The sequence below is a fragment of the Leuresthes tenuis genome, unplaced genomic scaffold, assembly GCF_036924035.1.
Source record: "Leuresthes tenuis unplaced genomic scaffold, fLeuTen1.0.hap1 SCAF_15, whole genome shotgun sequence".
In the NCBI taxonomy this organism is placed as follows: Eukaryota; Metazoa; Chordata; class Actinopteri; order Atheriniformes; family Atherinopsidae; genus Leuresthes; species Leuresthes tenuis.
The window spans coordinates 1,129,739-1,200,613 of record NW_027325369.1 but is presented as its reverse complement, the minus strand read 5'-3'; the positions used below and the strand labels follow the sequence as shown (position 1 = coordinate 1,200,613).

The 70,875-nt window shown below is 43.6% G+C and overlaps 4 protein-coding genes across 6 annotated transcripts in view; 2 read left to right on the top strand and 2 right to left on the bottom strand.

Annotated features, from left to right (window-relative positions):
* The window catches only part of kiaa0586 (KIAA0586 ortholog), a 43,219-nt gene extending 36,697 nt beyond the window's left edge, over positions 1-6,522 (top strand). For all 3 annotated transcript variants that reach the window (XM_072365083.1, XM_072365084.1, XM_072365082.1), the window contains 8 exons: positions 675-871; positions 950-1,103; positions 1,315-1,456; positions 1,538-1,776; positions 2,583-2,635; positions 3,369-3,479; positions 3,749-3,869; positions 5,999-6,522. In XM_072365083.1, coding sequence (XP_072221184.1) covers positions 675-871; positions 950-1,103; positions 1,315-1,456; positions 1,538-1,776; positions 2,583-2,635; positions 3,369-3,479; positions 3,749-3,869; positions 5,999-6,165 — 1,184 coding nt within the window. In that variant the 3' untranslated portion in view covers positions 6,166-6,522. The remainder of the gene's footprint in view (positions 1-674; positions 872-949; positions 1,104-1,314; positions 1,457-1,537; positions 1,777-2,582; positions 2,636-3,368; positions 3,480-3,748; positions 3,870-5,998) is intronic.
* A 4,542-nt stretch (positions 6,523-11,064) lies between these two features.
* Positions 11,065-26,862, top strand: dact1 (dishevelled-binding antagonist of beta-catenin 1). Its single transcript, XM_072365778.1, has 4 exons — positions 11,065-11,652; positions 19,602-19,731; positions 20,082-20,189; positions 22,445-26,862. The coding sequence occupies exons 1-4, from the start codon at positions 11,446-11,448 to the stop codon at positions 24,505-24,507; spliced, it is 2,508 nt and encodes an 835-aa protein (XP_072221879.1). The 5' UTR covers positions 11,065-11,445; the 3' UTR covers positions 24,508-26,862.
* Positions 26,863-33,131: 6,269 nt separating this feature from the next.
* Positions 33,132-50,757, bottom strand: LOC140270201 (protein NLRC3-like). Its single transcript, XM_072365311.1, has 11 exons — positions 50,470-50,757; positions 48,389-48,709; positions 46,308-48,090; positions 44,585-44,758; positions 43,543-43,710; positions 39,145-39,318; positions 38,535-38,711; positions 35,523-35,696; positions 35,009-35,182; positions 33,927-34,100; positions 33,132-33,640 (listed from the first exon to the last, which is right to left on the bottom strand). Exons 2-11 carry the CDS (start codon positions 48,687-48,689, stop codon positions 33,631-33,633), a joined length of 3,309 nt encoding a protein of 1,102 aa, XP_072221412.1. The 5' UTR covers positions 48,690-48,709; positions 50,470-50,757; the 3' UTR covers positions 33,132-33,630.
* A 5,757-nt stretch (positions 50,758-56,514) lies between these two features.
* Positions 56,515-68,258, bottom strand: LOC140270203 (NACHT, LRR and PYD domains-containing protein 3-like). The gene is made up of 9 exons (XM_072365312.1): positions 68,220-68,258; positions 66,139-67,921; positions 65,131-65,308; positions 62,081-62,085; positions 61,650-61,817; positions 58,595-58,768; positions 58,001-58,174; positions 56,917-57,090; positions 56,515-56,630 (listed from the first exon to the last, which is right to left on the bottom strand). Exons 1-9 carry the CDS (start codon positions 68,233-68,235, stop codon positions 56,621-56,623), a joined length of 2,682 nt encoding a protein of 893 aa, XP_072221413.1. The 5' UTR covers positions 68,236-68,258; the 3' UTR covers positions 56,515-56,620.
* Between the last annotated feature and the right edge of the window lie 2,617 nt (positions 68,259-70,875).

Below are 70,875 nucleotides of genomic sequence, written 5' to 3'. Positions count from 1 at the left end.
CGGAGGTGGAGGTCTGACAGTTACCTGTGTGTGTGCAGTGGAAGCAGCAGGAGGTGGAGGTCTGACAGTTACCTGTGTGTGTGCAGTGGAAGCAGCAGGAGGTGGAGGTCTGACAGGGTGTGTTACCTGTGTGTGTGCAGTGGAAGCAGCAGGAGGTGGAGGTCTGACAGTTACCTGTGTGTGTGCAGTGGAAGCAGCAGGAGGTGGAGGTCTGACAGTTACCTGTGTGTGTGCAGTGGAAGCAGCAGGAGGTGGAGGTCTGACAGGGTGTGTTACCTGTGTGTGTGCAGTGGAAGCAGCAGGAGGTGGAGGTCTGACAGTTACCTGTGTGTGTGCAGTGGAAGCAGCAGGAGGTGGAGGTCTGACAGTTACCTGTGTGTGTGCAGTGGAAGCAGCAGGAGGTGGAGGTCTGACAGTTACCTGTGTGTGTGCAGTGGAAGCAGCAGGAGGTGGAGGTCTGACAGTTACCTGTGTGTGTGCAGTGGAAGCAGCAGGAGGTGGAGGTCTGACAGTTACCTGTGTGTGTGCAGTGGAAGCAGCAGGAGGTGGAGGTCTGACAGTTACCTGTGTGTGTGCAGTGGAAGCAGCCGGAGGTGGAGGTCTGACAGTTACCTGTGTGTGTGCAGTGGAAGCAGCCGGAGGTGGAGGTCTGACAGTTACCTGTGTGTGTGCAGTGGAAGCAGCAGGAGGTGGAGGTCTGCAGCTCTTTGTGGACTCCAATGTTCCTGTGGACTCTGACCTAATTAGGAAACTCGTCAATGAGGCTCTGGCTGAGACTGTAGCCCAGGTGCTTGGTCAGAAAGATGCACTGGATCCAGGAGAAGAAGCAAGATTGGAACGAGCGGACCCAGAACCAAGAGCGCACGAGGAGGTACGAAAAAAAACCTCTTCAAAGGGTCCAAGCTTTTAGTCCACCTGCCTGTTTCATAAACTGCTCTTTCTTCCCCAGGAAGAGCTGGTTTCCCTGGTCGCCACGCCAGTACCGACCCCGCTGCCCAGTGTTGCCCAGCCCAGCAGAGAGACACCCCCAGTGACCACTCCCCCTCCATCAGAACCATCCAGCCCACTGGATAAGGAGCTGCCGCCGCCGACCACAGCAGCAGGTCAGATGCAGCAGTAGACTGCAGCAGTAGACTGCAGCACTGGTACTGTCGCTGTTCTTGATATCACTGTCAAAGAACAGCAGCAATGATTTGGCCTCGACTGGATCTCTGATTGTAAAATGGATTGCAGTCATTCAGTACAATTGCAATCTGATTATTATAATAATAACTATCATAATTCTTTTTTCCTGCTGCGTGATTGTGACCTCAGAGCCTGTAACCACGCCCACCACCACCCCGGAGCCCCATGTATCTGAAGGAAGCTCATCTGCTGTTGATCTCTCCCTGCCTCCCCCTGAGCTGACAGATGAGGAGAGACCAGAGGAACATGTGGATTCACACAATAAACAGCTGTATGCAGGCACACACACGTCAGGTTAGTGGTGCTTCAGACGTTATAGGTCATTAAATGCAAGCTGTTTCTCCTCTGGCAGGGTGGTGTTCGTAGCAGAGGAGGAGCCTACTCCCTGCTCCCCGTTTCGTGCACCCCCCCTCTCCCCTGCTGCGTCCCTGTCTGCTCTGGCTGAACGCACACCTGTACCCCCTTCCACCTCCACGGAGGACTCTAGCTCCAGCTGCAGCAGCACAGTGACAGCAGAGACTGAAGCAGCGCTGAAGCACATCTCAGAGGGAGAGCTGCTCATCAGTGCCAGCCAGTGGGCACCTCTGACAGGTATCATCAGTGCCATCATGGCCTCTTCTTTTTAACAGCATGGACACTTATTATCTCTGGAGATCTCCGCTGTCAACACTAACAGCATTCAGTCATGTGAAGATGAAAGTCATCCACCTTTTAGTTTGAAGGTTTTACAAAAAAGCCTCTATTCTTTACCAGCTCTTATAATGAACAGATGAATATGTGACATATTAGACTGTGCCAGTTATTTAGTGAGCAGAAACTAAGACGAGATGCAGAAGCAGTGTGTGGAAAACTAATGGCAGCCAGGCAGCCTGCAGCAGCAGCTCTGGGCATCCTGTGTCCCTCTTGAGATGTTCTGCTGAGCTTTTATTCCGTGAAAAGACGATTTCTGAAACATTTCTCAGTGCGGGAAGGATTTCTGCTGGTCAGTTTTTTCACATCTGTTACGATCCTTTACCATGGCAACAGGAAAGTTGTTAAACTGATTAAACTTTGATCAGCAGCTGCTGGCTGCTTCTTACCCTCTTAGTTCCTGTGGAAGCAGTAAGGGTTCACTTAGTTTTTCACACACTGCTTATGCATTCTGGCTTAGTCTTTGTTTAATTAATAGTGATGCAGTGACTCTTCCAGGACTCCCTGGAGGAGGATATCCCGTATCTCAGTGGGATTTTCCTGGCTAAACAAATAAAATCAATTTCTCATGTGCTCTTCGTTGTATTCACATCATTTTAAGAGTTGCTCAAAACCAGATGAGTTTTTATTTGATCATTTATTATGTACTTTTACCAACAATGTGCTGACACTACGACGCTCTGTCTGAATCTTGTGTTCTCTTTCAGAAGAAGAGGCCTTTGGCAGTGTCTCCAGCTCACTTCAGGAGCTGCAGGACATGGTGAGGAGTCACTGGGATCACTGGCTGCTCTGCCCACCAGCTCTAAGCTCTTCTCTTATGTCAAAGCATCTTGCACCACTCTCTTCTGTCTGCACAGCTCTTCCTTGTGGGGGTACCAGCAGGAATAGTATTTCCTTTCATTTAGTTAAGTCAGCCTCAACTCAAAATGAATTTTTTCCACGTCCATATGATGTTTTTTATATTCTATATATGCTTAACAGCTAGTTTCAGTGTGCTGTGAGGAACAAATGGAATGAGTAGCCAGAGGGGAGATCAGTAAAAGCACAAGTTGGGTAGCTAACTGGTTTATTTTGCTCCTCTTGTGAAGGTGGTAAATCTGATTTTTCACAGTCACAGGAGACATGGCACCACTGTGGAACTGATGGGCCTCGTCTGTTTATTCAGAGATCTCCACCATCTGAGCAAGGAAAAAGTCACGTCCATTATTTATTATCCACCCTTTTGGTCTTATAAGGAAGACTGAGTTAGAGAATGTTTGGCTCATTGTCCTGCTGAAGACTTTCTGATTGTCCCACTCAAGCTCGAGCTCAGCTCAGACAAAGCGGTGCGGTAACCGGGCGAGTCACATGATGCCTTTTAGTCTAAACCAAACAAAAAATGATCTTCTCTTTTCTATGTTGAAGAACATAAAAAATGTGGTCAAACTTCTCTCTGCTACTGTGATTACATTTAAACATAAGTTTCCATTTGTTCCCATCGTAACCCTCCTCAGGACTTGGACCCCCCGACTGTTGAACAGGTCAAAGGTCACAACCTCCTGCTGACCCTGCTGACCAAGATGGATCAGGGAGTCACACATAAAGGAAAGAGGCTACAGCCAGATGTGAGTACCTTTTGCACAAATGGCTCAAATAAGGGGGAGCCGTAAAAATTGGAAAGATTATCCAAAAAAAGCACCTTCATTGTTTTCACAATAATTTGTGATTTTAAAAAAGAGTTGAGATGTTTGGCAAGAAGTAGACTTTTGCATAGTCTGTTTATAGCTTTACATTCACACAGGGGGCTTCAGGGACCGCTGTATTTTACCGCTGTGAACAGGAGGGAAGCCAAGCAGGTAAAACACACGTAACCTCTGACCTGCTGTGTCTGCAGGGCTCCTGGGAGAGGGAGACGGAGGAGGAGATGAGCGTGGGGGAGGTCAGAGACTGTGAGGCTGCAAATCCAGCGCTGCAGAATCAGACTTCCTCTGATGGGCAGAACAGTCAGGCTGCAGGTACAGCTGTCTCTGTTCAGGCTGGCGACCAACTTTAAGTGAAGATGATGCTCATGGATATGTGGAGTTTATCACAAATGAATTGCAAAGAAATTTTATTTTGTGATCTGTTGAAATGTGAGTTGAGCCTTCCCCTTTCGGAGGGTTGCACTGTGGGTAACCTGGTTGTGTGACATTTGTGGGAAAAGACCAGAAAGGTGTGATCTTCCACATATTTCCAGCATTGGACCCTTTAAATATCAGCCGTTCAAGTCCTCCTTCATGATGAGTGAAACAACTGAAGCCCAGTTGGTCCCAGGACCAATTATTACCCAGTTTGTGCTGGAGAGGAGAGGGATTATTGAGGGGAAATTTGGCTCTGGGGTTACCAGAAGTGGGAGGCATGGGAAGAAGTATGCCTCAGCATTATATGTGAATCATATAATGATGGAGTGGACTTTCTTTCCTTTATTGTTGGTGTAGTTACTTTGATATGCGTCCCGATAATAGCACCGACCCCACCTGGCATGGCTGCAGTTGCCATAAAGTTGGCTTTGATCCTGAAGTTGCAGATTGTCCAAAGGAAAGCGGATAAACTGTTGCATGATATGTGGTCCAGAGAGCGCTGTGATGGTTTGGTTTATGACACTGCTGATATTCCTAAATCGTCTGCATTGCAAAGTTGCATTTTTGGATCTTGTTGCATCCTGCACTAATTCTACCACAAATGTAATACCCTCACCATTTAGCCTACATCTCTGCTGATTCTTTGAGGTCTCACTGAGTTAGGAGTCCTCTCGAGGAGGAGCTCTCCCAGAGTTAGGTGCTGCTTTTAGGATCCTAAGATCCTTCCGGCCACTGATCTTTTCGTTTTCTCCTTCTTGTTACCATGATTCACCAGCAGGTGTCAGCAGGTCAGATACTATGGATCAACAGTCATCAGGTCCTTGACGTTTTATGGTTGCATGCTGGTGTGGAAACATTATTATAATATGTTCATATTTTATTATTATCTGATGTGGATTCATAACTGCCTGCTATATCTATATCTGATGTATAATTTGATCTGTTCAGAGCGTCAAAACAAACTAATTTTGATGTCCTGCACCTCATTTACATGAAGTCAAACCTCATCTCACATGGATCTAAATGAGGGGATTATGGAGTTCTGCAAACATGTAACATACTCTTCAACTAAAATGTTGTCCTTTTTTTAACATCAGAGTTGGATAAAAATAGTTAATTGTTCTCCAGATTGGGTGGACCTCAATACAGAGAACAGATGCAGAAAAAATGATTCAGCCGGCAGCTACATTCCAGATGTGCCAGAATGCTAATTAAAGGAATGTTGAAAGAACAAGAGGTTGGCAGCAAGTAAAGAAACTTTAACCTGGTTAACTGCATCTTATAGGATGTAAATGAATGTTCAGGTTAGTTTGAATATAGAAAAAAGATGAGATATGTCAGGTTCAGATCGTAGAATGGAACAGATGCTAATTATGGACGATGGAGAGACTTCTTTGGGAACGACACTCGCCCCCCCCCCCCAGCTCTTCATGGCATTAAGGGACTTGTTTGCTGGCCTTAAAAAAGAGAACAGCATCTATGAAAGGAAGTTGAGCTACACAAATGTGTTTCCTCCAGAAAGGGACAGAGAATGAAAGGGGATTTTTTTGCGAGTTTGTTTTAGAAGTGATGTGACAACCAGTGGAAGAAGTTTCTCCAAGAAGACTTTCTCAGTAAAATCTGGTTTAACTCAAATGAACAAGTTGTTGCTCCGTCAGTATCAGTGTCACGGTGAGTGAGAAGCAGAGGCAAACTCAAAATGGGCTTAAAACACTCAGATAGACCTCAGATAGAGGTTCTGCTCTCTCAGGAGGTGGGCTTCAAAAGATAAGACAATAGTTGAGATAATACGTAGATTTATGGTTTTTAATGGAGGAATATGAAGTGATAAAGTAAAATTTTGTTATTTAGGAAATGGCTAAAGGCCCAGGTTCTACCCTTCACAATTAGATTAATTATCTAGAAGGAAACAAAGCTACTTAAAGTCTGACAGCTGAATGAAATATTTTATCATCAGAACAGCATCACTTAAATGGTCCAGTTTGGTGTCGATAAATGCAGATGAACTGTGTTTGTGTCTGAAGCTGGGCAACAGGAGAAGGAGCCGGGAGGAAGGAGGAAGATGAAAGATCTTACGGCCTCCATCAGACCCCAGGAGGAGGAGGAGGAGGAGGAGGAGGTGATGGAGATGGAGGAGCCACTCAGTGCAGCAGCAGCAGACACGGACTCTTCCACAAACGATGTCTTCTGATTGCACAGGCAGGACTTATCTCATAATCCATGGACTTTCTGTGACTTTTAACCTTGCAACAAACTGTTTTACTTTTTTATTATTCAAAGAAATTAAAAGCTGCTATCTTAGATTTACTCTGGATTCAGAAAAAAATAACTAAAAATAAGCCTTTTGATAGATATTTGTAGTCTTTCAGTTATTTGCACTCAAGCTGAATATTATCCAGTGAATATTATGCAGTTTGTTGCTCATGAACCGACATAAAAGGATGCACAGAGCAAATTCAGCTCCGGTTTATCAGCAGCTTATTCCACTTACAGTGTAAAATGAGATGTTTTCAAGTGTAGCTTTTGATTTGTAATTAATAAAAGTCTCTCTCAACACGCCTCTGTTAGTACGTTTGATGAAAAATGTACAGTTTAGACCAAATATACACATTAAAAATGGTAAAACTGGTACCTGCCTGCCCCGAAACCTGAGAAGGATGATTTAGGTGGGGAAAATGGATGGATAGGTGGACACTGTAAATGATGTAAATAGGAGAATGAGTGAAGAAGCAGGAGAGACGCATACACACTTTATGACAAACTTAAATATATAATACAGTCAGACAACTCGTGTTAATGCTTATGGACACTTATTGCGGGTATCTAACCTCCAATTTTAAGCAGGACATGATTTCTTCTAGCCATTGTGCATGAGCGGGGGAGTCGGCATCCCTCCACCCGAGCAGGATCAGTCGTCAAGGGAAACAAAGGATATAGTACGTAGTTTTTCTATGGACAACTCGACCTCTGCCTCCATGAGCCCAAAAAGACCCATCAACCTGTAATCAACGGGCTTGGTACCAGCCTGATGCCCAACAGCCCAGAGTGGATGGAAGATTTCACTCCAATAGTTGGTAAGGCTCCGCTGGGATAGGCTCCAGCCTCATGGTGGTCAAATCTGCTGACCTGAAAGAGCCGGAGAAACGAGGAAGAACAAAATGCCTTGCTTGAAGATATCTGAAATTGACTGCATTTTTCACTTAGCTGCTCAGAAGATGCCAGGCTGTTGCCTATGAACAGGTCTTTAGAGCACATGATAGCCTCCCTGTGCCATTCACAATGGTTTAAGAAGTTGGTTTGATGATGGGGCTCAGAAGAGAGAAGCTGTGAAATCATGGCTTTGGCCTTTGGCTGGCAGGTCATCAGCAGTGATAAAATATGGTTCAAATTGTCTCACATTGTAAAGAAACGCTCACAGGTGGAAAAACGCATTGTCACAGTGTTTTTAAGGGTCCTAATGCAGAGCCAGACTCTATATTAATAACACTCATAACAGGACTCGTATGAAAACGGAGAGTAAATTCAGTTTTAGATGCATTTTATGCAGAGTGACCAGACACTGAGATTTGCTTTTTATATTAGTAACTGTGAAATGGATTAGTCTGTGGATTAGAAACCGTCTAAAGTCCCATCTAAAATACTCACGTATGAACCACTGGACTGAACATATTCACCAGAATAAACAGGTCGCGCCGTCCAGCTTGTTACTCATAATGTAGAAAGGCAGGACCCAAAGTGGAGCTACCTTTCCTCTGCTGGGTTCAAAGTCGTTAAACAGTCCCGTTACGAAGTTTCCGAGGATTTGGTGAGACTCCTGGTGTACCTGCGTGACTCAAACACAGAGCCGGTCCACTTTCTGGCTCCACTGCGCGGTGTCAGACTGGAGGAAAAGGCTTCTGACCCACTTTATTCAGATCCGTCTTTATACTCCACTCGCTGGTGAACAACTTCAGTGCTGTAGTCCTCCACAATCCGAATTGGCTGGCCGCAATACTCGAGTTTCCCTCGTCGCCATGCCTCTCTGATGAGGAGATCCTTCATCTGGTGCAGGCAGAGGTCCGGGGGCCGGTTCCGATGCCAGAGAGCGATGTCGATTTCTTTTCGGGAGACCTTCGCAGAAAAATGTATCCCCTGCTGGTCATACTTTAAGGACTGCCTGGAATGGAATGATAGAACTACATCATCATTTATTTACCTGATTTAATTCACAGATGCGAATTTCAACAAGTCCAAAATTGTGTTTAAAATTAAGCTAATAAAATTTCACCGTTTTAGGTTAATTTTTAGATGATTTAATCTGAGCTATACTGAGTTGGTTCTGAGAATATTGTTCATAGAAAATGTCTCCATTCGTCTTTCGGGTTTACTAAAAAAGTGTTAGTCACGGCGCTGACTTTGGAATATTTGTACAACAATGTATTAATAGGTGAAAGAAATACTCTAAACTGTACATATATTATTCATCTACATGAAGAAATGAGAAAAAAGATTAATTCAGTTCAATTCAACTTTATTTATAAAGCGCCAGATTACAACAACTGTCATCTCAAGGCACTTAAGTAATAAAGTCCAATTCAAGCCAATTGGAATTCAATTCATTGTAATCATAATCCAATTAATTCATATGGAGCCAATTCAAAAATAATATCCGAGCTAAGGAAACCAACAGATTGGACCGAAACTTGTCTTCAGTCCAATCTCCCGTCCTGAGCCTGAGGGACTGTGGAAAGGAACGACTCCCTTTAACAGGAAGAAACCTCTGGCAGAACCAGAACCAGGAAGAAACCTCTGGCAGAACCAGAACCAGGAAGAAACCTCTGGAAGAACCAGAACCAGGAAGAAACCTCTGGCAGAACCAGAACCAGGAAGAAACCTCTGGAAGAACCAGTACCAGAACCAGGAAGAAACCTCTGGCAGAACCAGAACCAGGAAGAAACCTCTGGCAGAACCAGAACCAGGAAGAAACCTCTGGCAGAACCAGAACCAGGAAGAAACCTCTGGCAGAACCAGACTCAGGAAGAAACCTCTGGCAGAACCAGAACCAGGAAGGGTGTCCATCCGCCTCGACCAGCTGGGGTTTGAGAAGACAGAAAAGAGGGAAAAGAGGGGGGGAAAACACCATAACACCATTCAAAGGATACCTGTTGGAACAGGGAAACACAAGTTAATAACCACAATAATGTCATTTACCTATTGCATTTGAATTGATTTTCTAAAATAAAACAGCATCACCTTTGCTATTTTGAAACATTACTTAAAATAATTGATCCAAAATGTGTTTCTTTAATCAAAATCCGATTACCTTAACAGGAATTGATTATAAGACACTAAGACTTAAATAAACAACAGCCCAAGAGCTTGTATGCCTTGTCCCACACAACCTGTGAGGATCCTCCCCACAAAGGTGGTCATCGGCGCCGTTACCTGGGACATTGTGGACAAGGTAAAACAGTCTCAGGCCCACCACCCGGCTCCGTTACCTGGGACCACCCGGCTCCCACTTCCTGCCCTGATAACCGTCTGTATGTACAAGTACAAATTTACCATTTACCATTATTGGATTTTGCGTATAACAATGCGATTAATCGTGATTAATCACCGGAAATCATGCGATTAACGCGGTTGAATAGTTTAATATTTGCTCTAATAGATACTATTTGCCATGTCGATTTTAGCCATTAACAGTGAGCTGCTTTATACATGTCACAACCGTAGTTTTAAGATTTATTTAAAAGAAAATGTAGATGTAAAAACTTTAAATGTGTTTTTGATTAAACAAGATTTAGTTTACGAGAAATTTTCTCCCTAATTTTCAAAGTAGCCAGGCCCCACCAATGGGCCAGCTGACAGCTTTGCCAAGTGTTGAGATAACTAAATGTCGGCAATAACTGATCTCACAGAGATAAGTATGTGCTGTGATGGTTCAACATGGGATAGGATATGTTCTGGGGATATGTAACATTCTGTTACAAAGACTTGAAGATGTTTAAACTGAAATTAAAGTAACTGTACTAGGCTGGTTTAAGTTATATTTATCTGATAGTTTCCGGTTTACCCTGGTAAACGGTCACACCAGAGTATGTTGTGGAGTTCCTTAGGGTTCTTATTCTTTTTACTTTATCCATGCTTCCATTAGGTAACATTATTAGACAGCATGGCATAACTTTCCATTGCTGTGCTGATTATACTCTATTATACTAATCTATGAAACCAGATGAAACCAACAGGTTGGTCAGACTACAAGCCTGTCTCAAAGACATAAAGAACTGGATGACTCTGACACTATATAAATAAAACTGAATTGAATTTAATTGCAAATATATGTTGATGTATGTGTGATTTATTCTCAGTGAAAGCAAAATTAAATTACTCAGAAATTTATTTTATTGCATTGCTGCTATTGTGAATTTAGATGAATAGTTTATCAAATAAATTAAAATTAAATCAAATTAAATTGAATTAATTAAACTAAATTAAATGTAATTCAATTAAACAGTATCATAAAAGTATATATCCCAACAAAACCTTCTGCACTACAGTGCTCAACTGGAACTTGAGCTGATTATTGATCAGAATTCATTGAAGATAAGTGTCCCAGTATCTGCGGCAGCCAGACATGCCCACACCATCACACCCCCATCACCATGTTTAACAGAGGAGCTGCTATGCTTTGGATCTTGGGCACTTCCTTTTGGTCTTCACACTTTCTTCTTGCCATCACTCTGATACAGTTTAATCACCTTTTTCCAGAACTCTGCAGGCTCCTTTTAGTACGTTTTAGCAAACTTTTGTTTATTTTTTCCCCTTTCCCCTTTAGAAACTGTAGATACTGTAATTATGATAATATAGGTCTGATACAGTATACTTTTATTGCAGTGAAATCTTCATACGCTCAAAAAGACGTTTTATTCTGAAGGTGTGTACAGGAAGCTGAGTGTAATTGTGGATGACGTCACCGTGAGCAGCGTGGTGGGCAGTGTGAGTGTGGAGGGGCGGAGTTTAGTGACTTCACCGGGAGACAGTAGGTCAGTATGCACACATCATCTGGAGGAGCCGCTGCAGAACAAGGGCCATAATACCAGACGTTCTCTGGGGTTATCGGACTTTTGGTACTGGGGCATGCGGGGTTCGACCCGGACAGCAAGCTGAGAGCACCCGCTACCAATTTATCATTTTCCTTGTGACCAGTATTCTGCCGACGAACCTTATTCCCACCGGTTGCGGTGGGCTTCGGAGCTGAGCCGGACCCGCTCTCTGAGCAGGGCCGGTTTATGTGCTCAGTTTAAATCAGTCAGGTGATTAACCAGGTGAGAGTCAGCAGGTGGGTCTCTCAAAACGACTCCCAAACAGACCCGTTTAGCCCTGCACAATGCTCCAGAAGTCCTAAAAGTCCTCAAACCTGCAGAGAGTGTTGGAGGAGACACCGCTGCCCGGACAAGGTCGCTGCAGCTCGCAGAGGGCAGATATATGGATGAGGATGGATGTGGAAGCTGCTGATCGGCTGCGCTCCATCCAGGAGAGGCTGGAAGCCGCCTTGTTCGGCATCGGCGAGCTGGATTACCTGCGCCAGCGGCAGAAAGTGCTTGTGCGGGCCGCGTTGGAGAATGAGGAGAAAGAGCTTCGGGGGGTGGCTCACCTGAACTCTGAGGAGAACATCCTGATACTGAGGAAACAGCTGGTAGGTCCTGACCTGTCTGACCCCAGCGGCACCGCGTGACGTAGAGAAAATCCAAAACGTAAACCTGCAGGATGCGCGCTCCAGCTTTTCATCATCCGTCAGTTATGTTGAGGTTATTATTTGTCAGGCTCACAATAATCAGACAGCCTGAGACAGCAGCTCTTTAATAAACGAGTGCAGTTTTATACAGCCGATCATTTATCGCCTCATGCTTTTATTTCGGTCTTTTTAACTGTAGTGTGACTGGTTCCCTTGACATCCTCAGATCCTAAGATCCGTTCAGACAGCTGCAGATTTCACGCTTGCTACTGTGAAGAGTTTGAAGTTGAAATGTGTAAAGCAGGAGGAAGCTGTTCTGTAAAGTTCAACACACAGTTTAATGTGCTGTCAACATAGTTCTGATCTGTTTTCTTGTTGTATTCATCATCATTCCCAGTTATCCAGAATATCCAGAATCTATAAAGTAGATGATGATGTAAACGAAACACAGATGACGTCATCATTATGTTCAGTCACAGGTTTGCGTACTTTAGGGTTGTATTTGGGAGGATAATGTTGGCTCTTTCTGTGTACAGTTGTTCTGAGTTTGTGCCCCTGTGGCTCAGAGAGGCTGCTGGGACTTTAACTGATCTCATGTTTGAGATATTTAACCATGGAGAGGAACTGTGTCTGTGTGAAATCATTAAGAACCTGTAGGGACCGGGAGTCTTTATGGGGATCAGATCCACTCCTAATGAGGCAGAATGTCATTTGTGAGGTCGTGGTTAAGGTTTGCTTTGGGATGTGCACAATGAATGGAGCTCACTGGAAGTCCTAATAAGAATAGCTGTGCAGACTTCTTTGTGTGTGTTAGAGAGCGGTGTCCTCAGATATGAAATGAAAACAGCTGGTTTCACTCAAGCTGTTAGGACCAGATGCAGCGTGTGTGCACGTGTGTGCACGTGTGTGCACGTGTGTGCACGTGTGCACGTGTGTGAGGGGCATACCAGGTCTTACTTGGTAACAGAGGTGGGACAAGCTGTCAGAGACCATGAAATCACATCTGTCTTTAAGCAGTTAGTGGAACTAGCTTTGGGCCAGATGTTGTCTTGTTTAATCAGAATTCCAACTAGATGAAATATTTAGTCTGCAGGGATACATGCCAAATACAAAGGCTAGAATTAGAGAATATTATGGAGTTAAAAGCTAACACAAATAGTGTGTATTCTCTGTGAAGAATGAGGAGAGCTGACAGACCTTCACAGAGTTTGATAAAATATGCCAACACTCGAGTTGTGCTGAGTTATTTTCTGATTTCCTTTGGGAAAGACGTCCTGCAGGGCCATCAGCTGATTGTCAGGTGATGTCTCTAAGCTGTGCTGCAAACTGAGCAACACTTCAGTGTGACCTCACAGGGAAGAGAGGAACTTCACTGATTAGACAGCAGTGCTGGAAGAATTTTAACTTTATCTTGTGAGGCTCTGAATTCCTGGAACAGAGTCACATGGCATTTAGTTGCAGTACAAAAAGTCTGCTAAGTAGAAGTGACCTGAGATCAGCAGCTGTTTGTTTTCTCAGTGATTTGTTGGATCTAGCTTTCAGTACCCAGAAGTTCCTGACTTTCCTTTCTGTGTGCCATGTTGGTTCACATCTCTGGTGTCCTAAGGACTGAATCCTGAGTTGTTCAGACTCCAGCTCCTCATTCTACTGATGGGATGAGTTTTGTTGCCGAGGGAAATCTGATCTCTGATCTGTTTCTTCTATAAACCACTCCGCTCAGTACATAACTGTGTGTTTCCAGGATCAGTTTCCTGGTCACTTTTCTGTTTTGACTGTGTTTTTCAAAAAATGTCTGTCCTGCAGCTGTGGCTCTAAATTTGAATCTGGAGCAGATTAGTGACACCCCCGCCTCCCACCCAGTCCAAGCATGAACAAATGGAGATTCCTGTGGGCTGCTGTAAGCTCTGCAGATCCACTTTCAGCTGTTATGGAGCTGCTGAGACTCACTGAGAGATCTATATTTGAACTTCTACATGAAAGGCAGGACGCTGCTCCTGGTCTGTGGGCTTAATTTTTATTAACATAGAACAAGAAAAGAATCACATTTGTAATAATGCTAAATTAATTCTAGAAGGAGTATCAATTCATATTCGGTCTTCCCTGAAGATTCAGTAATATTTCAGTAAAATAACCTTCCTGTTTGGTCCAAAAGTAAAGTTAGAATCTGTAATGTTTAAATGTAAACTTGGATATGAGGTGACATATAGAATCGATAAATATTTCTGGGTCAGTATTCACACTTCAGCATTGTCCAAGTTGTCTCTCAGTTCTTTGAACTGTAGCTTTCCACTGAGGCAGCGACACTCGAGTGGTTTTGATCGACACATCAGAGGCTTGTTAAGGTAAATCAACCTGCTTCTATAAATATGACTGTAATTTCCAGCAGAACAATGTTAGCTTTTCTGTGGCCTGACGGGCACCTCACTAGAAAGTGAAGTGCAGAGTGTAACATTGTGTGTTACACAAGTGCAGATTGTTCCACATGGAGTCGCTCAGTTCACTGCTTTGCTGGAATAATGTGCACCGGAACATCTTCCCTCTTTCCTGAGCTTCAGTAATAGTAATAGTAATAGTGACTGTTCAACATTTATTCCATCCCGATGTCATGAAAGAATGTGTCCTAAGCACAAAATGTTTAGAGTTTCACAGTAAAGACTCCATACTGAACAGTGAGTCTGTTTTCCTCACCCACTCATTCTCTTTATGAATATGGGAAGCTCAGGGAACCACAGCCTATTGCTGAGATAATATTAACATTCAATATCTCACTGGGACAGATCATCTGATCACATGGCTTCTCATACCAATGTTATGCTGATGATACCCAGCTCTATCTGTCATTCCCACCTGACGACCACACGGTCTCAGCACGAATCTCAGACCGTCTCTCTGACATATCAACATGGATGAAAGCCCATCACCTCCAACTTAACCTCCCAAAAACTGAACTGCTTGTCTTCCCAGCCAAACCAACCATACACCACAGCATCTGCATCCAAACTGAATCCCTCTCTCTGGCTCCATCAAAGGTTGCTAGAAACTTGGGCGTCCTGATTGATGACCAACTAACCTTCAAAGAACACGTTACCTCGGTTGCTCGTTCGTGCCGCTTTGCATTACTAAACATAAGAAAGATCAGACCATACCTAACCCAACATGCCCCCCAGCTCCTGGTGCAGGTCATCTCCCGCCTTGACTACTGCAACGCTCTCCTAACTGGTTTCCTAACTGGTCTCCTAACTGGTCTCCTAACTGGTTTCCTAACTGGTCTCCTAACTGGTTTCCTAACTGGTCTCCTAACTGGTCTCCTAACTGGTCTCCTAACTGGTTTCCTAACTGGTTTCCTAACTGGTCTCCTAACTGGTTTCCTAACTGGTTTCCTAACTGGTCTCCTAACTGGTCTCCTAACTGGTCTCCTAACTGGTTTCCTAACTGGTCTCCTAACTGGTCTCCAGCCTGTGAAACCTCTGCAGATGGTCCAGCACGCGGCGGTGCGTCTGGTCTTGGATCAGCCTAAAAGAACACGTCCCCCCTCTGTTCATTGAGCTCCTCTGGCTGCCCTTAGCCGCCAGCATCAGATCCAAGTCCCTGATGTTAGCTACAAAGAGCTTAATGGAACGGCTCCATCTACTTGAATGCTCTTGCAAAGGCTTCTGTCCCAACTGGGTCCCTCCGTTGGTCCCAGGATTGTCGTCTAGCAGCTCCTACACCACGCCTAAGACAATCCAAACTCTGTTCATGTGTCGTCCCACGATGGTGGAATGACCTACCGAGCGCTACCAGAACAGGGGCGTCCCTGTCTATCTTCAAGAAGCTCCTGAAAACCCAGCTCTTCAGAGAGCATCTCCTATCCCAGCACTTACCTTGTACTTCCCTACCCCCTCTATCTCTGCACTTTATCTTTCTGCTCTTCCTTCTATGCCTGCACCCTATCTCTACTCTGTCCCCTCTGACAGAGTCGGACTCCTGGGTTCCTTCTATGTAGCTTATTGTTAGCTTATTGTTAGCTTATTGTTAGCTTTTTATAAAGCTGTTATATCTTCATTTGTAAGTCGCTTTGGATAAAAGCGTCTGATAAATACAGAAACATCTCACTACCTGAAGAGGAACACATTTGACACTGTTGATTTGGCCACTAATGCTCATAAGGATGCTGGGGACAGCCCCCCCACGTTGGTGTTTGAGACAATGTTTTCAGTCATTTAACTTTTTTACTCATCAGGGTTAAATATACATGGCTGTGGTTACAAAATAACAGCTGGTTAGGGATTATATATTTTAATACTCATGTGAATGCTGTGGTGTGGTTAAAAAGAATAAAGGTGAATATGACTGAACTCATTATTTCTTCTTAACATTTTAGATTTTGAGTCAAAAGGTTCAAGCTTCCTCAGTGTATTTGATAAAGGCGGCGTAAAAAACCTTGGAAATGGTCTGTGTATCAGAGCAATAGAGTCTATTTTGCAGAGAGAAATAAACCAATCCTCTCCAGAGAAAGAGCGACAGCTGTTATCTTACACCTTTTATCCAGCTGTAGTGAACATGCAATGATCCCCACCTCAGTTTTTAAAGGATAAAAGATTTCTTTAGTTTTTTTTGGAAGTAATGGTGTCATCAGTTCTGTCGTACTGGGCCCATACTAATGGTATCTACTGGTATTCTACTTGAGTGTTAGTCTGCCCAGATTTCCACCAGCTAGTTGCTGGGTTATATGTGTCATCATATGTCTCATCACTCGTGTTTATTGCTCCAGATGGGAGGTTTTTCTTTGGTTATATAAGTGTCATGAAGCGTACTCTTTATGCTCAGCTTTAGCTTTGCTCTGTATTCCATTACTTCCAGTTGAATATCTACAGCAGGGATGTCAAACTCCGGTCCTCGAGGGCCGCTGTCCTGCAGGTTTTAGATGCTTCCCTGCTCCAATGCAGCTGAATCAGATCAATGCATCATTAGCCCTCGAGTATGTTTTAAAAGACATATTCTGCAAGCACTAATTCCCAGTACTTCAGATGATAAATTATATGTATTTTTCATGATTCCTGATGTTTGTTACTGTCATGACTATGTAGAACGATTACATAAGAAATGGCTTTCCACGCCCAACATGTTAAACTCCCATTAATGCTGGCCTACACATCTGTAAATGTGCAAGGCTCTGATGGGTGTGTTGCCTCTCAGCAGACGGCTGTGCATGCAGATAGTTCTTGTGACTGTGCGAACTTGCCCTCTGACTTGATCAGTCGTTTGAATGCGCACACATACATAATTCTGCTGATCCTCTGTGTGTGAACTGAAAGGAACAGGTGTGTTTCTGCAGGTGACCCACTCTTTTAGCATGTTCTATTAAACTTATTTCTTATGGTTTCCTCCTATGTGAGAGTGGACATAAGCCTATAGTGTAAGTTGATCCAGTCTGGTCTCATGGTCAGGTTTGAGTGAGTAACATTTAGCCTCTTAGGGCTTGTGAGTGAATGTAATCTCAGTTAACCGACATCATCCCACAATAAGCTGATCCACATTCAGGACATCGGCAAGTTGATAGAACATTATTACCGATTCAGACACGACCCTTTTTCAGGTCCACATTCTACCCAACATGTCAGCAGACTCATTTGGGCACAGATGTGATACGACGCTAGCATAAACAGTATGAAATGACTGATGTGGCACACCTCTGCTGACTAAAGAGGCTCTCACTGAAACTTTAAAATCGGGAGATTCCTCTTTGGAGCATTTTCTGTGCATACGTCTCAAATCTGGGATCAAATCTAAATTGAACATGCTCTAATATAGATGTGCCCAACTTCAAAAGCCTGCTAACAACTCGGACTTTCAAGCAAGCGAAAAGTCTACAGCGGATGTTTAAATCTAACTACTGACATTTCAAATTAAACGGTTGTAGAGATCAGTACACAGACAGAGCCAAGAAGTCTGTATTAAATAACATGCAGCTGAACCCTCTCAGTAGTATGAATAATCCTATATGTAAACTATGCAAATGCATAAAAATTATGTGAGAAGCCATGACTCTCAGATACATCTGTCACGAACTGGTGGAGAGGTAGGACCCAGATGCAGTTCTTGTCCAAAATCAAAAGGTTTATTTACAAAACGGGGAGCAGGAACAAAAGGCACGGCAGAGCCAGATCATCAAAAATACTTAACTATGAAAAAACACTAAACAAAACAAGACTATGGAAAAACACTATGATTCTATTAACAGGACTATGAGGCAGGTAACCAAACTTCTCTTTCTGTGGCATGAAGGGTTAGTGAGGATTCTGCAGTGACTGAAAGGAAACCAGGAAGCTAAGTGAATGAGGTGCAGCTGTGGACAATGAGCCAGGTGATGTGAGTGAACCGAGGTGGCAGGGGAAAAACATGACCAGAACATAACCTGATTAAACATAAACTGTGACATAACAGACTGTGACAACATCAGCAGACCAGTCTCCTTGAGTCTTTAGACTGTGGCATCAGTACAGGAAACAAACCTTTCCCAGTAGTCATTTAAGATACCTTTGGTGGAAATGCTGCTTCTATTGAACTGAGTTCTGAAGCTTAGCGAAAAAATACAGCACAGTCTGTTGGGTTCAGACCACACTTCCTGGCAGACTCAGCTTCGGAGGCAGTGGGCAGGACCTGAGGTGTGCTGTCAGCTCCAAACCACATCCCAATCTGAGCCTCAAATCTTTGACTCTGACCAACATGGAGGAGAGGACAAAATGTCCTGATCCAGTGTTCAAAGATCTGAAAAGCTCATTCTGTGAAGTGACATTTCCATTTAAGGTCACTTTAAACACTTTTGTCAAAGTTAAAGATGTGACCTAATCGAATAGGATTGCGTATAAGTGATCACATTTTTGTGGTCAGCCAACAGCAGTATGTTTCTGTTTTTCTGCTCCAGTTCAGTCGCAGGAATGTGGCACATGACCTGTGAGCAGTGCTGCATAACCCTGCATGTTTTCCATCTGATGGGGGAGGGGTTGATCCACACTGTCTAACTTTACAAATATGATACATGTATATCTCCGTGCTTAACTAATTTATTAGACCACTGCCCAAAGTAAGGTGTATATGCCACAACTGCCCTAAAACAACAGCGTTGTTTATGTTTCTGTAATGTTTAATGAACCAGTATGTAGAAGCTCTTTAATCAAAATGATATTTTTGATGCTAAAATATAATTATTCTTCTTACCCATGAATGTTTCACAAAAAAACCCCAGAAAAAATAGTAAAGCACTTTATTATTTCATGATTAAGATGTCAAATTATATTGATTTATTTGCTTTCCTGAACAAAAAGTGGTTTTAGTTCTTGAATGTTACACTTAATTAATTTCTAATTAGCTAAGACTAAGGCTTTGGTTAAAGTTAAGGCCTCTTACAACCTGAAGAAAAAGATCCTTAAGTTAATTTCTGACTTCTCAGAGAAGCCCACTGAGTCGGCTCAGATGTGGGTATAAACAGGTCTATTATGTTTGGAGTTCCTCGTTCATTTTCAAAATAGTAAAATGTCTAGAGTTCACTGAAAATGTCCATTTTTTTCACGTGAAAGTACTTCATGGTGCTGGATGGTCTCTGAGACAAATGTGGTCAGGCCTGCTTTGGAGTCAACTGCAGAGGGCGCTACTTCCAAAATGGAGGCAGGAAACGAAAGTTAACTCAAGATTTTAACCAGAGACAGAAGGAAGATCACGGCTGATGTCTGAGGAAGTCTCCAGAATGACCATAAGCAGATAATTTATGAAACAAGGCTTATTATTATGTGTGTGTGTGTGTCTATATACATTTATTTGTTATTTTTAAAATGAAATGAGTTAAAAATTGTGACCTTTTGATTTAAAAATATTATATTTTCTGTTTAAAGAGAGAAGAGAATATATAAACGTGTGTTTGTATCTGTCAGAATTGTCTGAGGAGGAGGGACACTGGTCTGATCAGTCAGTTACAGGAGTTGGACCAACAGATCAATGACCTGCGATTGGACACTGAGGGATCACATGACCAGCTGGAAACTGACAGCCGACCCAGCTCAGGTATTACATGATTCTGACAGTTTAGCTGTGATCTTTAAAAGTGAAAAACTGACAAATGTATTGTTGGTCTTTCTTTCTTTATACGTTTGTTGATGTTAGTTTAAAATAAGTCTCCAGCTGTTTGATCAAATATCATGTCAGACACCTCCATGATCCAGTTTCCATGTTTAAAAAGTAATGATATCCACCTTTAGTACGGAATACCTGTGATTTATGGTGGCTGCGTGTGAAAAGCAGACCCAAGGTCAGCTTATTTAGAGATGGCTGAACTCGATTTAATTCAATCTGCTGTTTTATGACCTGAAATGTTAAGATGATCAGGTCAGCTCTTCTCTTCCTCTCTTCATCAGGTTTCTATGAGTTGAGTGATGGGGCGACTGGCTCGCTTTCAAATTCATCTCACTCAGTCTTCAGCGAGTGTTTCTTTTCAACGGCTGACGCTGACTTCCCATCCACAGGTACATCCGCCAGTTTCTCACTTTGAACACTTTTCACAGAGCTGCTAGATAAAATGGTAACTGGCACCTTGAAGTAAATTTTCTTATTTTGTAAAAAAAAATCACAAAACACAGACATGACACCAAATGAAATTGTATTTAATAGCTGAAAACTTCCCTTAAAGAAACATTGAATGGATGTGGTTATTTTTGGCTTTTTTGTCAGATTAAGTTGTGGAAACGCCTTGGAATTTGCATTTCTAAAGTAAACACCAGCAAGTCTGCAGCTAAAAGGGAGTTGCAGAGGTTATTGAGCTCTTGCACCAGTGTGGTGAAGCCATCATTTTTTCCAGGGGTTGATAATAATGCAGTATTAGTGTTTTCTTGTGTCTGTGCCCTCAAGCCTGAGAATAACTGTGAATAATCTGCCAAGTCAGCCCCAGAACCATTTTTCAATCACTTTTAACATTACTGCTGTATTCACATTAACAGACACACACCGTAAAGGTGGGGCTTTACTGACATTAGCATTGTTGTCTATCCTTATTATTCATTAATAGGAGTAGTGTCGAAATCTAAATGAGAGTGCCTGGGTGAAATGAACATGAAAAGGGAAAATAAAAAATGTGTTTTTGGTTGAGCTGCAGCCTTTCCTTTTACCCTCTATAATCTTTTTCATAGCATGTTCAGGGAGGGGCTGTGCTTTGTTATCCTGTTTTCTAGGCTCTCTTACTGGCTCTGTTGCCCATTCTGTAACACCTTTCTGCTATTTAAGAGCACACATGGAAGATGCAATCTGTTGGTTTCCTTAGCTAGGATATTATTTTTGAATTGGCTCTATATGAATTAATTGGATTCTGATTACAATGAATTGAATTCCAATTGGCTTGAATTGGACTATATTACTTAAGTGCCTTGAGATGATAATTGTTGTAATCTGGCGCTATATAAATAAAATTGAATAGAATTGAATTGAATTGAAGAAACCAGCACTGTATTTGTCAGCCTTAAGAGAAAGAAAAAAGCTTTTGATCTTTGGGAATTGTTATATTAGGTCCTGGGAAAAATGTCACAAAATACATTCAGATTCTTTATCAGAAGGCTGCCACCACAATAAAAAAAATTTGGTTGTCTAATTGTCACCTTTACTTTGATTGGCGTCTTTAGCAGGAACTATTTCCACTTATTTCCACTGCAGGTAGTATTTGGAGATTACCCAGAACCATCAGGGTTGGCCTTGTTGGCCTCTTATAGAATGTTAATATATTATAAAGTATAGATATTGTATCTTGGACCTTATATAGAAGATGTAAGGCTTAAAAAATCTTTTAGTTTACAAATGTAAAAAATGATATTTTCCACTGCTGGGATTGGCCACTCGACCACAACGCGCTTGTCAGGCTAATATGAATTTTTCTGGAAACCTGACATGGTGGTGTAAGAAAATGTCACTCTATATTTATAATGTGTTATCATGGCCCTCTCCCTCACTGTTGTGGATATGTCTGAATATAGCTGTGGGGGCTGTTAATGTAAAAATGACAGAATGCTGTTGTTTTAGCAGACAATTGTCTGAGAAGGATGCCAGTTAGGCTGCCTGTCACACGTATATCTTTTAAACATGTTTGATATTAGCAAGTAATGTCACCAGCCCCTAACATCTTGAGAGACTCTTGAAGAAAATTTTCCAGCAGGCAGCCTCATTTATCAGATCAAATTATAGCAGGACCTGGAATTTGCAAGATCTGAGGCTTTTTGTGGATTTATTGAGACTTGAATGTTGGTCTGTAGAGTCTGTTTGCTTCTTTTTTCCACCTTAAAGATCTTGGAATTCCAACAAATACAGCTAAATTTGAAATAAGAATGTACTCGAGCAGTTCCTGTAGAGTAATCTGGGTGTTCAGCTAGACTCTGTTATGTATATAGTTTAATTTCCAGTGCATGCACACCAGTGGACTAATGGATAATGTCTCTCACAGCACACTGCTGCTAATCAACATAATTTTCCACCTACTCATGCTGGAGCACAGTCACAAGCTCACACAGCAGATAATTTCTTTAGACTATCACCGCCTCTGCTCAGAGTGAACTTCCCGCTTGCTGTTAGGAAACGTAGCAACATTAAATAAATTCAGATCCATTTGGATTGTTTATGCATGAAATCGTGAAATGTTTAGCAGCGTGCTCTACAGCACTGAAAATAATCTGCAGCTGGGTTTTGATCAGCTGTTGGTTTTAGGTTTAAAAGTCTAATCTCCTATTCTTTCTATCACCAGAGGAGCTGGCCATCTGCACAGAAACGGATGTACTGGTTGGAGGACTTTGTGATGACTCATCTTCCTCTGATGCAGTTTGCCAATCCCTCTCAGCACATCACCCACACCATATGGATGCTGCATCTTCAGTTGTTTCCACTGACTTTCAGTCTATATATCACTGCAACCTTTTGACCCAAAATGGCACCAACATTTATCGCTACCCAAGCCCACTGTGCACTCTGGCCATGGAAAGCTCCACCTTCCTGCAGACATTTTGTCATGGAGGTCATGGCAGAGAGGAGGCTTATGCTAAATGTCCCAAATTAGAGACCTTACCTATTCCTGACTCTGCTTCAAACCCTCTCGTACCTAAGAGCCCCTACTGGCAGCCTTCCCTCTCTTATTACTCCAAAAGTCATTCCCAGGATAACACGGACAGCTACATTTGTAGTCTGCTGCAGCGAAGAGCCCAGCTGATCAGAACCAGCAGACCCAGGACCAGCATTAGCATGGACCCCTCAAAGAACATCCAGCGACAGGCCAGTCTCTGTGTGAGGCAGGCCTCTGGTACTGGTTCTGGTTTAGGTACTCTGAGGGTGTCTGAAAAAAAAACCTCTTGGGCGGCTGGAGGTACAGCAGAGGGTTCAATTGTAAGCAAGGAACAAGATACTCAAAATGTTTTCCTTGGACGTATTGACATGACGCAAACTGGCTTCAAGTATAACAACAGTGATATTCAAAACAGCAGCTCTGTCACCAACAGGCACATTTATACAAGCACTAACAGTCTTATGAGCAAGAGGCGGAAAGAGCCCCCTCTTCACACAGCCATTGCAGCTCCTCTCAAAGACTTTAAGGACGTGGGGAGTCCACCTCCCAACTCCTCCCCAAAAGAGACAGCCCAGCTAAGTTGCAACACTCACCAAGAGCTGCTCTTTAAATCACCTCCTCCTGCCAAAGCACAGTCTGGTTCGCCCAAGAAAAGCCCAAAGACCCTCCACAGTGGCCCAACAGAGAATTCTGACAGATCAGTGCTGGAGATCTCCTCTCAGGGGACCTCCTTTCACATTCTGGGGGAAGAAGGTGGAGTAAGAGAAGGAGGGAGAAGTCAGATGGTTAACAGCAGGTACTGCCCTGCCAAGCAGAACAGAGTAAAACTTTGCAAGGATAGTAGCAAGAGCATCAAAACTACCAAGAAGAACACGAAGACAATAAAGACCATTTTGACATCTGAAAACAATGAACTGCCATTGGAGAGAAAAGGTGATAAATACCACAAGTCCAACTCAAGGAAATTGCGGCTCCTGGAAGACAGAGGTTCCACCCACATTAAGGTATCAAAGAAAGGTTCCTCAAGAATGAAGTACGTCCCCACATCCATTTCAGAAAGTCAAGTCCAAGACAAGAATGCCACGTCACCACTAAGCAATTTGCGATCAGGTGTATTCATGCACCATCATCATGGAAACCGCCACCATAACCGTAGCAACCACTACTATCATCGCCATCACCATGGTCGCAACCATGTTGTTGTTGCCAGAAAAAAGTACAAACACAATGATTACCAGCGGTTACGCGCTATCATGGAGATCCCATACGACAGGTCAATCAAGCAAGCCCAGTCACAGCACAAAAAGGAGGTGCTGAGCGACTCTGCAACAAATATGCTCTCCAGTTTTGGAGGGCAGCAGAAAAGCCCATATTCTGATGTTGCAGGAAGTGACTCGGAGTATTCAGCAGAGTGCATGTCCCTCTTTCACTCCACCATTGTGGACACCAGTGAGAATGAGTCCAATTACACTACGAATTGCTTCGGAGACAGTGAGTCCAGTGCGGAGGATTATGTGGAGGAGAGCACCACCACCAGTGATACCGAGGAGAGTTTGGGAGGTGGAGCTAAGGGTGGGCAAAGTGGGATAAGCAGGGGTTGGGGGGAGTTGGGAGCAGTTAGGGTCAGGCTGGTTGGGCAGGATAGTCCAGCTAAGACTAAGGCTTTGGTTAAAGTTAAGGCCTCTTACAACCTGAAGAAAAAGATCCTTAGCTTCAGGTCAGGTTCGCTCAAACTGATGACCACCGTTTGACCTGGTTAGAACCATACCAGTCATTGCCTGGCCTGCACACTTCTGCTGTAGTGGTTTGCATTGAATCTGTGGGTGAACAGAATTAACAGTTTTGATAATTGATCATTGGATTGATTTAATTTAAAGGTGACATAAAATGCCTCTTTTACCAGGATGACACAATTTCCTGAGGTCTTATTGAAATGTGTGAGCTTTAGTCAAAATATCTGCAGGTTTAAGCATAGCGGCTATTCACGCAGCCCTACTGAAACACCTTTCCTTAGAGCAGGCTGCTTTGAGGGGCAGGGCAGCTCTCTTTATAGATATAGATAGTTACTCTACTAATCTGAGAGTGAAATAGTTTAGCAGTGTAGCTGTAAGTTAGCAGCAGATGCTAGTAAACGATGCTTTCTCCTTAACAGTAATGGACCAAGCCGGAGATGTAGACAGCATAACTCATAGTAATGTATGGGTACTGTTAATTACTGAATTGCAACATTTTGTATATATAAACATCATTAAATAATTATGCTTGAGCACCTACATGAGTATTAGAAACAAGGTAATAAGACAATGTTAACACACTGAGAGTGGTACATGGCATTCAATGTAGCAACAAGAGTAAGGAGAGGACTAGTGATGTCGCAAAACCCAACTTATCCACACAGCTGCGGGTTGTAATCGTTCAACAAGATAATGTAACAATAATGTTAATCTTTCGAAAAGTAATAGCAATGACCAGTTGGTGTATGTAATCCTCATTACCTGACCTGTTAGTATTAGCTACTTTTAAACAAAAGAAATCAACAAAAAATTGTAGTGAATTATTGCTCAAATACTTCAATTTCCCTCATCTGAAGTTCAGCCACTTAGAGTTGGAACTACTCTTTCTTTTAGGCACAGTTTCTTTGCAAATCTAGAGTTGAACTGGTCCAAGCTGGTAAAATGATCTGATAAAAAGTGGTTGTTGCACATTACACAGTCATTTGCTAATGCTTGCTTGAACTGTTCTCAAGAACAGAAAAAAGTTATCTCTCCATAATGTATCTCTGTTAAAGGAAAATTCCAAAATTTCTGTCAGTTTATCCGGTGTTAATATGATAGGCATTCCTGTTTATTCCTGTTGGTCAGCTAAAAAACAAAGTCACATGAATATTATATTTTAAACAGTCCTCTGACAATTTATACCCTGAGTGATTCGATATTTTAGAAAAATGGACTTATATTTTGATTGGCTGAAAAGTGGTGTGGTGGTTAGCACTGTCACTACAGCTGTGCTTGAATTGTCCACTCGTTCACAAAATACTGCACTATGTAGTGAGTCAGCCATTTTGCTCTCCTGTGTGAAATTGATCACACTATATAATTTCAAACTACATTTGAGTAGTACTCAAAAATGATGGTACACAAAAATGAGGTACATGTAAATGTACAGTAAATGGATTAAAATAGACAATCCTGCACTGAGCTCCGAATCCACGAGCTAACGGAGTAAGCTAACTGCAGCCACTGCTAGCTGGCGCTAACATTCACAGCTCAGCACTTTGATTTTCTTACATGTTTAGAATGCCAGTTGAGCAAATAAAATTTCTCAGATGCCTCAGCCATGAAGTGCCTGATCTCTTTTTCTGACTTGAAAACTTTTTAGTAATCATATCTGAAACTTAAGCTGTTCAGTCTAAACTGTAAACATGTTCTGTATAAGTTGTAATGCAACTTGCTTTTTTAATATTCCCATCTAAGCTAAAAAGCTATGGACAGCGTGGCTGAAAAAAATTGTTTTTTTTGTTATACCAAAATTTGTGATAATTTGGTATTTTAATCCTTTGTTTACATGATGATTTCAATCATGACCGTTTAATTTCAGTCAATCGTCAATTTCAGTCAATGGTGACAATTTCTGACTTCGACATTGTGATTTTCGATTTATTAGTGCTTTCTCATTTCACTGTGTAAACTTCATATAATTCTTCTGCTTTGGTCAAATGTCAGTATTTGCAGTGTGTTGTAACTGTGCTTATGATACTGTCTTGGCCAAGACGCTCCTGCAAAAGAGATCTTTGAGATTGTTTAACAATAATAATATGCTGTCAATGCTTATGTAGGTTGACAGTGCAATTAAAAAGATTACAATTGCACAGTTTATTGGTGTCATACATTTTTTATTTGAGAGATGTCAATTACATCATGTTCTCAGGCAAAATCAACCTATACTGTTGCGTGTTACTTCAGATATGACACGTACGTGTATTCTGCTGGTTTACGCAACACATAACTGAATAAATGGCACATGATTATGAAGTACTGCTGCATTCAAGCAGTGTCTTAAATGCACCAGCAGCTGTCCAGTCCACCCACTCTGATGTCTCCTATATGCAGAACATTATAGTGAGTGAGAGAGTGAACAAGTGGATGACTTGTACACAGCACTGGTTTGAATCTCACCAGGGTTCTATCTGTGAGGAGTTTGCATGCTCTTACCATACACGTTCTCTCTGGGTACTCTGGCCTTCTCCCAAGGTCCAAAAGTATGGATGTTATTGATCATTCTAAATTGCCTGCAGGTATGAGTGTATGAGTGCATGGACGTTTGTCTCGTTTGTATCCATGTTGGCTCTGTTATGGAATGGTGACCTGAAGAGGGTGTACCCTGCCTCTTGGCCATTTGCAGTGGGGACAGGCTCCACCCTCTTGCAACCCTGAACAGGGTAAAACAGGTATAGAGATAATAGATGAACAGATGTTTTGATGATTAAAACCCCCCACACTATTTTGCAATTTTCTCGATGTAATAAAGCCTTCTAATGATCAGACAGTTTACCTCTGTTTATTACATGTACAATTTTAGATGTTAACACAAGACCAAAGCCAGAAATTGTGGTTAGAATTTGCAATTTATTGAATCATGTGTCTCTGAAATTGTTCTTAGGAGTGAGTGTGAGCGTGCATGATCGTTTGTCTTGTGTGGCCCTGTGTGTACCCCACCTATCACCTGATGACTGCTGGGCTCGGCTCCAGCCCCCCTCTGGCCTGACCAACAGATTAAGCGTGTATAGAAGATGGATGGATGTTGATAAACAAGTGGGTATATATGAATTTTGGGGCCAAAAATCCTCAAAATTTGGATATGAGACTTGGATAACTTGGGAAATATGCCACTGAAGCACCATAAAAATAAAATGATACATAACCTTAGGTTGTTTCTGCCTCTCTAAGAATGGCTATGGTGCTCAAAATGTTAATGTTGTTGTTGTTACAATAACAATGTTATTTAAGTTAGTAATTTGATTACACCAAGTCGGCTCTTGTTTCACCCTTTGTCTCTGACCCTTTTCTCCAGTGCTTCAATTTTCATGTTCAGACATTTCAGAGGAAGGGTCATTAATTGAATATAGGAAGGTCATTATCTATCCTGAAGGCCTTCAAAAGATTAAACGAATGAATCAGCTTTTCTCACATTTGGAACTGTACAAAATGTTTAACTTTAATAAAGAAATATTATTATATTATTACTTTGTCATTGCATTTCTAAATTCCTGCTGAATCTTCCAGACCCAGATGTGGTAATCTGTGCATTTGTCAGACGACTTCTGTTGCAGCTGCATGTTGAAGCCCAGTGGAGGAGGGGTGAGGGGAGGAATAGAATTTTTGCAACAATCAGCAATGTCCAGTATTGGAGTCCTTCCTGAAATTTCCTGTACCTTTTGAAAGGAATACTCCCATCATGCAGGAAATGTTTAGGGGTAAAATATTTTCTTGAGGTTTGATTTTGGTCCTTGCTCTTCTGGAAGAAACAAAACATCCAGAACAGGCAATGCAATGCTGTTAATGTGTTGTTTGGATGCGGACTTGTTTTGTTAGATTAGCTTTTCAGAGGTGTTGTAGTCAGTGTTGGGAGGGGTCTTATAGAGACAGCAACTAAAACTGCTTATTTCAGGAGGATTTTCAAGAGGATTCAAGGTTGCATGAAAGACAAAACTAGAACAGGAAACTTCAAAGAATGATTTTCTTTTTCAAGCTGTTAGATATGTTAATGCTGTAGTCCTGCTGTTAAACATTAGAGCTGGGAAGTAATTAAATAGGCCATCTAGCTTTAAACAGTAAGATAAATTGTAGATAAATGTGTTCAGTAACATGAACATGAGCTTGTTAGTCCCATTTTTGTTGGGGCTTATAGATGTCTGCAACTCCCACTCTTCGTGCCAAGCTTAGTGAAAGAATCCTTGGCCTGCAGTATCTCTGCATCCATTTATGATTTCATGACGACGGCAAACAAGAGTGTTTCAATGATGGCAAGAATTTAAGATTTGATTTATTTGACATCTGATGGTTTCCTTTGTTGAAGTTTTGTTTTCCTTGAAACTCTATTCATCATTTTCATTTATACTGGTCCCGAGTTGAGACTTTTGAGATATAGATAGCTCCCTCAAAGCTTAAAAGCATACAGAAAGCTCTGCCTTTCTACTGAGCTATTTTAGTTTTCCATGAGTGATGTTTTGTTTTTGTGTGTTGAAACAGTTTGAGTTAAATATCTCAACAATCAAACACCTTGACTTGAAAGTAAAACCTGACTCCTCATGAGGTTTAATCACCTAAACTGATTCAGCTCTACCAACTTTGCTCTTGTAAATTTTCACATATACAGATATAAAAGACTGTTACTGTGTGTGTTTATAATGTCAGTGTTCCTGTTTTTTTCATTATCTTCTTTGCATTTTGAAGTAACTTCTTCCCTGCTGCTGAGCCCAATCATTCGGTATTCGGTGTTTGTTAAACTGCCGCCCCCTCGTTACCTACTGATGTTTCCATCGGTGTATGAATGTGTGTGAATGCTCAGAATGAAGCTCTTTGTAGTGTGCCGTGTGAGTGAAAATGGCATGGTTTGAGTGGTTAGCTAAACTAGAAAAGTACTAAACAAGTACAGCATGGCTTTCTAAAAGAATGCCAACACATGCCTTTCTAACTGGATTTGATTTAAGAGGACAAAATCTACAGCTGTTACTGAAGACTGCGAGCATAAAAACAAGGTGGCAACACTGAGACTAAGGGGTTAGTCTTGCTCTATTTGCATTTAATTTCTTATGCGGTCTTTATTAATGCCTTCAATTTGTTTTGTATTGAATTATTATCATCATTCTGGTGGAAGAGCAGCTGCCCATCAATCGGAAGGTCGGTGGTTCGACTACAGCTTCCCTGGGCTACATGTCGAAGCGTCCTTGGGGAAGACACTGAACCCCACGTTTCTTTTATCAGTCATGTGTCTGCATACCCCTCAGAAAGTAGGTAGTTGTGCCCCTGCGTCCGAGCGTGTAATGTGAATATTGTTTTCAGCTTGTTGAGACATGGTTGGCATTACAGGGGTTTCGGGGGTGAGCCCGCTTCAGGAAAACTAGTGGTAAATCAAATGTAGCCTTTAAGCCGAACACTGGCTAGTCTCTCTTTGTCACAGGGCTATAGAGAGAACCCCAGAAATAACTCCCTATAGAACCTAGAGGGAATGTTCCCCAAAGGTCACTACAGGAGAACTACAGGACTTGTAGGATAGAACTGGAACCAAAGTGCCAAAATAATGATTAACGTTGGCACATTAAGTGTAGTGGAAGAAACTTTTGCGCCGATGGGTAGCAGGCTAGTGTGGGTAATAACTCAACATGGATACATTTGTGACACGGACTTCAAAAGTTGTGGAGCCAGCGCCAGCAGAGAGACACAAACCAGATGGCTTAATCAACCAAAAGGCCAATCGAAAAGAAAATATGATGATGGTGTAGCAGGATGATTGCGTTCCCTGTAGCTCTGCCTGTTTGTGGTATTGTGTTCCTTAATTTCCCACCATATAAAAAGGAGGGATTGGTAGATCTGCTCTGTCTCTGGCAATGGGTGCGCGTGTGGCAGTATGCAGTCATTGGTCCAAGTGACTTTCAGCTGGGTGTCGCTGCATGACAATGCCTTATAAAGGTGGTCTGAGAACACCTGCCTGCCTTTCATGGGGTTACGTCACGTCCTGGCATCTTTCACTCCGCTCCGTGTGGTGACAGAAGCTCGCTTTGGTATGGCTGTATGCTGCTCTCCACCTACTCCTGCATTCATAGTCCGCTGTGGGTGGCTCTCGTTGTAGCTCCGATCCCACCGATCCAAGCTGGTTGTCCGGAATGGCCTGACCGGGCAAAGGATAACCGAGCAACAGTACTAGACCAACTGACCTGAAAGAGACCACTGCTGCTTTGCCTTTGTTTACTTTGCTTGGTTTTGCTTAGTTTTTTTTGCATGCTTCGCTGTTGGATTTTAACTGTCTGTATGAGACAGGCTGTCAGGTCTCACAGAGGCTCCTAAGTTTTTTGTACCTTGTCTTGTCGCTTCCTGTTTTATTTTGAAATTAACAACTCCTCTCGTTTCAGATAACTTGCCCTTCCTCCCGTGTCATGTGTCTCATTGTCTTCCCTGATTCCCAAGTGTTTCCACCTGTTCCCTTGGTCCCTCGTGTGTATTTAGTCTGCGTCTTCCCTTGTCTCGTTGCCAGTGTGTTGAATTGTCCTTCGAGCGTTCGTCTGCTAGCCTCCAAAGTGATCCAAAGATCTTGTTTATTAATGATTTCCTCCTTGAGAGTGATTTTCTGTTGTAAGTTTTGCCATAGCCATAGATTTAGCCAAGTGAAGTTTTGTTTGTCTTGTAGTTTATTCAGTAGTATCTCCGGTAGAGGAGTGTCTTTGATTTATAGTTATAACGTTCATAGCATCTCCATTAGAAGGAGTCTCTTTTTGTTTATTGATTTGTTAAATTTCTATAGAGCCTCCGATGGTTCGGAGAGGGATAAGTTTATTTGTAAGATTTATATAACCTTTTGTTTTTTCCTCCTAGCGTGGAGAGAACTGTCTTTTGATAAGTTTTATAGTCTCACTCTTCTCCCCATAGGTATCGAGGAGAGTGAGTTAGGAATTTATAATCTATTACTTTTCTCTTCAAGTGACTATCATTATATAAATTAAATCTGATTATTGATTCTACCCTGCATCTGCGTCCAGTGCTTTCACGGATCGTGACACAGGCGGTACTCATCATTTGTTTGGATCTTTTAATTGTCCATATTTATTTGTCAATCTGTTATCTCCTTTATTTGTGATTTTATAGAGCTTTGGTTACGCTGTTTATCAGTGTGTTTTTATTATTATAGCTGTTTAAATTTACTAACATCCTGGAAATGACGAGACAATTCCTTTTGGGCCACTTTTTTGCCATTTTGGGGCACTTTGACAGTAAATCACAGGGGCCACTCTCCCTCCATTTTGGGGTACTTTTTGGTCATCTTGGGACACTTTGGCCACAAGTCGCATATGACACTCCTCCCAAACTTTGGGGCACTTTTGGTCATCTTGGAGCAATTAGGGAGCCTTGCTCCGGGTCTGGCTGGGGGGTTCTGAAGCCTGGTTCTTTTATAATGTACCAGGGGTCTCGGACGGGAGTTTGTGCCTGAGGAGGGGTGCTTAAGTGTGGGTGAGGTTGCCAGGTCAGGGGGCCTGGAGCCTGGTTCTTTTCCAAAGTACCATGAAGTACCAGGGGGCTCGGATGGGACTGTGTGCCCGAGGAGGAGTACTTAAGTGTGGCTGAGTGTTCAGGGCCAGGGACCCTAGCCCCCAAAGTTAGGCAAGTAAAAATGGGGCACTTTTAATTGATAATAGTGGGGCGCTCGGCAGCAAATGTGATGTGCAGCATATGTGCAACACATATAGCAATATTTCATAAGGATTTTCTAAGTATGAGGGTTCTTTGGAGCATTTCCCTGACTGAAATAGTGTCCCAAATTGGGGACTGGCTCCTAGAAGTGGGAAGAGGCATTTTAAAGTGTCTGAAAATAAAGCATGTAAACGAAGGGTTCACTTTTGCACACTTCCGTCATTGTAAAACTGTCCCGAATTGGACTCATTTTGGCGGAAGCTCATATTATAGACAGGATGGGAACCAGAGCTCCAGTGGGTGCTGATGGGAGTGTGTGCCCAAGGAGGAGTGCATAATTAAGGGTGAGGTTGCCAGGTCAGGGGGCCTGGAGTGTGGTTGTTTTACAAAGTACCATGAAGTACCAGGGGGCTCGGACGGGAGTGTGTGCCCGAGGAGGAGTGCTTAAGTGTGGCTGAGTGTTCAGGGCCAGGGACCCTAGCCCCCAAAGTTAGGTAAGTAAAAATGGGACACTTTTAACTAATAAAAGTGCCCCAAAGTGAAGCAAGTAAATATGGTACACTTTTCATCAGTTAAGAGTGTTCAAAAATGAAGTAACTATGAGGCACTTTTAACAGAAAAAAGTGTCCCAAACTGAAGCCGGTAAGAATGGAAGACTTTTTTTTACATTTTAAAGTGTCTGAAAATGCAGCATGTAAACGAAGGGTTCACTTTTGCACACTTCCGTCATTGAAAAGTGTCCCGAATTGGACTCATTTAGGCGGATGCTCATATTATAGACAGGATGGGAACCGGAGCTCCAGAGGGTGCTGATGGGAGTGTGTGCATGAGGGGGAGTGCTTAATTGTGGCTGAGTGTTCAGGGCCAGGGACCCTTGCCCCCAAAGTGAGGCAAGTAAGAATGGGGCACTTTTAACTGATTAAAGTAAAAATGGCACATTTATTATCAGTTAAAAGTGTTCCAAAATTCATCTTCAAGCAGCTTCTGTGACTGTAGAACTCATCTGCAGAATAAATCACTCGTTTCCTCCATGAGACACTATTTTCCTCCTACTGCATAAAAACAGCTGACAGTAAGAAAGAAAGTAGAAACTGTGCATGGAAGCTGGAGCAGCTCAAATGGAATAAATGTGTGGATTAATCAGGGGTAAAAAACACTCTTCCAGATATATATACATATATGCACAACCAGCAGTGACTAACAACAGAACGGACTGTTGATGCAGGAAGGTTTACGTGACAGTGAAACATCAATGAGCTTCATGAAGGACAGGCTTTTATGTTCATGCTGTCTGAATACTTTCAGTGCAGCTTTGCTGACAGTCTTAGCAGAGCATCTGGATCTGGAAGCCCTCCTCTTTACTCCACCTCCCAGTTACACGGTCCAGTCAGAGCCTCTACGGACAAACTGTTGTTGCTTCCACCGCTCTGAGCAGAGACACTGTCCCATTCACTGTCATCTGGAAAATAATCATCACTTCCAGCTGCAGAGAGAAGAAGAAAGAACGGATGAGTGCTGACCTCGCATCACTTCCTCAGCTGATGCAGTATTCAGTATAAAGAGCAGCAGGTGAGCCGGCCTCCTGTCAGATCTCACATTAACGGGTTGGAATAAACACACAGACGCTCACACACCTGCAGAGACTTTAGCATCAAGTCAGTTTGCTCTGCAGATTTAACTGACATCCACAGTGTAAATAAACTGCTGACAGTCATGAAGCCTTCTTTCCTGCTGAAAGAAGCACAGAATGACTGCAAACCTCTACTGACCTCAGAGTCTTCAGCTTGTAGTGTGGACTCTTCTTTATGTCGCTCAGCTGCTTCACATCTGACTCTGTCAGGTTGTTGCCACCACAGTCGAGCGTTGTCAGATGGGACAGGTTTGACTTCAAAGTTGAAGCCAGAATTTTGCAGCTGACCTTTGACATACTGCAGTTTACCAAGCTAGAGAAGGAATAAAATATATAGATGCAATTATCTCTTATCCAGTCACATCTGATCAGGGTTTGAATGTGCAGCTCAATATGTCACAAGTTTCTACAGTGAAAAGTACACAGATCCATTAGTAGTCGACTTAATTCAAGTGAGAACAGTAATAAATATGTTGAAGCAGCAGTAGAGGAACATGAGGTCAGTGTTCCTCTCATTTTCCTCTTGCTTAATGTTCTATATGCCAGCGGTGTCAGTGAATGCTGCCAAATGTGCTGTACAGAGCTGCAGAAACAATCAGTGTGCAGCTGAGCTTCCCCAGTGTTTGCAGCTCTGCTTCTGAACACTGTTGCTATTTCAATATTCAGCTGGTGTTTATTGACCCCACTAAAACGTATTTAAACCCTGTTTTTGTATTACTGGTCTTAAATTACTGTTAGCGTTTGGAAACACCTGTCAGCATCGTAAAGAGCATTCACAAACACCAAGTCTTTAAAATAGGTTTAAAACTAAACTGGAGACCAAAAGACGACCGTTTGCAGGGAACACAAGACAAACACTGTAGATTTTGGTTCTGGTTCTAACACCTAAGAAAAAAAGTTCTGCAATCTGGATTTCACACAAAGCTAGAAAACAAAAAACTAACCAACTAACACTGTTGGTGGCAAACAGGCAAAAACAAATACACACTGACATAGTTCATAGTGTTCATAAATCAGTAATTATATCACATTTCTGTCTGCTGCTGTTCATGACCAACATTCCAGCTTATTATCCGGCATTATTCCAGGAAGTCGGGGAAAGTGAACATATGAACAAAGGAATATTCACAATTCTATGGATGGAAGTTCTTTCTATACATAAGCTGCTTCAGTCAGGAAGTAAACATATGATCTACAATAGCAGACAGAAAGGAAACTTACCCCAGACTCTCCAGTTTACAATGTTGATTATTCAGAAAACCATACAGATGCTTCACTCCTGAATCTCTCAGCTTGTTGTGACTCAGGTCCAGTTCTGTCATCTGGGAGGGGTTAAACTTCAGAGCTGAGGCCAAAAGAGCGCAGCTGATCGCTGTCAAAAAGCAGTTCACCAATCTGTATGAAGAGTAAAACATGTAAATTAAGTTAAAACATTAAGGTTTTAAATGCAAATTAACATGTGCAATAAAGTACAGTACAGTGCAAAACAGTACAGTACAGAGCAAAACAGTACAGTATAGTGCAGTGGAAAACAGTACAGTACACTACATTACATTAAACAAGGTTACAGTGCAGTACACTACAATACAGTACAGAGAATACACTACAGTACAGTATAAAAATATGAACAAAAGCTACATTAACAACTGTATGGATGGAAGTTCTATAATCTCATACATAGGTTTAGAAAATATATATTTAATCTATAATAGTTGCAGGCAGAAAGAGAACTGACCTCAGAGTCTTCAGTGTACAGCGTTGACTCTCCAGAAAGCCACACAGCTCCATCACTCCTGCATCTTTCAGCTTATTGTAACTCAGGTCCAGCTCTGTCAGGTGGCAGGGGTTAGACATCAGAGCTGAGCCCAGCAGAGCACAGCTGATCTCTGACAAACTGCACAAACACAAACTGGAGAAAGAATAAAACACTGAACATTATTATGTCCTAAATGAGATTTTCCCTGATCTGAGAGACATTTAAAGTGATTTTCTCCTCCTGTTAATGTGGCTCGTCATCGTGTCATCATATCTCCTGGAATCAGAGGATTCAGGACGTCGCAGTAAACCTGACAGAGATGTGTTGGCTGGAGTTAGGTCTCATGTTTGATGTGTGAGCTGCCTCTGGAATGACCCAACTCTACACTAAATGGCTGGACTTTTCACTGACTTCACTGTGTTTATTTGCAGATCTTCAAATCATTGATCTTCTATGGTTATCTCTCCAAAAGAGGACACAATGAATCCATGTTTTCTTCTGGGACTATTTAAAAAAAAATGGAATTCAAACTATAAAGGCATCATCTTCTTCAGCATTATCAAACATTCATTAGACAACCCAGTGAGGCTGGTCAAAGATATAACTCCAACCAGAGTCAGTAAGCCATGCCACTTTTCACTGTGTCCACTGTCAGTCCATTTCTTTATACAATGGGAACATTACAAATGCAAATAACCCGTCAAAAGAAGAAGAAAGGAGCCCAAGGACACAAAATACAAACTAAAATACCAGTTTCCACATGAAGTAAAGTAATGGTGTGAAAGCGGTCACTACCCACAACTCGTGACCAAATAGAGAGCTTCGCCTTCTTGCTCAGCTCCTTCTTCGCAACGACGGGTCGGTGCAGAGTCCGCAACACTTCAGATGCTGCACCGATCCGCCCGTCAATCTCACGTTCCATTCGTCCCTCACTGTGAACAAGACCCCGAGATACTTGAACTCCTCCACTTGGGGAAGGATCTCATTCCCGACCCGGAGAGAGCATTCCACCCTTTTCCGGCTGAGAACCATAGTCTCGGATTTGGAGGTGCTGAATGAAAAACTCTGACACCGCTGTTCCACGGCCAGGACGAAAACCACACTGCACCTCCTGAATCCGAGGCTTGACTATCTGACGGATCCTCCTCTCCAGTACCCCCGAATAGACCTTACCAGGGAGGCTGAGGACTGTGATACCCCTATAGTTGGAACACACCCTCCGGTCCCCCTTTTTAAAGAGGGGGACCACCACCCCGATCTGCCAGTCCAGAGGCACTGTCCCTGATGTCCACGCGATGCTGCAGAGGCGTGTCAGCCAAGACAGCCCTACAACATCCAGAGCCCTGAGAAACTCAGGACAGACCACATCCACCCCCGGGGCCTTGCCACCGAGGAGCTTTTTGACCACCTCGGCAACCTCAGCCCCAGAAATGGGAGGCCCCGTCTCCGAGCTCTCCGACTCTGCCTCCTCCGAGCATGTGTTGGTAGGATTGAGGAGTTCCTCGAAGTATTCCCCCCACCGACTCACAACGTCCCTAGTTGAGGTCAGCAAAGCCCCGTCCCCACTATACACAGTGTTGACTGTGAGCCGCTTCCCCCCCCTGAGACGCCGGATGGCGGACCAGAATCTCTTCGAGGCCATCCGGAATTCGTTCTCCATGGTCTCACCGAACTCCTCCCAGGCCCAAGTTTTTGCCTCTGGCCTGCCGGTATCAGCTGCTTCCAGAGTCCCACTGGCCAAAAAGGCCCGATAGGACTCCTTCTTCAGCTTGACGGCTTCCCTCACCACTGGTGTCCACCATCGGGTTCGGGGGTTGCCGCCACGACAGGCACCGACCATCTTACGGCCACAGCTCCGATCAGCCGCCTCGACAATGGAGTCACGGAACATGGCCCATTCGGACTCAATGTCCCCCACCTCCCCTGGGATATGCTTGAAGCTCTGCCGGAGGTGAGAGTTAAGGCTCCTCCTGACGGGGGATTCCGACAAACGTTCCCAGCAGACCCTCACAATACGTTTGGGCCTACCAGGCCTGATTGGCATCCTCCCCCACCAGCAAAGCCGGCTCATTCCGGATCAACTATAAAATTCTGCTGCTCACCCACAAAAGCCTCAATGGACACGCACCTCCCGAGTTACAAGAACTCATCACTACACAATCCTCCACCCGCACCCTCAGATCCGCAGGCAGCCTCCTCCTCCGAGCTCCCAGCACCGAGCTCTCCACCATGGGAGACCGAGCCTATGGAGCAGTCTCCTTATCCAGCTGAGGGCTGCATAGAGTCTGGACTCTTTCAAAGCTGGCCTAAATGCCCTTTTGCATTTTGTTCTTGAGATCCTGTTCGCCGCCGTTAAAGGTGTGTTTAAGATTACAGTTTAAGTTTCATAGTGCCTCTGTTTTTTAAGAGTGCGTCTTTCGTTTAGCCTCATTAGGAGAGTGTGAGAGATTATGTTTGTTATTGTTCATAGCTTTTCTGCTTTCCTCCTGGTGTGGATAGAACTTTTGTTAACTTTCATAGCTGCACTCATCCTCGGCCATAGTTACTGAGGAGAGCTCTCAGGATTTTCAAAGCCTGTTCTTTTGCTCTGTGAGGAGATCCTCATCCTTCCTTGCTGTGCTGTAAAATAAACCTCTTTGGTTTTGAACTGACCTTGCATCTGTGTCCTGAGTCCGAAGTTCTTGACACTCAGTCTGCTGCACCGTTACTACCCACTTCATCAGGTGGCATCATGAACTTTCATTTATAAAGTAGCCCTCAGTGAGAACATCGACTGGTGAAAGAATGGCACCGTGAGCAATTTTATCAAAGAGTCCAAATGAAACCTCCTCAGAGCTGTGTTCAGGATCTGTTACCATGGTTATCTAACAGTTTAAAAGCCAAATTAACCAGAGGATAATATTTAGACTTTGATATTCCGTGTGTTCAAACCTCACTTGTTTTGTTTTTTTTAAACACGAGATCTGCTATAGCAGCAGGCAGTGAACTGACCTTAGAGTCTTCAGTTTACAGTGTGGACTCTCCAGAAAACCTGAAAATGGCTTCAGTGCAGAGTCGTTCAAACTGGAATTACTGTTCAGCCTCAGATGTCTCAGATGGGACGGGTTGGACTTCAGAGCTGAGCCCAGGAAAGTCCAGCTGGATTCTGACAAACTGCAGCTGTTCCAACTGAATGAAGAATCAAACATGAAGGTCACATCATTTTTAATGCAACCAGGTGTGTTCAGGTTTTAAATGGGCAGCTCAACATTCCCATGCCCTCATCAATTACTTTTTCTCTGAATCAATCATAGTTTTGTTAACGTAGATCATCATCGTGTCACGATATCTGGTGGGTGGAAAACGTCACCACGTTAAAAACTGGCAGGTGGCTGCAGCAGGACAGGCGAGGTGCTTCATGCTAATAAGAACAACAACAAGGTCTTTGTGTGCTGGGCTTGTTTCCCTCAGATTCGACTCTATCAGATTGGCATCTGGAGAGTTTAGAGGTCAGGGGAACACCTCTGGCTCTCTGACAGGCTTTATAGCCCTTCCTAAGTTGTTTTTACAACTGCTGCTGCTAACAGTAACAATAATAATGATAATAAGACAGTGAACTGACCTCAGTGTCTCCAGCCTACAGTTTGGACTCCCCAGTCCACCAGACAGAAGCTCCACTTCTGAATCCTTCAGGTTGTCAGAGACCACTTCCAGTTTTTTCAGATAGGAAGGGTTGGACTGCAGACCTGAGGCCACAACTTCCCAAGCAGTGTCTGATAATTCACATGAATGGAGTCTGTCATAACACAGAAGACAAAAGACACTATCATGAAAGTGGACATTTTATGTTGAGTTCATGCATTTTAATGGGGAAACAGTGTGATGAGGGTCACATCAGTCTGACCTGAACCCACATCTGATGATGCTGCCAGCTTCACCTCCATCAGTGCAACATTTAGAGTCTGCTGTCATATGATCCAAAAATAAAAATGACCTCTGAACAACATCCGAACACTTACCGGATCTGAACATTATTAAATATGAAAACAATTACGCATTTTGTGGATGTTAAAATAAACTAGAAAATTTCTGAAGAAATTTTGATGGGTGTCAAGCTGCTGCCCGTCCACACAGAGACATATGAGTTAATGTGCTGAGAGTTGAAGGTCAAATTGAAGGTCAACCATTATATGATCATAATCCAGTCTGAAATATGAGATTCTGGCTTGTTCTGGTGAAATCTGCCTGCTTTAGACACATAAGGCCCGGTTGATCTGTTCAGAATAATGGAGAACATATGAGTTATCGCGCGCATTTGTCTCGTCAGCAGTTGGCATGAAGCTGTTTAACCATGTTGGCTGCCCTGCTGCTGCCCTGCTCCTGCCCTTCTGCTGCCCTTCTGCTGCCCTGCTGCTGCCCTTCTGCTGCCCTCCTGCTGCCCTTCTGCTGCTGCCCTCATGCTGCCCTTCTGCTGCCCTGCTGCTGCCCTGCTCCTGCCCTTCTGCTGCCCTCCTGCTGCCCTTCTGCTGCTGCCCTTCTTCTGCCCTCCTCCTGCCCTTCTGCTGCCCTGCTGCTGCCCTGTTCCTGCCCTTCTGCTACCCTGCTGCTGTCCTTCTGCTGCTATGTTTACTCTGCCCTCATCAGCCATCTTGGCTCTGCCCTCATCAGCTATCTTGGCTCTGCCCTCATCCGCCATCTTGGCTCTGGCTTCATCAGCTGTGATACAACAGGCCAGCCATCTTGGGTGTGGTCAGCATTAGTTGCTATGGGCAACAGCTGTGACTGGCAACTGTCAACTGTCAAATCTGCACCTCACTTTGGGGGGCGGCTGTAGCTCAGGAGGAAGAGCAGTGGCCCACCAATCGGAAGGTCGGTGGTTCGACTCTGGCTTCCCTAGGATACATGTCGAAGCGTCCTTGGGCAAGACACTGAACCCCACGTTGCTCCCCCAGTGTATCATTGGGGGTATGAATGTGTGTGAATGCTTAGAAAGCGCGCAGTTATGTGTATCTTAAGACGTGCTGTATGAGTGGGGTGAATGTGGCATGTAGTGAGTGGTCAGTTAGACTAGAAAAGCGCTATACAAGTACAAGTACAAGTCCATTTACCATTTACTTTGTCCCCTTAAAATCATGGGGTTTTCATTTTGAGGCACAAGTCTGGAACAAACGCTCGCTGTTCAAAAAGTAGAAGTCGTATCCGAATAATTCTTTCACTGTGAGCGCCAGAAGGGACGGGGGAAGCCAGCGGTGTAATTTTTATTCTTCTACCCCCCGTGGATCCTTTATTATGGCAGTTTTAAAATGAATTTTCCGAATGATTTCAGGGCTCGGCCGTTTTATAATGGGATGGAATGTTCCCTCTCTGCGCTCAGAGGTGATTTGTGAGAAATCTGTGAGGCCAAGCTCAATGACAGTCACATTGGGTGAAAGACAACTAAAATACCTACGTTTTGATGTATAATTTATCCAGATCAGGCAGATATTTTGGACGTGAGAGGCATTTGTTCGAGAAATTTTTTTTTAAAGATTTTTAGAGTGACAGTTAGAGTGTGACGGCATGAGATGAGGTCCTCTGGACACCTAAAACGTCAACTGCCGTTGTGTCAAAGCTGTATAAGCTATTGACAAGCCCTTTACCACAGTTAAAGCTGAGTCTTTCCTGTCACACACAAACTTTGAATGATGTGTGTGTGACGCTGTATGGCTGAGTTCAGAGGCCTCCAAGGAGAGGCAGTTTTGGGCTCTTCATTCATTTTTCCATTGACAATTTGCCCGCTTTTTCCCATTTATCCGCTATTCCTTTCGAGTAATGAGAGAGATAAATACAAGCACACTTCTGCCCATCGGCGCGCACGCAGCGATGTGTTTTTTATTTTAGTCGGACCTTCGCTGCGGGAAGAGTAACGCGCCGAAAAACGTGACGGAAGCGGGAGAATAATAAGTATGCACAATAGTAATATGTGTGCCCGGCCTTTGGCATTCGCACCCATAATAAGACACTCGAAAATAAATATAAAAACATTTAAAACTAAAATAAAGGTAAGAATAAGTTAAGTAAAAAAGTTATGTGGAATATTTACATAATGATGAGTAATGATGATAATAATGATCATGAGTATTGATATCACTGTGCAAAGTGATGGGAATGTGGATAGAGCTGCTGGTCAGAGTCAGTGAGGCTCTTTAGCCTGGTTGATTAGGCGAGAGGTTTTGGTTCTGAAGGGCCGCAGCCAGAGTGGAGCACCTCAAAGGGTTTTGGTCCGGATGTGAGGGGTCAGCTACAACCTTTGTTGCACGCCTTAGAGTCCTGGGAGTGTGGCAGTGGCTGCGGCGTACCATCCGGTGACGGAGGAGCTGAGGATGGACTCGATGATGGAGGTGTAGAAGTTCACCATCATTGTCCCAGGCAGACTGAACTTCTTCAGCTGTCCCAGGAAGCACATCCTCTGCTGGGCTTCCTTAATGAGGGAGCTGGTGTTCAGCTGGTTTCATGAGACGAGCAATGCGACATCACAGATATGGTCACATAAACTTACTGCGTGTGCTAACGCCTCGGTGCTCACAGGTTAATCAAGCTGCTTCCTTCAGTCTTAAAACATAACGGATCGCATATTGTAGGTGAGGTATCTGCAAAACCTCGTCACAGCCCACTTAGTGAGATGGATACATACCGGGCTGGTAAAGGGCACCTTTCATCACAACGCCATTTAGAGACCCACAGGTGATACTTCTGGTTTTCACATTTTCTTTATCACGATGCGTCTGAATAATCAATGCAAATGTTCACTAAAACAAAACTTTAATGAAATTTAATGAAAGTAGGCAAATGAGGGAGGAGGTGAAAAAAGCGGATTGGTGCCCTAATTCACCAAGTGAACACCAAGATCATGTTTATGTTTATGCATTTAGCAGACGCTTTTATCCAAAGCGACTTACAGGTAGGCAGATAGGGTAAGGGGGTCTTGCCTAAGGACCCCTACTGGAGATAGTAGTTCCTTTCATGCAGGGGATTTGAACCCAGGTCACCACGTGAAAGGTGGCAATCTTGTGTTGCTTGTCCCAGTCGAAGTTTTTTTTGGAACATTAACAGTTTTTCTTAAAGAATTTCTCATCAGTTCTTCAGCTCTAACCTGTGTCTCTGCCCCTGCCAATGAAAAATGTCACGGTTTATTTTCCGTTTCACGTCTTGTCTCGTCATTTCCTGTTTTATTTTGAAAGATCACTAATCTTGTCCTCTTGTTTCAGGTGACTTGACCTTGTCCTCCCGTGTCAAGCGTCTGATTGTCTTCCCTGATTCCCAAAGTGTTTTCACCTGTTCCCCTTGGTCCCTCATGTGTTTAAATAGTCTGCGTTTCCCTTGTCTTGTGCCAGTATGTTGTCTCTGTTCGAGCTGCATTACCAGCCACCTTGTCTTGTTTACCACAGATCCCACGAGCCTGCAGTGAGCGACTCTCCTGCAGCGCACCTTGCTTTGTAATTTATTCCACAGCCATAGCCTTAGTTTATTTATTGTTACGGTACATTCCATAGCTTTGTTTTTCCTCCATTTTCACGGAGTGATTTTTCGTTCTTGTTATAGTCGCCTCGGTTAAAGGAGAGCTTTAAGTTAAAGAAAGTTTCATAGAGCCTCTGTTTTGAAAGAGTGCGCCTTTGTTTTGTTAAGAGTTAATAGGTTTTGGTTTTCCTCCCGTTGTGGAGAGATTTTAAGTTTGTTACCTTTCATAGCTGCGCTCCTCCTCCCTCGTAGTTACGGAGGAGAGCGCTTAGGCGTTTTATAGCCCTTTTCGTTTGCGCTGCGGGAGATCGCCCTGCAGTGCCGTCATCTGTTGTCTTGAGTGATAATAAAACCATCTTGAACAATCAGACCCTGCATCTGCGTCCTGAATCCCTCTCTGGTACTTGACAAAAAACACTCAAATGTTTTCAGGAGACACATAATGTAGACCTGAAATTCTATTCGCTAAAAAACTAAAAGTAAAAACTGGATTTGAATATTTTGAAAATAACAACAAACTGACCTCAGAGCCTCCAGTTTACAGTCTGGATTTTCCAATGCAATGTACAGAAACTTTACTCCTGAACCAGATATACGACACATTTCTAGGTCCAGTTCCTTCAGATGGGAAGGGTTGGACTTCAAAGCTGAGCCCATGACTTCACATTCAAATTCTGCGAGCTGGCTGATTCTGTAATAACAGACACAACAAATCATGTCACTATGAGACCAGACACTTTATATTGATTTCATGCATTTGATTGGGAAGCAGACAAATTTTCTGTTCTTCACATCAATGTAATCTGAATCTGAACCTCAGAGGATATAAGATCCCAGTGGATAAACTACATCTGAGGCTAATGTTCCAGCAGAGTTAGCTAAAGACTGTGAATGTGCAGCAGCCACTTTTCATCCCACTGTTTTAACAACTTGGTCCAGTTCAACGCTGGACTGAAGGAACTGAGCCACAAAGAGGATCAGTTCCAACTCTCAGAGCCTGAACTTCAGAGCAGGGAAATGGAAGCATCTGAGAAATAAGTCCTCATGGTTTATTTACTGATTTATTTCTTCCTTTAGCAGCAGCTAACGCTAACAGCTTAGCTAATGAAGATGACATACACCAACTTCTAAGGAGTTACTGTTGTTCTTTTCTGAAAGATGAACATTATTGTTCCCACATTACTTTGTTAGCTGAAGCTTTCTAGTTGAACGGTTCCGTTCTGTAACTCAGACAACCTGCAGCTGTGTGGATAAGGTGTGTTTCCAACACAACACCGGTCCTCTCCTCACTCTCAGTGTCTCTAACGCTCAAAACAACCTGGTCTCAGGCGCAGTGTTACAACAGGGGTCAGAGAAGGCCTACTGATTAATTAAGTCAAGTGATATTTTGACCAAAGCCTATCTCATACCTTCCAGTAACACCTCAGGAAAATGTAGCAACGTGTTAAAAAAGTTCTCTCAGGTAACACTGATTATAATGAAGATTTATGAACCAAGAAAATTGAAACTTTACAGAGGAAATAGATTTAACATATTCAGGAGGAAAAGGCATACAGTTAACTAACCTGAGAACCTCCAAATGACAATTTGGACTCTCTAGTCCAGTCGACAGAATCTTGACCCCTGGTTCGTACAGATTGCTGTCTCCCAGGTCCAACTCTCTCAGGTGGGAAGGGCTGGACTTCATCGCTGAGGCAACAACTTCACATTCAACCTCTGACAGATCGCAGGTACAGAATCTATTATAACACATGACAAAGCATGTCATCATGGAGGCAGATACTAAATAGCTCTAACAATAACACATACACAATACTTCTACTACTAATAATGGATAGTTTAGTGGTATGATTGCCACCTTCCATGTGGGAGACCTGAGTTCCAATCCCCTGTATGAGAGGTACTACTAATATAATCTTGGTGTTCTATAATAGTTATGAATTATGTTATGAAAGGTACTACTATCTCCAGTAGGGGTCCTTAGGCAAGACCCCCTTACCCTACATGCCTACCTGTAAGTCGCTTTGGATAAAAGCGTCTGCTTTTACATAAACATAACCATAATAATAATATACATCCCCCCTCCCACCCTGTGGAGGGCTTTGAGTATCCCCATGATCCTCAGAGCTGTTGCTGGTGTCGTTGACCCCTGGTAGGGTCTCCCATGGCAAATCATACTCCTGATATGTACGTAAATAGCTACGTGCTTCAAAAGTTGCTGTTAACGTTGTTAATCCCATGTGTGCTTTACGTTGGCATGGTTGTTAGGCAATACATCCACCAGAGGGCAGTACTGAGTTCCGACGTCCGACGAGGCTGTGGGCGTCACCGGGGGTGGGCCGGGCAGGCACAGTTTTGTCCTCACCCGCACCTATGGAAGCCCAGGTGGGCTCATCGTTGTCCCCGGCCACACCCATGGAAACTTGGGCGAGCTCACATCGTTGCCAGTGGGAACCTGGGCGAATTCACCACCGCTCTTCGTCAGTGGGGGTCCGGGCTGGCTCACGCCGTCCCTCGCCTCACCTCGCTGCCCTGAAGGGGCGGCCGGGTTGCCGGATATCTGGCCGTCTGCCATACGGTCTCCGGCCCCGGGGAGACCACATCGCTGGAAGTCTGGCCATCCGCCAGACGGGACCCGGCACTAGGCCCTTCAGAAACCCTCCCTTCCACCCTTGTTGGATGTCTGGGAGCCATCCTTGAGGAAGGAGGGGGTTCTGGTCATGTTTTCCCCACTTTTCACTTAGTCTCGCTCATGTCACCTGTTTCATTGTCATCAGCTGCACTCACTCACTAATCACCCTCCTCAGTATTTAGTCTCCCAGTTGGTTCATGTTCATTGCAGAATCCTCACAGTTAAGTCAAGTCTCCGTTCTCATAGTCTTGTTTTTGTCTTGCTTTGTTATTTCATAGTTTAGTATTTTTTAGATCCGACTATGCTGCGCCTTTTGTTCTAGCTCCCCTTTTTTGTTAATAAATCTTGTTATTTAGAAAGAACTGCATCTGGGTCCTACCTCCTCCACCTGTTCCTGACACTGTATTATAGTAGTTTGGTAGCACAGTCTGTCATCCCTCAAGTTGAGCGTTGTCTGTCCAAAACAGACTGCAACAAATCTGATTATCTCTAAATAACATAATTTAGTATTGACAGTCACTGTTTTATGTTTTAAGACAGCTGGGATTAACAGCTGGGAATTTACCCAGTTGTTACACATGCTTCTCTGACTTTTCACCACAGACCTGCTTGCTTTGGTAAAACAATCCAGGAACATTTAGTTCTCAACTACTCACCTAAACTTTCTGCAGTTCCTCACAACTGGGACCAGTCTATGTCGTCCCTCATCTGTTGTGTTGTAGCTGTGTGGGTCAAACTCCTCCAGAACCTCCTCTGACATCTGCAGCATGTAGGCCAGCGCTGAGCATTGGATCTCAGAGAGTTCCTTCTCTGATCTGTTCTCTGACTTCAGGAACTCTTGGATCTCCTGATAAACTGATAGATCGTTCATCTCCATCAGACAGTGGAAGATGTTGATGCTTCTGTCAGGAGAGCTTGTGCTGCTCCCATTGTAATGATTAATCTCCTTCAGGTTGTTGATGACTCTCTGGATGGTTTCTGGACTGTTCTCTATCCGACCCAGCAGGCCTGCTAAGAGGCTCTGGTTGGACTCCACAGAGAGGCCATGAAGGAAGCGAACAAACAGGTCCAGATGACCATTTCTACTGTCCAGGGATTTCTCCATGACTTTGTTCAGGAAGTCATCCAGAGATGAGTAACTGTAGTCTTCTCCCAGGAAGCTCTTCAGCACCTTTTTCTTCCTGTTGGTGTAACAGTGGATCATGTAGACTGCAGCCAGAAACTCCTGAACACTCAGATGGACGAAGCAGTAAACTGTGTTATCGTACAGTCCCCTCTCCTCCCTAAAGATCTCTGTGAAAACTCCTGAGTACAGGGAAGCATCTCTGATATCGATGCCAGACTTTCTCAGGTCTGATTCATAGAAGATCAGGTTTCCTTTCAGCAGCTGCTGAAAAGCCAGTTTTCCCAGAGATTCAATCACCTTCCTGACATCTGGATCCTTTCCAGCTCCTCCATCATACTTGACCTTCTTCACTTTGGTCTGAACCACCAGGAAGTGGATGTACATCTCAGTCAGGGTCTTGGGCAGCTCTCCTCCCTCTCTGGTTTTCAGCTCATCCTCCAGGACTTTAGCAGTGATCCAGCAGAAGACTGGGATGTGGCACATGATGTGGAGGCTTCGTGATGTCTGGATGTGGGAGATGATGCTGCTGGCCTGCTCCTCATCTCTGAATCTCCTCCTGAAGTACTCCTCCTTCTGTGGGTCAGTGAACCCTCTGACCTCTGTTGCTATGTCAACACAGTCAGGAGGGATCTGATTGGCTGCTGCAGGCCGTGTGGTTATCCAGAGGCGAGCAGAGGGAAGCAGTTTCCCCCTGATGAGGTTTGTCAGCAGCACATCCACTGAGGTGGACTCTGTAGCATCAGTCAGGGGCTCATTGCTGTGGAAGTCCAGAGGAAGTCGACACTCATCCAGACCGTCAAAGATGAACACAACCTGGAACTGTTCAAAGCTGCAGATTCCTGCTTCTTTGGTTTCAGTAAAGCAGTGATGAACAAGTTCCACCAAGCTGAACTTTTTCTCTTTCAGCGCATTCAGCTCTCTGAAAGTGAATGGAAACAGGAGCTGGATGTCCTGGTTGGCTTTGCCTTCAGCCCAGTCCAGAGTGAACTTCTGAGTTAAGACTGTTTTCCCAATGCCAGCCACTCCCATTGTCATCACAGCTCTGACTGGTCTCCTCCTTCGAGGTGGCACTTTAAAGATGTCTTCTTGTCTGATGGATGTTTCTGGTCTGTGTGGTTTCCTGGATGCTGCTTCAATCTGTCTGACCTCGTGTTCATCATTAAACTCTGCAGTCCCTCCCTCTGTGATGTAGAGCTCTGTGTAGATCTGATTCAGGGAGGTTTCCTTCACTGCCATACCGAGCCCATCAGACACACACTCAAACTTCTCCGTTAGCTGAGCCTTGAGCTGACGCTGACACTCACTGAGGATGTCTGAATGAAGACAGAAAGGCACACATGAGACAATGCTTTACAGAAACAGAGTGAAAGAGAAGACTTTCTGAGTACTGTGTGTATTCAGCTCATTGGACTGTCAGGTCCTGACTGTGTGGGAGGTTTTATGGAGGAATCACAAACTCATATCAAACAGTAACCAAACTGTTGTTACAGCATAGTGTCTGGAGGGGATCTGAATGCAGTCAGGTCCAGTTTACCACAGTCATACATTCAGTTAGGTTTGTCCAAGGTGAGCAGGTGTTGGAACATCCCACTGAATCTTTCCCTGACTTACCTGAGGGTTCTGACATGTATGTTGGGAACTCTTCCAGCAGATCATTCCTAGGGATTTTAACCAAAAGCCTTTTAGTGACTTTAACCGTGTTTATACAGTAGGTCCGGGACATTTGATCCACTGTATCCATCCGGTCTGCATTCTCCAGTCGACTCTTTGGGATTGATGGGAGGTCTTCAAAGATCCTCCTTTGACAAACGAACCACTTAAATCTTTTAAACTCTTTATCTCCTAAATCCTCCAAGATCTTCAGGAGGACTTCTTGAGGTGTCCTCCTCTTTGCTGCTGCAGGTGTTGTCATCTTTTACTCAGAAATCATGTCTGGAAAACAAGGTGCAGAGTTAATTTCTGTTTAATCACTACTCAGCATGACTGAAACGGTATTTTATAGCTTCATTAGCAGGAGGCTCTGGTCCATTCTGTCCAATACAAAATGGAACGGAGGCTGTATTTCCTGAACTGGTCACTATGGTAGGGAACAAATATCATCTACTATAGTTATATTTCCAAATTACACTTCAGCAGCACATTAACAAACCAGCAGCATTAGTCAGTGATGAAATACCATCAGTGATACATTTAAACCGTTCAATCGTGGAATCAGCAACATTGATCCCTACCAGCATCAAACAGATAGTTTGAAACTGCCGTCAGCACAGAGACACAATCAGTTCTGCATCGTCACAAAGTGGCTTTCACATGTCACACGGACACGAGCGCCGCTCTGAAGCAAATGAACTCTGCTGCATGGTGTTGTCACACTGCTGTGACAGTTCAGGCTATGCTTTATACAACTGAAATAAACAGAGGGGGGGCTGCCAACTAGCAGCAACACTTCAGGGTAGAAGCACAGACTGTATGTATGTGGACTGATGGCCCCCAGAAGTTTATGCAGTCCCATTGTGTATTCAGACAGCAGCATCTCTGTCTTATTGGAGCAGGAAGAGACCATATTTGGACAAGAAGGCGGACTTAAGGAGTGACACGAGGGAAAAATGTACTGACTCAGAGTTTCATTAGCAAAGATATTCCTTTTTGAACGGGAGTCTGATGGAATCAGATGTTTTGGAGCCAGAATTATAGCGACTTTCAGTGTTGCACTTTACTGCCTTGTTGGCTTCAATTCTGAGAGCGAGAGGCCACCTCAAACTTTTATGAATAGTCTTCAGCAGAAGTGACACATCAAGTGTTCAGCTAATAGCTCTTTGGGAACCACAAAAATCCTATTTTCTGTCTGTCAAACTGTGTTATCTTTGGTGTTTTTCATAGATACAACTAAAGAAATGGGAACAAATGATGTGTCTTTGTGACAGGCTGCTGGTAACAAAGTGCCTAAAGATAGATAGAAATGAGGGCTGGATTAGGACTTTGGAACAGGACTGTAGACCCCTCCTTACATCGCAAAAAACAAGGAAACAGTCACTGACAGAGAAATATGAAAGCTTTATTCACCATTCGTTCCCGGGGCAAACATCACTTTTAAAACAAAGCGTCGATCCTAATACTAACCAAAAATGTGTTGGAGGAGTTGGTTCAAGTGTAAGTCCTAAAGAAAATGGATAAAAACTTCAGAAGCTTTATGTTGTCAGCTAATAAGACATATTTCAGGTCAAAATTAAGACAAATCATTCATGTTGGTGCAAATATTGAATTATTATCTCCATATTTACCTCAGGTTAGTTGAGAATATAGATGAAGAATTGTGCCTGTTTGTGTGTGAATCGTCACAATCGGAAGGAATTGGTCAAAATAACATGACATCCACATTTCAGATGTACATTTAAATAGTACAGCAGCAGTAGTTACAGGAAGAGTATTTAGTAGATGCAAAGCCTTGAGTGCCTGTTAGACGCTATTCAACACTAGAGTGACTGTAGCGCACCAATAGACTTGTTATTTCGGTTATGACGGGTGTACGACAATTTCCCTCAAAATACGATCATTTTATGTCTCTGGTAGATAATACTACATTTCCCACCTGGCAACACTGCAGGCTGTGCTTCTGCCACATTACTGATAGATGTAAATGGTCAGAAGCTGCGGGTCACTTTACATTTACCAAACATGGAGGGCAATCCCACCTTTTTAAAGCTCTTCTTCGGTCTGGTGGCTCACGGCGGAGCGCGCGCTCCAGCGGCTTGACCGCGGCAGTTTCCGCTGCGGGTGTGCGCGGTTCGGGCAGTTTCAACTCTATGAATGTTCAGCCTCTACAAACCCGCTCAGACTCAGGAGGAAAAGAAGAAGAATGTTGTTAAGACTCACCCTGAGTCTGACTTCAGGCTCCATCCCACTGCTGTCGACTCAAAATGGAGCCTGAACACTTTCGGTTTGACTTCTCCTGCCTCTGGTCTACAGGAAGAGCACAAACTGTGCACCCGCCTTTCTTACGGTTCATGTTCATTTCACATGTTGGTAAAGTCCAGGTTTATTCCATCAGTGACCTCTGTGGACTGAGTGAACTAGTATGACCAAAGTAGTAGCTTAAAGTGTAACTCAGTCAGTACTTGTAGGATTTAAATGGGCCTTGTTTTACTTTCTAAAAGTAAGAAGAACAAACTCTGAGTACAAAACTAAGTTTTAGTTTGTTCTTTGAAACTTTGTTTTTCACACGTTCTATTATTTTAACTCGTCTTTTATTCCCAGTAAAGTACATTTAAGTCTGCTGTGAATCAAATAGTAATTTGATGTTTTTTATACTGCCAGTACACCTGTCAGTTTTCTGTAAGGGAACTTCAAAGCACAGTTCACTGCTTCAGTGTTATTTTCTACTTTAAAGTCTCCAGCTGAGCTTAGCTTTTGCTCTTTTCTACCTGAAATCCAGCTTTAAATCTACCTGAAGTTCACTGTGTGAGCACTGCCAGAGGAATACACATGGAGCAGCTGAAAAGAAAGAAAGAGGAGCACAGATTAAATACCAGAACAGGTCAAATATACTCAGACTTCTCTGGATACTCGTCCCTGTAATCCAGGTGTACTTCAGTGTCATCTCAGTGAATCACCTCTAAGAACAGAAAAAGTCAACTGAACTCTCTTTTTGTCCACTAACAGCCCCGCTGGGTGGACCTCTTTGTTCTGAGTTCTGTCAGGAAAAAAAACGTGTGGAGGTGACTTCCAGCTGTTGCTCACATTCAGAAGATATCGGACTGCTGTTCGTCCTTGTTTCTCCCTTTTTGTTGGAGCTACAGGGACATTAATGCTGCTCACTCTGCTGTGGAGCAGAAACTAAACAAAGATGCTGCTTTGTGTTTCAGTCTCATCCAGCTGCAGCAGTTTTTAACCTTAAAGCTGCTTCGGGGGACATTTGAGGGGAGGTGGCTGTGAGGAGTTCACAACATGTCAGAACTTCCTGTTTGTGTTGGTGCAGCAGCACCACCTGCTGTCCAAACCAACCAACTGCATCAGGGCTGAAGTCACATCTCAGAGCTCCTTCATGCTCACTGCTGAGTGAGGCTTCTTGTTGCTGTCTGACACTCATGTTCCTGCATCTGCAGCTCACTGATGGACAAAATGTCCACGTTCATGTGTTCCCTGTCACACTCCTGATTATTCTGTGGACTCACTCTGCTCACTTGTTGCTACAAGGAGCAGATTTGATGGAGGAGACACAAACATGTCTAACTTCCACGACATGAGTGAAACATTGTTTCTGTGGCTGCATCCTTCCACATTCTCATTTCTGATTGTCTCGTGTTGGATTTTTCTCACATTTCTGTGGAGCTGCTCTGCAGCAGGTAGTTGAGTCTGCACAGAAGATCAGCAGCAGCTGGAAAAAAGCTGGGAACATTTCCATCAGGACTCCTACCACCCGTCTGTTTGCCCCCCCATGAAGAAGCTCAGCAGCATGAGGACCAGAACAACCAGGCTGAGACTCAAACTGCTTCATACTGGAGGCTTTTTCATCTGCATTACTCATCTGCAACTTTAAAATCTCAGATTTAGCTTTTATTGCTCTTTATTCTCTATATTATCTGATGCTTCTGTTGGCTTTTAGATCTTAATGTCCTGTTTCGGTTTGTTTCACTTTCATGTAGATGAAATCACCGATTTAATATGTTAATAATATATTTATGGTTTCTTCAACATGAGTCATAACGAGTGCTTTTAGTCTGGTTTTGATGTCGGGCGTCGACACAAATTAATTTATTTAAATGTCAGTCTGATTTGACTTCGTGGGATATCATCTGGAACATAGACTGCCTGCCTTCTGTGTTACCATGGTGATCTGGAGGCTTAAACACACCTGTGACCCTGAAAACTCTGATTCTGGGCTCAGCTGACCTGCTAATACATGAATCTGTCTTCATAGTTCACCCCTCAGGTTCATCCTCAGGGCATCCTCTGGTTACGCATCATAATAGATGTAAAGAATTACCTGCAGAGGTCCTTCCAGCTGCACAGAAACATCTTTCACACAAAAAAGCTCAGTAGAAAATCTGAAGAAGATACCAAGAAAGATGCATTCTGTCCAGGACTGTAGCAGCGAGCTGCCAGTAGGGCGGCGCCGTTCTGACTCCTGAGGATAAGAAGACTTCTGGGATATATATCAGTTTTAATTTCTACACTCTAACACTGAAAAACTTCCATTTTCCAGTATCATCATTTCACTTCTTGTCCTTCCAGGTGACACAGTGAAACAGCTTCTGTTTTCCTTTTTTTCTGTGTAACAACAATGAAGAAAAGTTTTTAAAGTAAAGAGTAAAGTTTTATTCACGTCTGACAACTAGTGAAACATAAAAACATAACGTTTGTTTCTGGAATATATATTCCAGACAACAGGGGGGCAAATTGCCTCCATTCCCCTGCCTGATGCCAGAGACACTGGAACGGACAAAGATCTGCATCCGTCAGCCACAGTTCAGGATCTGAACAGGAGTCGGTTCTTCCAGATGAGTTTCAGGGTTTCCAAACAAATGATAAAGAAGATCATAGAAGCAAATTTGCTCAGTCCTACGTGCAAAGTCCCCATAAATGAATGGAAATACATATCAAAACTATAAATTGAATCTATCCTTCTAATTAATTGATTAATGCAAGCTTTTAAAAAAGGAAAACAAAGTGATTCTTGCTGTTCTTATGTGAAATTGTGCAACATGAAGTATAGATTCAGAGCTGGCTGTCCGATATTATCACTCCTGTTAACTCATCAGCTGAACACAGGCAGAGTTACAGCAGCTTCTGTGACTAGAACTCATCTGCAGAATAAATCACTTGTTTGCTCCATGAGACACTATTTTCCTCCCACTGCATAAAAAAACAGCTGACAATAAGAAAGAAAGTAGAAACTGTGCATGGAAGCTGGTGCTTTTTTGTCATTTTGGGGCCCTTTGACAGTAAATCACAGGGGGCACTCTCCTTCCATTTTGGGGTACTTTTTGGTCATCTTGGGACACTTAGCGAGCCTGGCTCCGGGTACGGCTGGGGCGGCCTGGAACCTGGTTCTTTTATAAAGCACCAGGGGGCTCGGACGGGAGTTTGTGCCCGAGGAGGGGTGCTTAAGTGTGGGTGAGGTTGCCAGGTCAGGGGGCTTGGAGCCTGTTTCTTTTCCAAAGTACTATGAAGTACCACGGGGCTCGGATGGGACTGTGTGCCCAAGGAGGAGTGCTTAAGTGTGGCTGAGTGTTCAGGGCCAGGGACCCTAGCCCCCAAAGTTAGGCAAGCAAAAAAGGGGCACTGTTAACTCATAAAAGTGGCCCAAAGTGAAGCAAGTAAATATGGCACACTTTTCATCAGTTAAAAAATTAAGTAACTATGAGGCTCTTTTATCCGATAAAAGTGTCCCAAACTCAAGCTGGTAAGAATGGAAGACTTTTTTGACATCTTAAAGCGTCTGAAAATGCAGCATGTAAACAAAGAGATCACTTTGGCACAAGTGTCCCGAATTGGACTCATTTTGGCGGATGCTCATAATATATAACCGGAGCTCCAGTGGGTGCTGATGGGAGTGTGTGCCCGAGGAGGAGTGCTTAAGTGTGGCTGAGTGTTCAAGGCCAGGGACCCTAGCCCCCAAAGTTAGGCAAGTAAAAAAAAGGCACTGTTAACTTATAAAAGTTCCCCAAACTGAAGCAAGTAAATACGGTACACTTTTCATGAGTTAAGAGTGTTCAAAAATGAAGTAACTATCAGGCACTTTTAACCGATAAAAGTGTCCCAAACTGAAGCTGGTAAGAATGGAATACTTTTTTGACATTTTAAAGTGTCTGAAAATGCAGCATGTAAACGAAGGGTTCACTTTTGCACACTTCCGTCTGATGCTCATATTATAGACAGGATGGGAACTGAAGCTCCAGTAGGTGCTGATGGGAGTGTGTGCACGAGGAGGAGTGCTTCATTGCAGCTGAGGTTTCCAGGTTAGGGGGCCTGGAGCCTGGATCTTTTACAAAGTACCATGAAGTACCAGGAGGCTTGGATGGGAGTGTGTACCCTGAGGGGGTCTGGAGCCTTAAAAGAGGGAAGCTCGGCAGCAAATGTGATGTGCAGCATATGTGCAACACATATAGCAAGATTTCATAAGGATTTTCTAAGTACCTTCTACTTGGCCATGAGCAAAAGGCTACAATGGGGGTTCTTTGGAGCATTTCCCTGACTGAAATAGTGTCGCAAATTGGGGCCTGGCTCCTGGAGGTGTGGAGAGGCATTGGATGGGAACCGGAGCTACAGCAGGTGCTGACGGGAGTGTGTGCCCAAGGAGGAGTGCATAATTGCGGGTGAGGTTGCCAGGTCAGGGGGTCTGGAGCCTGGTTGTTTTACAAAGTACCAGGGGGCTCGGACGGGAGTGTGTGCTCGAGGAGGAGTGCTTAAGTGTGGCTGAGTGTACAAGGCCAGGGACCCTAGCCCCCAAAGTTAGGTAAGTGAAAAAGGGGCACTTTTAACTGATAAAAGTGCCCCCCCAAAGTGAAGCAAGTAAATATGGTACACTTTTCATCAGTTAAAAAATGAAGTAACTATCAGGCACTTTTAACTGATAAAAATGTCCCAAACTGAAGCCGGTAAGAATGGAAGACTTTTTTGACATTTTAAAGTGTCTGAAAATGCAGCATGTAAACGAAGGGTTCACTTTCGCACACTTCCGTCATTGAAAAAGTGTCCCGAATTGGACTTATTTTGCCGGATGCTCAAATTATAGACAGGATGGGAACCGGAGCTCCAGTGGGTGCTGATGGGAGTGTGTGCGAGGAGGAGTGCTTAATTGCAGCTGAGGTTTTCAGGTCAGGGGGCCTAGAGCCTGGATCTTTTACAAAGTACCATGAAGTACCAGGAGGCTTGGATGGGAGTGTGTACCCTGAGGGGGTCTGGAGCCTTAAAAGAGGGAAGCTCGGCAGCAAATGTGATGTGCAGCATATGTGCAACACATATAGCAAGATTTCATAAGGATTTTCTAAGTACCTTCTACTTGGCCATGAGCAAAGGGCTACAATGGGGGTTCTTTGGAGCATTTCCCTGACTGAAATAGTGTCCCAAATTGGGGCTCCTGGAGGTGTGGAGAGGCATTGGATGGGAACCGGAGCTACAGCGGGTGCCGACGATAGTGTGTTCCCAAGGAGGAGTGCATAATTGTGGCTGAGTGTTCCAGGCCAGGGACGCTTGCCCCCAAAGTGGGGAGAGTAAGAATGGGGCACTTTTAACTGATTAAAGTTATCCAAAAGTGAAGCAAGTAAAAATGGCACACTTATCATCAGTTAAAAATGTTCCAAAATTCATCTTCAAGCAGCTTCTGTGACTGTAGAACTCATCTGCAGAATAAATCACTCGTTTCCTCCATGAGACACTATTTTCCTCCTACTGCATAAAAACAGCTGACAGTAAGAAAGAAAGTAGAAACTGTGCATGGAAGCTGGAGCAGCTCAAATGGAATAAATGTGTGGATTAATCAGGGGTAAAAAACACTGTTCCAGATATATATATATATATATATATATATACATATATATTTATACATATATGCACAACCAGCAGTGACTAACAACAGAACGGACTGTTGATGCAGGAAGGTTTACGTGACAGTGAAACATCAATGAGCTTCATGAAGGACAGGCTTTTATGTTCATGCTGTCTGAATACTTTCAGTGCAGCTTTGCTGACAGTCTTAACAGAGCATCTGGATCTGGAAGCCCTCTTCTTTACTCCACCTCCCAGTTACACGGTCCAGTCAGAGCCTCTACGGACAAACTGTTGTTGCTTCCACCGCTCTGAGCAGAGACACTGTCCCATTCACTGTCATCTGGAAAATAATCATCACTTCCAGCTGCAGAGAGAAGAAGAAAGAACGGATGAGTGCTGACCTCGCATCACTTCCTCAGCTGATGCAGTATTCAGTATAAAGAGCAGCAGGTGAGCCGGCCTCCTGTCAGATCTCACATTAACGGGTTGGAATAAACACACAGACGCTCACACACCTGCAGAGACTTTAGCATCAAGTCAGTTTGCTCTGCAGATTTAACTGACATCCACAGTGTAAATAAACTGCTGACAGTCATGAAGCCTTCTTTCCTGCTGAAAGAAGCACAGAATGACTGCAAACCTCTACTGACCTCAGAGTCTTCAGCTTGTAGTGTGGACTCTTCTTTATGTCGCTCAGCTGCTTCACATCTGACTCTGTCAGGTTGTTGCCACCACAGTCGAGCGTTGTCAGATGGGACAGGTTTGACTTCAAAGTTGAAGCCAGAATTTTGCAGCTGACCTTTGACATACTGCAGTTTACCAAGCTAGAGAAGGAATAAAATATATAGATGCAATTATTTCTTATCCAGTCACATCTGATCAGGGTGCAGCTCAATATGTCACAAGTTTCTACAGTGAAAAGTACACAGATCCATTAGTAGTCGACTTAATTCAAGTGAGAACAGTAATAAATATGTTGAAGCAGCAATAGAGGAACATGAGGTCAGTGTTCCTCTCATTCAAATTACTGTTAGCGTTTGGCAACACCTGTCAGCACTGTAAAGAGCATTCACAAACACCAACTCTTTAAAATAGGTTTAAAACTAAACTGGAGACCAAAAGACGACCGTTTGCTGGGAACACGAGACAAACACTGTAGATTTTGGTTCTGGGTCTAACACCTACTGTGGAAAACCAAACCAGTTCTGAGCTAGACTCAGCAGAACTGGTTCTAACACCAGTCCTGAACCCGCGCTGGAACCGCTTTGGTTGAAAAGGGGTACATGTGAACAGCTTTCCGGTTGTTGTGGTTATTCAGAACAAAAAGTGCCATAATTATCATCACAAGTTCCTGAAGCAGCACAACAGACAGATGAGTGTCGAATGTTCTTGTTTTCATGTAAAAAAAAAGTTCTGTAATCTGGATTTCACACAAAGCTAGAAAACAAAAAACTAACCAACTAACACTGTTGGTGGCAAACAGGCAAAAACAAATACACACTGACATAGTTCATAGTGTTCATAAATCAGTAATTATATCACATTTCTGTCTGCTGCTGTTCATGACCAACATTCCAGCTTATTATCCGGCATTATTCCAGGAAGTCGGGGAAAGTGAACATATGAACAAAGGAATATTCACAATTCTATGGATGGAAGTTCTTTCTATACATAAGCTGCTTCAGTCAGGAAGTAAACATATGATCTACAATAGCAGACAGAAAGGAAACTTACCCCAGACTCTCCAGTTTACAATGTTGATTATTCAGAAAACCATACAGATGCTTCACTCCTGAATCTCTCAGCTTGTTGTGACTCAGGTCCAGTTCTGTCATCTGGGAGGGGTTAAACTTCAGAGCTGAGGCCAAAAGAGCGCAGCTGATCGCTGTCAAAAAGCAGTTCACCAATCTGTATGAAGAGTAAAACATGTAAATTAAGTTAAAACATTAAGGTTTTAAATGCAAATTAACATGTGCAATAAAGTACAGTGCAGTACAGTACAGTACAGTACAGTACAGTACAGAATAGAAAAGTATAGTATAGTACTGTACAGTGCAGTGTAGTACAGTACACTATAGTACAGTGCAATACAGTACAGTTCAATACAGTACAGTACAGTGCAAAACAGTATAGTGCAGTACAGTATAGTGCAGTGGAAAACAGTACAGTACACTACAATACAGTACAGAGAATACACTACAGTACAGTATAAAAATATGAACAAAAGCTACATTAACAACTGTATGGATGGAAGCTCTATAATCTCATACATAGGTTTAGAAAATATATATTTAATCTATAATAGTTGCAGGCAGAAAGAGAACTGACCTCAGAGTCTTCAGTGTACAGCGTTGACTCTCCAGAAAGCCACACAGCTCCATCACTCCTGCATCTTTCAGCTTATTGTAACTCAGGTCCAGCTCTGTCAGGTGGCAGGGGTTAGACATCAGAGCTGAGCCCAGCAGAGCACAGCTGATCTCTGACAAACTGCAAAAACACAAACTGGAGAAAGAATAAAACACTGAACATTATTATGTCCTAAATGAGATTTTCCCTGATCTGAGAGACATTTAAAGTGATTTTCTCCTCCTGTTAACGTGGCTCGTCATCATGTCATCATATCTCCTGGAATCAGAGGATTCAGGACGTCGCAGTAAACCTGACAGAGATGTGTTGGCTGGAGTTAGGTCTCATGTTTGATGTGTGAGCTGCCTCTGGGATGACCCAACTCTACACTAAATGGCTGGACTTTTCACTGACTTCACTGTGTTTATTTGCAGATCTTCAAATCATTGATCTTCTATGGTTATCTCTCCAAAAGAGGACACAATGAATCCATGTTTTCTTCTGGGACTATTTAAAAAAAAAAAGGAATTCAAACTATAAAGACATCATCTTCTTCAGCATTATCAAACATTCATTTGACAACCCAGTGAGGCTGGTCAAAGATATAACTCCAACCAGACTCAGTAAGCCATGCCACTTTTCACTGTGTCCACTGTCCACTCAAATGTCTTCACTTTGGAATTGAGTACCATAACCGTTTATATGTGAGTTTCCCTCTCTCTCTCCTTCTGAATCATCCAATCTCTCACACAAGCTGTATCCAGACTATTCATAGTCCTCCATCATACATATTAAAGGCTCATATAAAGGTATTCAGGTTCAACTGACCACTAAAAGATACTGCACATCTGTGTTTCTAAGGTATGTCACGATGATTCTAAATGATTATGTGGTGAGCTCACCATGTCATGTTAGCCGTTTACTGCGTATTGATTATATTTGGTATGTATTCAGGACACCTCACAGACTAATATGCCTGTAAAAGACGGTGAAAAATAAGGACAAAAGACATAGCACTGTAATCCGATACACAACATACACAGTATGTGCCGGGGAAGCTCAGATCACATCTCACATCTTAATCTTAATCTAACGTTAACCTTAAAATTGAACGGCTATTGATTGAAACTACAAAAATGATCAGAGCAAAAGCTAACACTGTCACTGCTAACAAGGCAAGGAATAAGGCACAAAACACAGTGGGAACTCTGTGGGAGGTGCCCGGAACACCTCACCAGGGAGTTGTCCAGGGGGCATCCTAACCAGATGCCCGAGCCACCTCATCTGACTCCTCTCAATGTGGAGGGGCAGCGGTTCTACTCCGAGGTTCATTCTCCGATGACTGAGCTTCTCACCCTATCTCTAAGGGAGAGCCCAGACGAAAACCACACTGCACCTCCTGAATCCGAGGCTCGACTATCCGACAGGTTTCCTCCTCTCCAGTACCCCCGAATAGACCTTACCAGGAAGGCTGAGGAGTGTGATACCCCTATAGTTGGAACACACCCTCCGATCCCCCTTTTTAAAGAGGGGGACCACCACCCCGATCTGCCAGTCCAGAGGCACTGTCCCTGATGTCCACGCGATGCTGCAGAGGCGTGTCAGCCAAGACAGCCCTACAACATACAGAGCTCTGAGAAACTCAGGACAGACCTCATCGACCCCCGGGGCCTCTCCACCGAGGAGCTTTTTGACCACCTCGGCAACCTCAGCCCCAGAAATGGGAGGCCCTGTTTCCGAGCTCTCCGACTCTGCCTCCTCCGAGCATGTGTTGGTAGGATTGAGGAGTTCCTCGAAGTATTCCCCCCACTGACTCACAACGTCCCTAGTTGAGGTCAGCAAAGCCCCGTTCCCACCATACAGTGTTGACTGTGAGCCGCTTCCCCCCCGAGACGCCGGATGGTGGACCAGAATCTCTTCGAGGCCATCCGGAAGTCATTCTCCATGGTCTCACCGAACTCCTCCCAGGAGTTTTTGCCTCAGCAACCGCCGAAGCCGCAGCCCGCCTGTCCTGTCGGTACCTATCAGCTGCTTCCAGAGTCTCACAGGCCAAAAAGGCCCGATAGGACTCCTTCTTCAGCTTGACGGCTTCCCTCACCACTGGTGTCCTGGTTTGAATCATACCTCACTGGACGGTCCTTCAAAGTATCCTGGCTTGGTCACACTTCTGCAGCTCAACACCTCACCACAGGGGTCCCCCAAGGCTCAGTACTGGGACCTCTTCTCTTTGCCATATACACCAACTCACTGGGACAGATCATCCGATCACATGGCTTCTCATACCAATCTTATGCTGATGATACCCAGCTCTATCTGTCATTCTCACCTGATGACCATACGGTCTCAGCACGAATCTCAGACTGTCTCTCTGACATATCAACATGGATGAAAGCCCATCACCTCCAATTTAACCTCCCAAAAACTGAACCGCTTGTCTTCCCAGCCAAACCAACCATACACCACAGCATCTGCATCCAAACCGAATCCCTATCTCTTGCTCCATCAAAGGTTGCTAGAAACTTGGGTGTCATGATGGATGACCAACTAACCTTCAAAGAACACGTTACCTCGGTTGCTCGTTCGTGCCGCTTTGCATTACTAAACATAAGAAAGATCAGACCTAAAGATCATACCTAACCCAACATGCCCCCCGGCTCCTGGTGCAGGCCATGGTCATCTCCCGCCTTGACTACTGCAACGCTCTCCTAACTGGTCTCCTAACTGGTCTCCCAGCCTGTACTATGAAACCTCTGCAGATGGTCCAGAACGCGGCGGTGCGTCTGGTCTTGGATCAGCCTAAAAGAACACGCCCCCCCTCTGTTCATTGAACTCCTCTGGCTGCCCTTAGCCGCCCGCATCAGATTCAAGTCCCTGATGTTAGCTACAAAGTGCTTAATGGAACGGCTCCCATCTACTTGAAGAAAAGTGAAAAATTAAGAAAAGGATATGTAGAATTGAATGTTTAGATGTTCTGTGTGTTCAAACCTCACTTGGTTTTAAACACGAGATCTGCTATAGCAGCAGGCAGTGAACTGACCTTAGAGTCTTCAGTTTACAGTGTGGACTATCCAGAAAACCTGAAAATGGCTTCAGTGCAGAGTCGTTCAAACTGGAATTATTGTTCAGCCTCAGATGTCTCAGATGGGAGGGGTTGGACTTCAGAGCTGAGCCCAAGAAAGCCCAGCTGGTCTCTGACAAACTGCAGCTGTCCAAACTGAATGAAGAATCAAACATGAAGGTCACATCATTTATAATGCAACCAGGTGTGTTCAGATTTTAAATGGGCAGCTCAACATTCCCATGCCCTCATCAATGACTTTTTCTCTGAATCAAGCTGTTTTGTTAACGTAGATCATCATCATGTCACGATATCTGGTGGGTGGAAAACGTCACCACGTTAAAAACTGGCAGGTGGCTGCAGCAGGACAGGCGAGCGAGGCGCTTCATGCTAATAAGAACAACAACAACAAGGTCTTTGTGTGCTGGGCTTGTTTCCCTCAGATTCGACTCTATCAGATTGGCATCTGGAGAGTTTAGAGGTCAGGGGAACACCTCTGGCTCTCTGACAGGCTTTATAGCCCTTCCTAAGTTGTTTTTACAACTGCTGCTGCTAACAGTAACAATAATAATGATAATAAGACAGTGAACTGACCTCAGTGTCTCCAGCCTACAGTTTGGACTCCCCAGTCCACCAGACAGAAGCTCCACTTCTGAATCCTTCAGGTTGTCAGAGTCCACTTCCAGTTTTTTCAGATAGGAAGGGTTGGACTGCAGACCTGAGGCCACAACTTCCCAAGCAGTGTCTGATAATTCACATGAATGGAGTCTGTCATAACACAGAAGACAAAAGACACTATCATGAAAGTGGACATTTTATGTTGAGTTCATGCATTTTAATGGGGAAACAGTGTGATGCTGTTCACATCAGTCTGATCTGAACCCACATCTGATGATGCTGCCAGCTTCACCTCCATCAGTGCAACATTTAGAGTCTGCTGTCATATGATCCAAAAATAAAAATGACCTCTGAAAAACATCCGAACACTTACCGGATCTGGTAAAATATTATTACATATGAACATAATTACGCATATACATATGGGGCTGGTAAAGGGAACATTTCATCACAACGCCATTTAGAGACCCACAGGTGATACTTCTGGTTTTCACATTTTCTATGTCACGACGCAGGTTAAAGTGTCAGACTTCCTCACCTGCGAAAAATGTGGGGTTTTTTTCTCCTTCAGAAAACTGAATCAACAAGCAAAAAATTTTTTTTATCAAGATCGGGTTTCGGTGACCGATCCATATCACTGATTTCTTATTTTTTTTAATTTTTTTTTAAGATTAACTTTGTTTTACTGGTGGACAATTATTAAATAAACAAGTAATTCAGTACCTTTATATCTGCTATTTGTTGTGAAAAAAATAGGAAAGAAATGTTTAAGTCAAGTCTGATGTTGCACAAAATAATGATTCCAGTCATTTCCACACAATGAAATTTACCATTTGTTGCCATAGTTCTGTGCTATTTTTCGGTATCGGATCAGTATCGGCCGATACTAAACCTCAGATATCGGTATCGGAGGTGAAAAAGCTGATCGGTGCATCCCTAATTCATATACTATTATAGAACACCAAGATCATATTAACAACTAGAATAATCTGTAAACTTGAGAAGGACGATTCATTGTTAAACCACTTCAGTGTTGCAAGGTGGCTTTGTGATTTGAACCCAGGTCACCCACATGAAAGGTGGCAATCTTGTGTTGTTTGTTTGCAAGTTTTTTTTAACATTAACAGTTTTTCTTAAAGAATTTTTCATCAGTTCTTCAGCTCTAACCTGTGCCTCTGACCCTGCCAATGAAAAACACTCAAATGTTTTCAGGAGACACATAATGTAGACCTGAAATTCTATTCGCTAAAAAATTAAATGTCAAAACTGGATCGGAATATTTTGAAAATAACAACAAACTGACCTCAGAGCCTCCAATTTACAGTCTGGATTTTCCAATGCAGCGGACAGAAACTTCACTCCTGAACCAGATATATGACACATTTCTAGGTCCAGTTCCTTCAGATGGGAAGGGTTGGACTTCAAAGCTGAGCCCATGACTTCACATCCAGTTTCTGAGAGCTGACCGATTCTGTAATAACAGACACACAACAAGTCATGTCACTATGAGAGCAGACACTTTATATTGATTTCATGCATTTGATTGGAAAACAGAACTTTTTGTCCTTCACATCAATGAGATCTGAACCCACAGCTGAATCCTCAAAATGATCCCAAGACCAACTTTTGAAGAGGAACTTGTTTACTGCCCGTTATTGTTCATGTAACTGGACCGAGTTTAGCTCAGTGAGCGGTACCAACTGGGAAAGATCATCTCTTTTTGCTGCTGCTGTCAGCTTCAGAAAAAAGTCGGGACACTTGTCTCAGATAAAAAAAAACTCAATTAAATATCAATTATTACCAATCCTGCGGACGAATGAAGCCAACTTCTGGTGGAAATGTTCTGCTGTCAGCTGTACTAAGGAGCATGCATCTTCCATCCTGCAGCAGCCTCAGAGGATATAAGAGCCCAGTGGATAAACTACATCTGAGGCTAATGTTCCAGCAGAGTTAGCTAAAGACTGTGAATGTGCAGCAGCCACTTTTCATCCCACTGTTTTAACAACTTGGTCCATTTCAACGCTGGACTGAAGGAACTGAGCCACAAAGAGGATCAGTTCCAAGTCTCAGAGCCTGAACTTCAGAGCAGGGAAATGGAAGCATCTGAGAAATAAGTCCTCATGGTTTATTTACTGATTTATTTCTTCCTTTAGCAGCAGCTAACGCTAACAGCTTAACTAATGACGTACACCAACTTCTAAGGAGTTACTGCTGTTCCTTTCTGAAAGATGAACATTATTGTTCCCACATTACTTTGTTAGCGGAAGCTTTCTAGTTGAACGGTTCCGTTCTGTAACTCAGACAACCTGCAGCTGTGTGGATAAGGTGTGTTTCCAACACAACACCGGTCCTCTCCTCACTCTCAGTGTCTCTAACTCTCAAAACAACCTGGTCTCAGGCGCAGTGTTACAACAGGGGTCAGAGAAGGCCTACTGATTAATTAAGTCAAGTGATATTTTGACCAAAGCCTATCTCATACCTTCCAGTAACACCTCAGGAAACAGTAGCAACGTGTTAAAAAAGGGCAAAATGTGTCTCCTTTAAGGGTTATAGAGCTAAGGGAAAACTGTGGAAACAAACAGATTTGGTGTGTGGAAATGAATCTGCTGAAACCTCACATTAGTTTAACATCCTCCTTTACATTCATACACAGAGCCCGACTGTGGCTTTTGTTTTCTGTCAGGTAACACTGATTATAATGGTGTTGTTCCAAAACCTAGAACATCGCTGGATAAGTTCATACATTTTTAGGTCATGAAGATTTATGAACCAAGGAAATTAAAACAGAGGATATAAAGGTAATAGAGGAAATAGATTTAACATATTAGGGCATAGAGTTAACTAACCTGAGAACCTCCAACTGACAGTTTGGACTCTCTAGTCCAGTCGACAGAATCTTGACCCTTGGGTCATACAGACTGTTGCGTCTCAGGTCCAAATCTCTCAGGTGGGAAGGGCTGGACTTCATCGCTGAGGCAATAACTTCACATTCAGCCTCTGACAGATCGTAGGAACGAAATCTATGATAACACATGACAAAGTATGTCATTATGAAAGCAGATACTAAATAGCTCTAACTATAATACATACACAATACTTCTACTACTAATAATAATATACATCCCCCCTCCCACCCTGTGGAGGGCTTTGAGTATCCCCTTGATCCTCAGAGCTGTGTTGCTGGTGTCGTTGGCTCCTGGTAGGGTCTCCCATGGCAAATTAAAGACTAAGTTATACTCCTGTTACGTACGTAAAAAGCTACGTCCGCTTCAAACGTTGCTGTTCAACGTTGTTATTCACATGTGTGCTTTACGTTGGCATGGTTGTTACACAATACATCCACCAGAGGGCAGTACAGAGTTCCGACATCCGTTTCAGACAATAACAAACATGGCAACGGAGGAAGAGATCATGATAATGCAACTTCTCAGGCAGAGACATAAAAATAAAAGGGATCTTGTCATCGTCTGCAGTAATGAGGGCGCTGCTCTGGTCCGTTGTGGTGAAGAGGGAGCTGAGCTGGATGGAGAAGCTTTCAGGTTCCTGCTCCATCTTTGTTCCAACCCTCACCTATGGTCACATATCTGGGTTCTGACCCAAAGAATGAGGTCGTGAATACAAGCAGCTGAAATGAGTTTCCTTCAGAGGGGGGCTGGGCTCAGCCTTAGAGATAGGGGGAGGGGCTCCACCATCTGGGGGGAGGGGTCTCACCATCGAAGGGGAAGAGCTCCAACATCCAGAGGGTGTATGCCTCCTTTTCACCACAGTCCTGCTTGCTTTGGTAAAACAATCCAGGAACATTTAGTTCTCAACTACTTCTGCCCTTCCACAATGACACATCTGGACTCACCTAAACTTTCTGCAGTTCCTCACAACTGGGACCAGTCTATGTTGTCCCTCATCTGTTGTGTTGTAGCTGAGTGGGCAAAACTCCTCCAGAACCTCCTCTGACATCTGCAGCATGTAGGCCAGCGCTGAGCATTGGATCTCAGAGAGTTTCTTCTCTGATCTGTTCTCTGACTTCAGGAACTCTTGGATCTCCTGATGAACTGATAGATCGTTCATCTCCATCAGACAGTGGAAGATGTTGATGCTTCTGTCAGGAGAGCTTGTGCTGCCCCCATTGTAACGATTAATCTTCTTCAGGTTGTTGATGACTCTCTGGATGGTTTCTGGACTGTTCTCTATCCGACCCAGCAGGCCTGCTAAGAGGCTCTGGTTGGACTCCACAGAGAGGCCATGAAGGAAGCGAACAAACAGGTCCAGATGACCATTTCTACTGTCCAGGGATTTCTCCATGACTTTGTTCAGGAAGTCATCCAGAGATGAGTAACTGTAGTCTTCTCCCAGGAAGCTCTTCAGCACCTTTTTCTTCCTGTTGGTGTAACAGTGGATCATGTAGACTGCAGCCAGAAACTCCTGAACACTCAGATGGACGAAGCAGTAAACTGTGTTATCGTACAGTCCCCTCTCCTCCCTAAAGATCTCTGTGAAAACTCCTGAGTACAGGGAAGCATCTCTGATATCGATGCCAGACTTTCTCAGGTCTGATTCATAGAAGATCAGGTTTCCTTTCAGCAGCTGCTGAAAAGCCAGTTTTCCCAGAGATTCAATCACTTTCCTGACATCTGGATCCTTTCCAGCTCCTCCATCATACTTGACCTTCTTCACTTTGGTCTGAACCACCAGGAAGTGGATGTACATCTCAGTCAGGGTCTTGGGCAGCTCTCCTCCCTCTCTGGTTTTCAGCTCATCCTCCAGGACTTTAGCAGTGATCCAGCAGAAGACTGGGATGTGGCACATGATGTGGAGGCTTCGTGATGTCTGGATGTGGGAGATGATGCTGCTGGCCTGCTCCTCATCTCTGAATCTCCTCCTGAAGTACTCCTCCTTCTGTGGGTCAGTGAACCCTCTGACCTCTGTTGCTATGTCAACACAGTCAGGAGGGATCTGATTGGCTGCTGCAGGCCGTGTGGTTATCCAGAGGCGAGCAGAGGGAAGCAGTTTCCCCCTGATGAGGTTTGTCAGCAGCACATCCACTGAGGTGGACTCTGTAGCATCAGTCAGGGGCTCATTGCTGTGGAAGTCCAGAGGAAGTCGACACTCATCCAGACCGTCAAAGATGAACACAACCTGGAACTGTTCAAAGCTGCAGATTCCTGCTTCTTTGGTTTCAGTAAAGAAGTGATGAACAAGTTCCACCAAGCTGAACTTTTTCTCTTTCAGCACATTCAGCTCTCTGAAAGTGAATGGAAACAGGAGCTGGATGTCCTGGTTGGCTTTGCCTTCAGCCCAGTCCAGAGTGAACTTCTGAGTTAAGACTGTTTTCCCAATGCCAGCCACTCCCATTGTCATCACAGCTCTGACTGGTCTCTTCCTTCGAGGTGGCACTTTAAAGATGTCTTCTTGTCTGATGGATGTTTCTGGTCTGTGTGGTTTCCTGGATGCTGCTTCAATCTGTCTGACCTCGTGTTCATCATTAAACTCTGCAGTCCCTCCCTCTGTGATGTAGAGCTCTGTGTAGATCTGATTCAGGGAGGTTTCCTTCACTGCCATACCGAGCCCATCAGACACACACTCAAACTTCTCCGTTAGCTGAGCCTTGAGCTGACGCTGACACTCACTGAGGATGTCTGAATGAAGACAGAAAGGCACACATGAGACAATGCTTTACAGAAACAGAGTGAAAGAGGAGACTTTCTGAGTGCTGTGTGTATTCAGCTCATTGGACTGTCAGGTCCTGACTGTGTGGGAGGTTTTATGGAGGAATCACAAACTCATATCAAACAGTAACCAAACTGTTGTTACAGCATAGTGTCTGGAGGGGATCTGAATGCAGTCAGGTCCAGTTTACCACAGTCATACATTCAGTTAGGTTTGTCCAAGGTGAGCAGGTGTTGGAACATCCCACTGAATCTTTACTTGACTTACCTGAGGGTTCTGACATGTATGTTGGGAACTCTTCCAGCAGATCATTTCTAGGGATTTTAACCAAAAGCTTTTTAGTGACTTTAACCGTGTTTATACAGTAGGTCCGGGACATTTGATCCACTGTATCCATCCTGTCTGCATTCTCCAGTCGACTCTTTGGGATTGATGGGAGGTCTTCAAAGATCCTCCTTTGAGAAACGAACCACTTAAATCTTTTAAACTCTTCATCTCCTAAATCCTCCAAGATCTTCAGGAGGACTTCTTGAGGTGTCCTCCTCTTTGCTGCTGCAGGTGTTGTCATCTTTTACTCAGAAATCATGTCTGGAAAACAAGGTGTATAGTTAATTTTCTGTTTAATCACTACTCAGCATGACTGAAACGGTATTTTATAGCTTCATTAGCAGGAGGGTCTGGTCCATTCTGTCCAATACAAAATGGAACGGAGGCTGTATTTCCTGAACTGGTCACTATGGTAGGGAACAAATTTAATTTACTATAGTTAAAGAACTCACTGGTGTTTCAAAATTACACTTCAGCAACACATTAACCATTTAATTTAAGACTGGAGTCAAATTTCACTCCCAGATTCTTACAGTAGGGTGACAGTGGACCAAGAACAAGTGTAGTCGAGGCTGGTTTGATGAGCCAAACTAAATAAATTCTGTCGTTTAGGGAGAGAAAATTTTGTGATAGCCAGATTTTAATGTCACTCAGACATTTGTGGATGGACTCCATGGCATCTGGAGAGTTTGACATGATGGGCAGATAGAGTTGTAGATCATCTGCATACAGATGAAAGGAGAATTTAGAATTTTTGAACCTAATGGAAAGAGATATAATGAGAACAAAACAGGGCCCAAAATGGGAAACGCCAGAAAACAGAGGAGCTGATGAAGAGGAGAGGTCGCTAATTATCACAGAGAAACTCATCCCGTGAGGTAGGAAGTCTATTGATGTGCTATAGTCACTCTAGTGTTTAATAGCGTCTAACAGGCACTCACAGCTTTGCATCAGCAGCCCCACAGTTGCATTAGGCTAAATGTCCCCGTAAACAATGACGAGTTGGAACTAATGAGCTCCACCTACTGTTAGGAACTTCTGAGGCAAACACATGCACATCACTCGTAGCTCACATAGAAAAGCATGATTGGCTTGAAACTTGTGACATGGAAATGGAAATGCCTTCAGGGTTCACAAAAAAATCTGATAGACAGGTGCGACAGGCTGACTACAACCTATTACAACCACACATTCACAGAATGGTGAAATTATTGTATATTTGGCCTTTTTTGGGGGGATTATTGATCATACATCGTACACAGGGCAAAATTATCGTGCAAATACGATAATTATCGCACACCTGGCAACACTGAGCGTCGGTAAAGAGCTTTACAAAATGATTGACATTACCACGAGTCAATGACCATTGGGGGGGACACACGGGGTGGCCAATCAGATTGCAGAGGGTGCCCCCACCGTGCCACCATGGAACCTACGCCTCTGCAACCATCAACTGCTTCCAGAGTCCCACTGGCCAAAAAGTCCAGATAGGACTCCTTCTTCAGCTTGACGGCTTCCCTGACGCCATACAGGCACCGACTACCTTACGGCCACAGCTCTGGTCAGCCGCCTCAACGATGGAGGCACGGAACATGGCCCACAATGTCCCCCCACCTCCCCCGGAACATGGTCAAAGCTCTGCTGGAGGTGGGAGTTAAAGCTCCTAACAGGGGATTTAGTCCTGTAATATTCAAACGTTTTTCTAATAAGTTTGAAAAGTGTAATGCATATAGTCATCATATAACGTCTACATTTTATTCATTGAAGCATTATTTGTCATTCAGGAAACTCAGAGATCCAGTACAGGTGTAGTGCAGGATGTGGAAGCAGCAGCTGGACCGCCAGGGCTTCAAGTAATCAAGTAATTTCTTGTTCAGCATAATTCAGTGACTACTTTTTTTCCCCCCTGTGTGGGTTGGGGGTGGGGTTGCTGGGAAATGTCAGTAAATGTTCAGGAGAGCAGGAGTTGATCAGGACACCCCCCCCCAGAGGAGATACATGTTGTAATAACTAAAACTATGAAATTAGATTCTTTTCATTTTAGAAACAATTTTGGACTTCGCATCTGTTAATTCAATCAGGTAAACAAATTATGATTATTAGTTACATCATTCCATGAAAAGCTTTTTCTTGAGGCTGTGACCCTGCTGAATTCTGCACCGTCACTTTAACTTATACCATCATACTGTCACTTTACTGCATCCTTGCACCTTCTGCACTGCTTATGTGTGTACATGTATTTGTGTACATATTATTCATACTACAACACTGTCTACATGCAGCTCTTAGCACATGTAATCTGCATTCTCCACTCACTGTATGTGCACACCTCATATATATGCACTCTCTTAGCAATGTACATATATTCACAATAGATATTTATTTCCTGTAAAATTTTCACTGCACTTTATGTAAATAATTTCGTATATTGCACTTCTGGTTAGATGCTAACTGCATGTCATTGGCTCTGTACCTACACTCAGCACAATGACAATAAAGTTGAATCTAATCTAATCTAAATCCCACAGTCTAAACTAAAGACTGTAAGCGTTCATAGGTCGCCTTTATTTCTGTGTTATCTTTAGAGGAAGCAGAA

Coding starts and splice junctions, on each gene's coding strand:
- dact1 (XM_072365778.1), top strand. CDS start 11,446: ATGAGGATGGATGTGGAAGCTGCTGATCGGCTGCGCTCCATCCAGGAG. Junction 11,653..19,601: donor TGATACTGAGGAAACAGCTG/GTAGGTCCTGAC, acceptor TGTATCTGTCAG/AATTGTCTGAGGAGGAGGGA. Junction 20,190..22,444: donor CGCTGACTTCCCATCCACAG/GTACATCCGCCA, acceptor TTCTATCACCAG/AGGAGCTGGCCATCTGCACA.
- LOC140270203 (XM_072365312.1), bottom strand. Junction 65,309..66,138: donor AGGAACTGCAGAAAGTTTAG/GTGAGTCCAGAT, acceptor GTGTTATCATAG/ATTTCGTTCCTACGATCTGT. Junction 58,769..61,649: donor TGTAAACTGAAGACTCTAAG/GTCAGTTCACTG, acceptor TTCTTTCTCCAG/TTTGTGTTTTTGCAGTTTGT.
- LOC140270201 (XM_072365311.1), bottom strand. CDS start 48,689: ATGACAACACCTGCAGCAGCAAAGAGGAGGACACCTCAAGAAGTCCTC. Junction 35,183..35,522: donor TGTACACTGAAGACTCTGAG/GTCAGTTCTCTT, acceptor CTCTTCATACAG/ATTGGTGAACTGCTTTTTGA. Junction 34,101..35,008: donor TGTAAACTGGAGAGTCTGGG/GTAAGTTTCCTT, acceptor TTCCTTCTCTAG/CTTGGTAAACTGCAGTATGT.